The 71837-nt window shown below is 43.2% G+C and overlaps 1 protein-coding gene across 2 annotated transcripts; it reads left to right on the top strand.

Annotated features, from left to right (window-relative positions):
- The first annotated feature begins 15986 nt into the window (after nt 1-15986).
- Nucleotides 15987-60496, top strand: SLC38A1 (solute carrier family 38 member 1). Of its 2 annotated transcripts, XR_008463120.1 has the most exons (17): nt 15987-16232; nt 25151-25363; nt 33652-33727; nt 34299-34414; nt 39337-39410; nt 41893-41985; nt 42774-42855; nt 44026-44108; nt 45065-45123; nt 45256-45381; nt 47507-47586; nt 48790-48890; nt 52182-52300; nt 52847-52988; nt 53097-53194; nt 54220-54402; nt 57558-60496. XR_008463120.1 is itself a non-coding variant. In XM_054179060.1 (16 exons), exons 2-16 carry the CDS (start codon nt 25245-25247, stop codon nt 54319-54321), a joined length of 1470 nt encoding a protein of 489 aa, XP_054035035.1. In that variant the 5' UTR covers nt 15987-16232; nt 25151-25244; the 3' UTR covers nt 54322-55258. The 2 variants fall into 2 exon arrangements, 1 of the variants encoding a protein (XP_054035035.1); XM_054179060.1 differs by lacking the exon at nt 57558-60496 and having other exon boundaries at nt 54220-55258.
- The last annotated feature ends 11341 nt before the right edge of the window (nt 60497-71837 follow it).

The following is a 71837-nucleotide window of genomic DNA, read 5'->3' as shown; positions in this document are numbered from 1 at the left end:
TAATAAGGGTTATGTTGCTGTTCTCAAGCTGTTCACTTATCTAGAAGACACCAAAATAGGGAAATTCTTTGCTCTGAAGAGATTTCATAGAACCACAGAATTGTTAGGGTTGGAAGAGACCTCAAGGATCATTTAGTTCCAACCCCCCCTGCCATGGGCAGGGAGATTTCAGCCTTAAGAGTGGTGATCTCATCCATAATGCTGGCATCCTGGCCTGCATCAGGAATAGTGTGGCCAGCAGGAGCAAGGAGGTCATTCTGCCCTGTACTCAGCACTGGTTAGGCCACAACTTGAGTACTGTGTCCAGTTCTGAGCCCCTCAGTTTAGGAAAGATGTTGAGTTGCTGGAATGTGTCCAGAGAAGGGCAACAAAGCTGGTGAAAGTTCTCAAGCACAAGCCCTGTGAGGACAGGCTGAGGGAGCTGGGGTTGCTTAGCCTGGAGAAGAGGAGGCTCAGAGGAGACCTTATTGCCATCTACAACTATCTGAAAGGAGGTTGTAGCCAGCTAGGGGTTGGTCTCTTCTCCCAGGCAACGAGCACCAGAACAAGAGGACACAGTCTGAAGCTGCACCAGGGGAGGTTTAAGCTGGATGTTAGGAAGAAATTCTTCACAGAAAGAGAGATTGGCCATTGGAATGGGCTGCCCAGGAGGTGGTCACCATCACTGGAGGTTTTTAGGAAGAGACTGGATGGGGTGCTTTGTGCCATGGTTTAGTTTATTAGATGGTGTTGGATGATAGGTTGGACTTGATGATCTCAAAGGTCTTTTCCAACCTGGTTAATTCTAGTCTAGCCTATACTAGCTGTCATATATTTACATTTTTCTAAACCTGCCACAAAGTTAACAAGGATTAATTGAAGAAATAACAGAAACGAAGCTGCAAATCCCCCTCTAAAACCCACTGAAGGTGCTCACTCAACTTCTAATCAACTTGACTAGGGATTGTGAAAACCATCTTCAAACCTGACAGCATCATTATGACAGTCCCAGGGTTGGTTAGTTGTTTTTATTTTTCTGGAATGTAAGCATTTATACTCCAAGCACAATGGTGGTGCTGTGGAGGAATATCGTCACTTGAAACAGGACCAGAACTTAAAGGCAAAGTTTGCATTAACTGCACTGTGTTTGGGGCTCTGGGGATCCAAATTAAGTACCACACTGTGCAAGTGTCTGCACACAAAGTGGCCACTGAGTGGAAAGGCAGCAGCCATGCCACATGCACCAAGGCTTCCCTGAGCCCCTTCTGTGGGGTGGCAAAGACATCATTATCTGTTGGGCAACCAGGTCTAGTGGAAACTGTCCCTGCCCATGGCAGGGGGGTTGGAACTAGACGATCCTTGAGGTCCCTTCCAACCCTAACATTTCTGTGATTCTGTCATATGACAGCACACAGAACAATATTGCTCTGTTTCCTTCCTGCTGACTAATTACAGGTCAACCCCATACCTCAGAGAAAATTAGGACAATTCCTGTTGATGCTGTTAAGTAATTGAGTTACTAAAAGCAACTATTTCCTTTAAATTAATTTTTCATTTTCCTCCTGTTGCAAATGTTTGTTCATCCTTCTGTGACATAAGACCTTTTAGCATTATTGTCTAGTAATTTTCTTATGCAGAAGGCACTGTCCTGACGCACTGTATAAATCCTTAAAGAGGATCAAATGAAAAAAATATTAAAATATTCAAATGTCAGAATTATTAGAATCCTCTCGAGGATGCTTTTCTTGTTTGCCATTTCCTGTCAGAATTTGAATTGACGAACAAATCTGCCATATGCAAACCCCGATCACATCTTGCTGTTCATTTCATATTTAGACTTAGGAGGACGGTTTAGCTTTAGCTTGGGATTATCAGAACTTCAGCTGCTCATTTCCCTAACTCTGAACTCTGGAAAAAGGCTCTGCAAGGGAAGCATATCTGAGGACACCACCACAACAGATCAATAAAAGCGTTACATGTCACAGCAAATTTCTGTTAAAGACAAAGCACTTCCTGCTTTTCTGAAAGATGTGCACCTGTCTCCCAGAACAGTAAAATTAAAAGAGACAAAACTATATATATAAAAAAAACCAAACCAACACCAAAAATATATATCAAAACTGATGCAGAAAACAGAAAGAAACTAAATTTTCAGGTTGTCCATCGAAGAACTAACATTGAAATCTTTTATACATCTTAACCTAGGGGTACTGATTGACAGCCAGGTGAACATGAGCCAGCAGTGTGCCCAGGTGGCCAAGAAAGCCAATGGCATCCTGGACTGCATCAGAAATAGTGTGGCCAGCAGGAGCAGGGAATTCATTGTGCCCTGTACTCAGCACTGCTTAGGCCACAACTTGAGCACTGTGTCCAATTCTGGGCCCCTCAATTTAAGAAGGACATCGAGACACTTGAATGTGTCCAGAGAAGGGCAATGAGGCTGGGGAGAGGCCTAGAGCACAAGCCCTATGAGGAGAGGCTGAGGGAGCTGGGGTTGTTTAGCCTGGAGAAGAGGAGGCTCAGGGGAGACCTTATTGCTGTCTACAACTACCTGAAGGGAGGTTATAGCCAGCAGGGTGTTTGTCTCTTCTCCCAGACAACCAGCCCCAGAACAAGAGGACACAGCTCCAAGCTGCATCAGGGGAAGTTTAGGAAGTTTAGTTTCACTCTTTCTGTGAAAGTTCTTCACAGAAAGAGTTGTTTGCCATTGGAATGGACTGCCCAGGGAGGTGGTGGAGTCTCTGTCCCTGGGGGTGTTCAGGAGGGGATTGGAAGTGGCATTTGAAGCCATGGTTTAGTAGTCATGAGGTATTGGGTGACAGGTTGGACTTGAAGATCTCTGAGGTCTTTTCCAACCTTATTGATTCAATGATTCTATGATTAAACAGGACTGCAGAAAAACTGCAGTGTAAGAGAGGAGCACATATTCTCATAGAAGTCCATTATAAAACCTGGAGTTTCCTATTGACAATAATGGTTTCATTTTGTTATTTACCTCTGTGAACTTTGTCACAGGAAAGTCTTGTTTCCTTCACATGGTGTAAAATGGAGGGAGTATACTGTCACATATCAAAGTAAGATATAGTCTATGAATATTTGTATCGATAGACACAGCATTATTGTAGTCAAAAAGGTGTGAGAACATAAACAAGACAAGTTTTGTAGGTAAAGATTGCCATCTTTTATTAGGCAAAGTAACACAGTTTTTAAAATTATTATTATTATAATTGTAAAAGCTCTTGTGGAGGCCTAAAATAGAAGCAGCATACTTTGCTATGCAGTTTCACTGCACACCAGAATCTGCTCCTTTCCCAGTCTTCCATCAGGCAGGTGATGCATTACCCCTTCCCACACTTCAGGAGATAAATTTATCAAACCTCTCCATTTTGCTCCACAAAATACCACCTACCCCTTCTGTCAGGTGGCCTAACGTATACATATAGTCTAGATTAGAGAAGCTTCCTTCCAGTTGTACAAAACTTTGAACTTTGCCCCTACATCTTACCTGAAGAAGGCTGTGTGTACTCAAAAGCTTGCTTTACTCAGCATGCAGACCTTGGCTTCCCACTGTGTGTTAGTTCACATCATCTGCATGATGCATCCCAGATCACTGCCATCCCACACAATGTACTAACACAGAATAACCCAAATTAATAGAAACCAGAGGGCAAGCTTTACTGCAGAAGCATGACAGTTCAAGTGTCAGCATAACGATTTTAATAGCCTTGTGTCACTGGCATAGGACAGAATAAATACATCTACAGCAAGAACTAATTTCTTAGTGAAAATCACAGGCTTGTGAATGAAATATGAATTCATTCTGCGTGACACAATATTTTAAGACTGGATAAATGCAGCAGGGAGTGATCTTTTTTGTTAGTCAAATATTTTCCAAGAGCAGCTCAAGACCAGGTTGAAAAGCTGTTTTTAAAAGTTTTATTTCACTCTCCAAATGTTCAGCATTTGGAGGGCACATAAATGAATATCCATACTTAAGCAGCCCTGGATGGACCACCCTAGGTTTTGCATATTGTCACCAAGATGAGGAAGGGTGTGGTGTGTGCTTGCTGTCCCTGTGCCCCAGCAGGCATACATGGAATGAGATCTGGATCAGCTCAGCAAACCCAGAGCATTGGGCAAGACAGGTGAGCTGGCAGTGGGGTATTTTAATTAGCAAAGCGTTAGGTCCTGACACTAGTGGAAAGAGAAAGTGTTGCCTGTCCTCAACTAATGACATTGGTGCTCCACCCTTTCCACAACATGATAGAACGAGATATATATATATATATAGATATAGATATAGATCTAGATATAGATATAGATATAGATATAGATATAATGATATGTGTAATATAACCTAGCCTTAATAAAGGGAAAAAAGGTAAGGAAAAATCCAGGAATTTGAGTCCAGAATTTTTTCCACACATGAAATTAAAATTATGAGGAAAAATCCTTCTGATTTTATCATTTCCAATGCAGCACTGTTTTGAAGGTCTTTTCCAACCTGGTCTATTCTATTCTATTCTATTCTATTCTATTCTATTCTATTCTATTCTATTCTATTCTATTCTATTCTATTCAAAAGGTCTGAAGAAGGTGGCCTTTGGCTGTGTCATCATCCTCTTCACATTGCACAGCTCATCAACTCTGTTGTCACAGCATTTTCAGGCAATTGATTACCTGGTTAGGAAACACAACTTAATGAGTCATGAGCAGCAGTGTTTGTTATGAGTGGCACATGTTTGTTTTATTCACGTGAGGAATCAAATCAAAAGCATGAGTAGCCATTTCAAACTAGATGAACGTCAGAGAAAAGCAAATAGCTTTATGTATGTAATACTCCACACTGGCACTGAACCCTCTTCCTGCCTGCAAACCAAAAGGCAAACACGGAGTAAGTCAATGCTAGTGCCCATGGAGGCTGCACAGCCGTGAAATTGAAAGCAAATATTTGCTTCCCTTAAAAAAAAACCCGCTCAGATTGTAATAATGGCAGAGTGCTGTAAGCTTCAAGAGCTTCTTGATCATTTATGGACGCTGCCTGGCTGCTTGCTGACTGTTTACTGTGAGTGGGGAAAGGTTCCCAGAAATTTATATCAGTCACTCCCCTGGTTAAATTCAGAACATTTTCAAACAGAATTATGCAAGTGAAACAAGTTCAATTTAGTTTCTTTCTTCCCTGTAGCATAAGGCTGCCGATTTTGTTTGGGTTTTTCTCACTGCAGGCAGTGGGCATGCCCAGAAGTCTGATCACTCTTTCAGTTACAGTCCTGATTTGGGTTTTTTAAAGCCACAGTCAAAATCTTGGCATTTCTTATGCCAGGCCTGCTCCAAACAATAGGCAGCTTGGGAGAATTTGTGGGGTGAATTTGTGGGGCTAGATTTGTCCTGTCAGCCAAGGAGACAGGAGGAAGAGAGTCTGTGGTTGAGTTCAGCTACTACCAGTGGATCTGCCACTCAGCACCTGGGTTTTTCACACCTCTCACCTTTGCACTAAACCATAAGCTTTCAAAAAAAAAAAACCCAACCCAAACCAACAAACAAAAAAAAACCCCACATCACAACCACCCAAAGTGCAAAACCTTCCCCAAAATCTCAGAACTGTTTCATTTACCTGGGACAAGAGTAAATGTGGGTTTATAATCCAGAGAGCCAAGCAGCTCTTGTAGAGCTGTGCTTCCCACTGCAGGGCACAGATCAAGCTTCAGTGCTCCTTCCAGACTATTGGATAAAGTGTCCCAAGAATCAGCCTTACCAGAGGTTTGCATCATCTGCTACTTCACCTGTATTTTCAGGCAGCCTCACTAAGTCCAGCAATACTGTGACCCTGCTCTGGTCCCTGTTACTCTGGTCCTGCCCCTGCCACCTTCAGCACAGACATGCCCCCACTGAGGCTGTCTTGGACCTGCCCTGGTGAAAAGAGACAACAGCACAGTGGGGACTCCTGAGCACACAGCCTGGGAAGGAGACAAGGAGGAGTGTGAGAAAAAGTTCCTTGTGCAGTGGTGGGAATCTAGGTCTCAAACAAGTTCTTATAGACAGCCCACATGGGTTAAAAGTGCTAGTACAGACTTCGGGGCAGCAAAGCTGCCTGTTCACCACTTGTCTGTTGCTGCCTCTGCACTGGCCCTTCTGGGAACTGATTTGAGCTCAGGGCCTGGAGAGTTGTTCTTAACCTCAACATGTGCCCCAGCCTGGCTTAAAGCAAAAGAGATGTCTGTGCAACCACAGCCTATGGTAGAGATGTGCTCCTCCCCAGGCTGCTCCTTACCCTTGAACCCTTGTAACTTCTGCGCACTTATTTGCATCATTGCATCCTAGTCTCCCCATTAGGGATCAAATTCAGGGAAGCGTTTCAGACCAGGCTATATTTTATGCATGTGTCTCTCTTCATTGACTTTAACAAGCTTTCAATTAGCCCTTACAGTGCCTGAGATTGCCAAAGACACAAGATCCTGCAGCCCCTCACTACAGAGAGTGAAGCAGCCTGATGGTTTCTGCAAAACCAGCACCACAACCCTTTCTGAAAACACCATTTTTAGATGACTTTTTTCTCCTTTTTTTGGAAAAGCATCTACAACCTGAACCAGGTAGCATTTGCAATGAACATGAATATTTCAGAACACATTTACAAAATGCACTTACTCCTTCCCTTTATAATTGCATTAGGCCATGATGGTAACAGTAAAAACATACTGAGTCAGGCAGCTTCACATACATTGGTCCATAACATTTCCAGTGCAACCTCAGTATACTGGAGTGCACAAAATTTGCAAGCTGTGATTTGCTGCCAAGGCAAGGCTGTAGGACAAGGTTTTCTTAATGGCCCTTTTGGACTAAGAATACTCTAACAAACTACAGTCAAGTTCAGGAATCAAATAAAAGTTCTGAATCCATTTGCAGGAGTATTAAAATACATTTATTATAAGAGATACAGTAGACATCTGCTAATATGAAGCTGGAGGTGGGGAGATTCAGGCTGGATGTGAAGAAGTTCTTCACCATGAGAGTGGTGAAGCCCTGGAATGGATTGTCCAGGGAGGTGGTTGGGGCGCCGTCCCTGAAGGTGTTTAAGACCGGGCTGGATGAGGCTCTGGCCAGCCTGATCTAGTGTGGGGTGTCCCTGCCCATGGCAGGGGGGTTGGAACTAGATGATCCTTGTGGTCCCTTCCAACCCTGACTGATAATATGATACTATGATATATAATATACACTCTCTCTCTATATATATATATGTAAATTTTGCTATGAAACAGTAACATATATCAATTTTTATATTCTACATATTGTAATGTATCTTCTGCCTTCTGGTTACCCAAAGCTTTATGCACTATGCCTACTGGTAAAGCATGTGTGTACTCTGATCCTGTAAGATTTTTTTCCATTACCCCTTATGTCAGGGTAATTACTTTTAAACAAACTTTTAGACATGGGTCTTAGAAATTTTATTGTACTTTTCCCCTGATGTGGCTTTGTTAAAATGTGACCTGTTTCCTTCATGTTCTGACTTAGCAATATGAAATAGATGAAGAACAAGAGGAACTTGTAGATGAGAGAAAACATTTGGAATCAAAACTACTGAATGATGTTCAGCAAGTCCAAGTGCCAGGTGCTGCACCTTGGTCACAACAACCCCATGCAGAGCTACAGGCTGGGGTCAGAGTGGCTGGAGAGCAGCCAAGCAGAAAGGGACCTGGGGGTACTGGTTGACAGTAGGCTGAACATGAGCCAGCAGTGTGCCCAGGTGGTAAGAAGGCCAATGGCATCCTGGACTGCATCAGAAGTAGTCTGGCCAGGAGGAGCAGGGAAGTCATTCTGCCCCTGTGCTCAGCATTGGTTAGGCCACACCTTGAGGACTGTGTACACTTCTGGGCCCCTCAGTTTAAGAAGGACATTGAGACACTTGAACGTGTCCAGAGAAAGGCATCAAAGCTGGTGAGTGGTGAGGTGTTTGGAGCACAAGCTCTGTGAGGAGAGGCTGAGGGAGCTGGGGTTGCTTAGCCTGGAGAAGAGGAGACTCAGGGCAGACCTTATTGCTCTCTACAACTACCTGAAGGGAGGTTATAGACAGGTGGGGGTTGGTCTCTTCTTCCAGACAACCAGCACCAGAACAAGAGGACACAGTGTCAAGTTATGCCAAGGGACGTTTAGGCTCAAGGTGAGGAGAAAGTTCTTCACAGAGAGAGTTGTTAGCCATTGGAATGTCCTGCCCAGGGAGGTGACGGAGTCACCATCCCTGGGGGTGTTCAAGAGGGGATTGGATGTGGAACTTGAAGCCATGGCTTAGTTAGTCATGAGGTCTGTGGTGACAGGTTGGACTTGATGACCTTTGCGGTCTTTCCCAACCTTATTGATTCTATGAATCCCTTTTCCAGTATGAAGATATTACAACAAAGTTTGAGTTCTGTATGTTCCACTGATTACAATTATACTGTTTGCTGTAAGAATGCGCATGATTAGTTTTATGCATTGCTAAGTGAACAGCATCTTCCAATAACCTGCATTTACCAGAAGAGGCTGTAAAACAAGGCAGATGGTGTTGACAGAGGTGTCCTGGTCATAACAGGAGTCCAAGATAGGATGCTATAGACATGTAAACTCAGCTGCATTTTAGGTGGGATGCTGGAACACAATAAAACAAATGTTGGTAAGAAGCAGGTTCAGCTTTCCATTTCCAAAAGTTTCAGGAGCACACATGAAGGCAGTATTTAAAGAAGTCTTTTCTCCTGTCATATTGTGCTCCTGTCGTTAATATGACCACACAGAACTTCCTGGCTATTGTGCAAGAACAGTGGAACTGCTCTGGGAAAGAATACATGCAGATGTATCCAACTGGCAGTGGAGCAGTCTTGTTTTGCATGCAAAATCTACAGCAGTAGGACTTGCACAGAAGGCTCTTCCATCCTAAAGAGATACAGCAGAAGATGTTTTCCTTATAGGATCCCATCAAGGACATTAAAGGAAAGGGTAGCTAATCTTGTGCTAGCTAGTCTTGCTCCACCATTTGACAGTAATCCTAAATAAGAAATGCATTTTCTCATTCCTCCTCCTCCATGCCTTCAATCTGTGATGGGACTAATAATGTTTGCCCCTTGTAGAAAAATAGCAGGAGATTCTTCGATGAAAATCACTGTGTAAGTTCAAAATCCTTACCATAATCAATAATTCTACATGATAGACTCTTCAATCAAGTGCACTTAAAAAAAAAAAAAAAAGGTGCTTTGAAGATAATTTCCCAAAGATTATCCTTGAAATCAGAGGATTCAGGTATGGAGTAGTTAAGTAGATTGCAGGCATGCATGTCATTTCTAGTCCTGTAATTAGGCAACAGAGCAGATTTAATCACTTCATTACTCTAATGACAGCTGCTATATGAAGCCCAAGACCAGGGAGAGAAATAGGTTACTGCACAGGTACCTCGGAATGTTTTTAAAGCACGACTGCTAGCAGAGCTGTCTGCTATTTGTGTTTTCCTCCTTATTTGCAGCTTCATCTCAATCGCATGTCAGCGAGGTGTGGCTGGCATTGACCAGCTCTGTGCCACAAGGGAGCCTCTGAGGAACCAGCCACACCAGCAAGTTCTGGAGACTTCCCTGTCTCAAGCAGATCAGGAAGTTTTACTATATTTAAAACATGAAGTTCCAGTTAGCTTAATTTTATCTGTTCAGTGGGGTTTTTTTCCACAGAACCTAACTCCTCCATAAACACATTATTAAATGCATGCACATTTAATAGCCATGGAACACAGACACGGAGCGTTGCTTTCGCCTACAGCACTGTCAGTCTCCAGGGGAGGACTTTCACAGAATACATGATACCCAAAGCCTTGTAAATTATGGATTAAATTTTGCTCTCACTGATTTCATTTAGGTTTAATGAAAACGGATTTTGTTTGCATTTTAGAGAACTGCAAAAGCTAATGTAAATAGCAGAGGAACAATGGGATGGGTAGCAGGCACCTCATTAGGCACCTGCCTGGTCTTACAGATATGTTAACAAGTTCAGCTTTTAAATAAACTTACTATTTTTGCTGCATTTCAGCCATGCTTCCCAACATGCCCTTGGGAATGTCAATAGCTTTACTTTGGTTTATCCTTTCAATAAATATTAGCTGTCAAGATGTTCTTAAAGGACTTCATCTTGGGCTAGTCCCCTACTCCCTGACTATGAATTTCTTGTGTGTAAAGGTAATCTTTATTGGTTGCTTGTTGGCTATTTACTGTGAGTTCATCATTCGACCATCATCCTGAGAAGCTGATTAAAGGGAACTTGTCAAAAATAAGAATGTACTTCCCCTCCCCCCCTCCAATTCACTTACCTCATGGTGTTTCATGATCCCATAACTTCTCCAAGATACATTATTTTTAGATTACAATAAGGTCAGTATATGAAGACTGGATACTTACAGATTAGCAACAGGTAGAAAAGGACTCTGATTTCTGGATATACTAAGTCCCCTCAGCTCCCAAGAATTTAAGCAGCAGTGAGAGATGCTTGGCAACTTTGAGTGCTTCTACTTACACGGATTTAGATACACAATACTGGCACCCAAACACTGCATTCAAGCTTCATATTTCATACTTATTCATATTCTTTTATTATACTTTGGGGTTTTTTTTAATTTATCTTTTTAACAGAGGAGAATTCAATTACTGGGCTGTGAGCTAGCAGGCCTGTCCTGAATTAAAGGAATTATCTTTAGTATGATTTAATTCACAATAGTAATCAATTATTACAAGTTCCTAGATGCACTCCATCTTCCATTGCCATGCCATATGCTGGGACAAGGAGCTACAAGTTTCCAGAACCATTTCAGATAACTCAGCATAGCAGCTACTATCCCTCAAAACTCTGAGGGATATTGCTATTCCCTGAGCAAGACTTTAAAGTCACTCTGTGCAAATGGAATGGGAAAAAAATAATCCTTTTCTGGAAGGATGTTGACTTGCTGGAATGAGTCCAGAGAAGAGCAACAAAGTTGGTGAGGGGTTTGGAACACAAGCCCTACGAGGAGAGGCTGAGGGAGCTGGGGTTGCTTAGCCTGGAGAAGAGGAGACTCAGGGGTGACCTTATTACTCTCTACAACTACCTGAGGGGAGGTTGTAGACAGACGGATGTTGGTCTCTTCTCCCAGGTGGCCAGTACCAGGACAAGAGGACACAGTCTCAGGCTGCGCCAGGGGAGGTTCAGGTTGGATGTTAGGGAAAAGTTCTATACAGAAAGAGTGATTGCACATTGGAATGGGCTGCCTGGGGAGGTGGTGGAGTCGCCATCACTGGAGGTTTTCAGGAGAAGACTTGATGGGGTACTTGGTGCCGTGGGTTAGTTGTTTGGGTGGTGTTGGATTGGTTGATGGGTTGGACGCAATGATCTTGAAGGTCTCTTCCAACCTGGTTCATTCTATGTATTCTATGTAAAAAGAGAGAGGACCTCTTTGTGCTGTAATACAACTTGGTATATGGTTACCACAAAGTCTGAATCTACTCATTTCAGGAAGACCAAAGTTTTATTGTCTACTCAGATCATATACATTGGTCTGTAGCACTATAAATCGGTGGTAAGAAGCAACACTTTAAAAGTGATTAAACAGAAGAGTACTTTGTTATACACACACTTAAAATGTGTTTAAATTTTTACTATCACTACAGGTATCTCTCATACTTTCAAATTTCTTTGGTTTAGACACCGCTACTTCCCTAGTCTCATGCAAGTTTGAAACCTTTGCATTGCAATAGAACGTTCATTCTGACTACGTGAAAGAGCTGGAGGAGATGATTAGAAGGTAAGGAGAAACAGCACAACTACCTGGTTTGTTTTATGAATTCCTTAATCTAAAGAGGAACAGCAGAGGAGGACTCCTCCTATTAAACCAAGATTAGTCATTGTAGCTGTATACCAAACTTTGTCAGGAAACCAACAAATGATAACATCTCATGATCACAGAGTCACAGACATGCATGCAAGATTTCGCAGCCCTTGAAAACTGATTGTCTCAACATGCAGAGTTGGAGGCGGCTGAACACATGTTTAAACACAGCCGATGCTATCAGTGTTCACAAAATGTGTGACAAGTGTGGGCAGTTTTCAGAGTATCGTGCAAGACCAGTCATGTACACATCGTACATTATGCATCATAAGTAGTTGGTGATGTTTTCCCTTGCTCAGCTGCTAGGCAAAATATCCCTCTCAGCTAATGTCACACAATCAACATCAGAGCCTGCTAGAACCACCAGGTTTTTAACATGGCATTAGATTTCCAAGAAACCTTTATTTTTATCTGATAGCAAATCCTGGCAGTACAGACCAGAGAAATTATAGATACTTGTTGAAATTTTTACTTTATTTCCAAGAAGAAAGTTGCACTGGGCCCTGCAATAGTTCACTGTGCCATCCTAGAAGAATTAATCCACCTCAGTGGGCCCCATGGTGTGTTTGGGCTTGAACAACTCTGAGCCCAAGTAGGTACCAGCCCTTTGTTCCTCCTTGCAGCACATCTGCAACACTCTTGAAGTACTCAGGCTCTATGAAGCCTTTTTTGGGAAGAGGATCTGACTGTCTACTTCCTAAACGAGGAACAGTACTGCCCCCTCCTGTGAACAGCCCCATAGCTTAGATGCTGCCTTATCAAGCCCTAGCTTGTCGGTTCTATGCAGCAAATGAACATGAAGTCTTTCCAAAAACCAAAACCAACCAACAAATAAAAATAAATAAAGAAACAAACCCAAACAAACAAACACAAACCCCCAAACAAACACAATTTAAAACACAACCCAAAAGCCTCTCTGCATTTCAGTTCAATTTGAACAGGATTTAAATAATAGTAATGAGGTGCAAAAGTAGCCATTGCCTACACCCTGTTCTTTCACATCACTTTTGGTTGTTCCTGAAGGGCAGTGAGGGACTTCAAAGATGCTCAAGGTCACTTTCTGGCAGCAAGTAGTTTCTTTGCCAGACACAAGGTTTTTCTCCTTCAGCTGGCTTTCCACCTCTGATCTCTTCTCTTCTATTCAGCTCTCTTTCACACAAGCACCAGCACCTAAGTTCAAACATGCCAATGATGGATGTATTAAAATAGATGTGAAGAGAACTCTGTAAGCATCTCCAGTTCCTCCTGTAAGGCTTGGCATGTCAGCCATGAATCTCCCCGACCCAGGCTCCAGCCTTCCCCTGGGCTATAGCCATGTATTTGCCCAAGGGTAAAATATTTGAATGGGTAATCATCCAAGCTTAATGACCCTGTGTCCTTAGCTTTCTTCCAGGTGCAATAATTGTGCTTGGAATCTCTTGTTGTCTTCAGTGCAATTTGGAAGCAAAAGACAACAGTCCAACCATGACCCACTTTCAATAAAATGCACCCAAAGAAGATTCAGAAACTGTACACAGAGAAGCTTGCTAAATGATCACACGTATGATAGTTTAGTCATCTGAAGAAATATTTGTTGTCTTTTGATTCAAGTTTGCTTTTATTATGTAGGTAGAGTTTTTGTTGCATACCCACAGTTTCCATTAGAGTTTAAGTTAGTCTGTAAACATAAATTCTTGAAGGACAGTTCAGAAGGGAATTTTCCAGACGCTGGAAGAACATTGCACTTCAGAGTGTTGTTCTGAAAACGAATGTTGCTGTTGATGCATTTTAGGCAGCTGAAATATAATCTAAAGAACATTTGGAAGTTGCAAGTCTGAACAAAAAGAGGGAATGGTGTTATCATAGACAGAGAAAGGCTCAGGGCTATTTCAGAGGAAAGAGAAGAAGATCCATTTTGACTAGATAAAAGTTCATTGAGAGACATCCAAGAAGAAAACTGCCACTTCTAGATGGACAGGAGGAAGAAAAACACTATCCCTGAAATACACAAGGAAATTTGTGAATCTTCAGTATATCTGAAACCAGATATAAGAACAGGATTACACATGAAAATGATAAAGAGAAAAGCCTAGAGAAGTAAATAAGTTCAATAAGAAGTGAATGGCGTGAAAGACTATTGGAAAAAAGCATACAAGAAATCATAAAACCTAGAACTAGAAGATGGTGGTCATGAGCATGGAGGTTTAACATCATATCAAGGCAGACAGAACCAACAGTGCTAAAAAAAATTCAGCAAGATATTGGGAAAAAGGGTGGAGAAATTTGAAATAGTGGAAGTGCAAGGTAAACTGGTTTTCATTTCTGAGAAGTGCTATCATTTTTGTGGAGCTGTGAGAAGATATGCCATGAAGATTCTATGAATGTGCATGACAAGGGTAAGATCGAATTATCTGTAAGGTAGAAAAGGCCTGCCTTCACAGGTATAAATAGATGGTGGTAACAGGAAGCATCAAACCAATAACCATTTAATTGACAGTCAGCCTGATACAGGTTTTGTTTCAAAGAAATGAAGTAGTTTCTTCTTATTCCCTATAATACCACCTGACCATGCCTACTACGTAATATACTTTCTTATTCAGTAATTTGAGGGGGAGGCTGATTGTCAATTTAAGAGAAGTCTAATTGAGTAAGAGTGAATTACAAATACTTTGTTCTCTGCTTTGGGGCATGGTGCCTTGCACGTCAGGCTGGATGAAGAGACAAGTCCTTGTCTTAGAATCCAACTCCACATTTTTTGTTGATCTGAAATTTCTGTGAGGCTGAAGAGGGTGCTAGTGTGAGCCCCAGAGAGTTGTATTCGCTAGAGGAAGTATTGAAAGCGTAGCCCTTTGCTTAACAACCTTGGGCAGCTAGCTCCTCCTCTGGCTTCACTCATTACTGAGATGATATGGCTCTCCACCTAGAGGGGTGTGATAGGTATTAATTAAATTACTGTTTGATGGCACTTCATATTCAAAGAACTACCCTAGTGAAAAACAAACAAACAAAACCCAAACAGCAACACAGTACAAGCACCAGAATGGGAATCCAACCTGGACATGCAAAGATGGTAATTTGAAAACCACAGTTCTTCATGTGTGTCATCTATTTTTTTTTGTCTTGACATTTAGAAGACCTGGTAGGGGAACTTCCAGTGCAAACACCTCAAGAAGCTGCTGGCAGCACTACCTTGAGAACTTCCCAGCAGCTGTATCCCCTCTGTGGAGGGCAAGACAAACCTCCCCCAAATCTGCACACTCCAGAACCCCTTCATACTTTGCCTTGAGATACTCTGTGCAAGTCTTGCATCACATGGGCTGTGCTTTCAAATTGTCAGCTGCAATGCCACCTTGCTTCAGGTTTGTTCTTTAAAAGCGGGTTTTGCAAGCCAAAAAGCTCATATAGTGCTTTCTAGAGATTAGTATGGAAATAACAAGCTACTGCAAATCCTCTGGGCATCAAATCCCCCTTGGTATCTGAAAAGCATGTCTTGCCCCAGTTGGAAATGCTCTGACCTCTCACACAAATGGCAGCATTTTCAATATATACATTTTGCATGACGAAACAGGAAATTGAGTAACATGATGATGCCAGATCTTCCGTGGCCATTTCAGGGAAAACGCCACAAAAACCCCAGCCTGCCGGCCAGGAGGAGTTCTGGGGTGGGCAAGCCGTGGCGGGGAAAAAAAAAAAAAAAAAAAAAAAAAAAAAAAGGAGATAAAATTCTTTTTCTGTTGTTGTTGTAAAAAAGGAGTTTTAAAAATAAAGGTGCTGAACAAAGGTGCGGCCGGGCAGCGGGGTGGGAGTGCCAGGGAGCAGGGTGGTGCCGGGGAGCGGGGGGGTACCGTGGTGTAGGAGTGTACCGTGGAGGAGGGGGTACCGGGGAGCGAGGGCATATTGGGGAGCGGCGGAGAGGAGGAGGAGGGGTGGCGTCCTGGGGAGCGGAGTGTGCCTGGATGCGGAGGGGCGCTGGGGAGTAGGGGTGCCCGAGGAGCAGAGGGGTGGCGGGGAGCGGGGCCAGCCCAGGAGCAGGGGGTGCCCGGGCAGGGCACCCGCGGGCCTGCCCGGGACCACGTGCGGCAGGATGGCAGAGGGTGGGCGGTGCCACGGGGGCTCCGCGTTCCGCAGCACCTGGAGGCGCGGCCCCGGCCGCGGCGGCGCGCCTTGCGCGCTCCCGCCAGCCCGCCCACCTCCACATGCACACACCCGCGGCAAGAGGAGGAGCGGCATCTTCCTCGCCTTCTTCGTTCCGCCAATTTCATTTCCCCCCGTCCTCACCTCTTTTTCTTATTTTTCCTAAATATTTCATTTTCTGTCATCACTGTAATCATTTGTCGGGGTGCTCCGGCTGGCTCCCGCTGGAGAGAGTGGATTATTCCCTGGGGGATCCCCACAGCTCCTGGGGAAGGTAGGCAGCAGCTGATGCAATCGGGAGGGGGGGACGGGGACAGGGACGAGGCTCCCCGCGCAGCCTTTGTCTCCGCGCCGCAGCCGCGCAGCGCGGGTAGCAATCCGCCGCCCGCCGCGCTTTGTCTATGTCGTGTGCGCACCCTCCCGCCGCCAAACGTGCCTCTTGACCCTGGGCGCGGAGGATTTCAAACCCTAGAAATGCGCGCTGCGAGCCGGGGAGGGGATGGCTGAGCCCGGCGACGTCTCTGCGGCGGGGCTGGAGGGGACGGGAGAGGGAGCGAGCTGGCCATGCGGCATCTGCCCGCGGCTGGGGCGCACTGCGGGGCGGCGGCGGGGCTGGCTGCCGGGATGCTGCCCTAGCGAGCCGCTGCGGCATGCGTTCAGAAACCCCCTAAAATGGCAGTCGGCAGCTTCGAGCTTTCGCTGGCAGCACCAAAAAATCCCACCACCAAGTCGTCGTGTGCCGCCCCCCTCCCCCCCCCCCCCCCCCCGAAAAAAAAAAAGACCCCCCCAAAAAAACATCGGTTTGAGACCCTAGAAGCGTGACGGCGGGAGCTGCGCGGCTGGGCCGCCTGTGCCGCAGCCCCCGCAAGACCCTGGCCGCGGGTTCAGCCCTGCCTCGCTGGGAAACGTTCTTGCCTTTCGCTTAAGTCCAGCGCTGCCATAGGGGCAGAGGAAGTTTTGCGGTATTCGGAAAATGCAGGCTGGGCCCACGGCGCGCACGCGTGTGCGTGTGTGTTTGGCCGTAAATACATAGTAACAGCTAAGCTGCTGGCTCGTAATGGGCCGAAGGCGAGAACAAAAAGAGGCAGGTTCAAAGGCCTGGGTGTGCATTTGCTCACGTGTGTATGCGAGTCCAGCTTGCTTCTATGGTAGAAGGTTTGTTCCATTGTTTTGCAGAGTTTACAGTGCAACCTGTAGCTAGAATGTGTCTTTCTCCTTGTGCGAGAGGAGACGAGGAGGTGTGTAAACCCGTGCTCTGTTTGTGTGACGTTGGGACTGAAATAAGCCCCGTGTGTGGCAGCTGGTTTTATGGAAAGCAAAGCCATAGTCTGCTTGGGCCACCAGCTGAGCCCGCCACATTTCCTTAGGCTATTCAGTGTCCAACGGACTGCTTTGGGGCATTTCTACTAACCTCTCTTCCGAATGATAGTAACCTTTGCGTTGTGGTGCTTCATTTACCATATGTCTGTTTGGGTTTTACGTGTGCTTGAAAGGCAAAATAAAACAACATGGAGCAGCCGTTGCTGCGAAAATGAAATATTAGAACAAGATCTTTATTAATGGATAAAATCCATTCTGGAAGGGAAAAAAAGAGAAAAGACATTGTGAGTCTAACCATCTTAGAAGTAAAAATAGCTACAAGAGGAGAAAGCTTTCTATCCTTCATTTGCCCCCAAAGTACCAACTTTGTTTAAAAAGCGTCTAAAATGCTTTTAGATCTATCTAAAATCTATCTGTTGCTGAAGGATACAGAGTATCAGTACCCACCCTTTTCAGGCTAGGAGCCCCTGCTGAAATTGGCTGGCAAAACTTGTCAGAAATCTAGGGATTGCCATGTCGGTGAGCAGAGGCCTTCTGCTATGGCTCCATGGAAATTCACTGACTAAAATGGGATCTGCTTCACTGTCATACTGAATGACTCCTATTTGACTTTGCCTTTTTGGATTTATTTTTTTTTTTTTCATTTTAAGAGGCACCATAGGGAGAGCACTTCACTGAAGCACATTGCAGCATCCTCTGGCTTGTCATTTGAGACTATTTATGCTTTAGTTGGACCAACTGGGTTCTCCAACCTGGGTGAGGACAGGGGACGTGTTGGCAGCCAGCGCCACACTCCACATGCCCCTGAGCAGAGGATAATCCTCTGAGTTGTTCAAGGCTTTCTGCAGACAACTGTACAACGTGGAGGATCAATTGTCCTTCATGTCCAAATCGTGCTTTTTACAAGGGTTTTAAAGCATGGGAAGGTAGGCAAGGCTCTCAGCTGGGCTGCTTGTGGGCTGCTCCTCCTGGGTGTCCGTCCTACATTTCATTGGGCTTTCCTGGTTTAGGATTTTTGCCTTTACCAAAGGAAGAGTGATGACTGAGCAGAAATAGGACTCTCTTTCCTCCCATGCTGCCCCCAGCCTCCCCTTCTGTTTTTTTTCTCCAGTTTGCTCATTTTTGTAGAAATAGGCTTAGCGCACAGTGTGACAATAACTACCACTTTCAAAAGTTTGTATTGTGAAGGTAAATGAAATGTTGTAGGGATATTTAAATATTATAAGCCTGAATTCTATTTCCTTTCTGATAAGTTGGGTTGTTTTTTTTCTTTTGCTGTGACCTTAATCCAATCCAAGAAGTTTGAGTGGCCACCCTTGGGAAAACTGGCAGCTGGTTGAAAACTCATGTTGAAAGTGTTTCACAGCCCTTTTGCAGTTAGCTTGCATAATATTTGTGCAAGTTTATCAGGCAAATATCACTGAGAGTCTCTTACAGTAAGGAAAATTGAAGCAAAGAAATTGTAACCTGGGGCAGAAGAAAGTGAGCTACATATGAACTTATGCAAAGAGATCTTCCTTTGTAGTGCAAAATTTATTTAAAACAAGAATTTCAGAGCTGCTGTTAGCCCCTACAAACACATCTGGACAGGCCATTTTGTTGCTCTTGCTCTTAAAGCCCCACTTGTACAGTGCTTCCACTTTTTATGGAAGACAAAGAGTTCATTTATTTGTAGCGGTGTGTTCTGGGACCTCTTCAGCAAAACTGAGACTGTTGAGAGGATTTCACAGAGAAATATAATTAGGAAAAAATGTGACTGTATTCCTTTGCCAAATGCTTTTCCTAAATTGACTGGGAAGGGCCTCAAAACAAAAATGTAGTTAAACCCATTCTCCTTTATGGCTCATCTTTAAGTGTTTTGCCTAAAGTAATGAATCACTGGGTGAATCAGGCTGGGAATTTATGATTTCTTATTTGCCTGCCTTTGATCAGCTGAGTAGCCTGTCGAGACTTAATTTGGGACTGTCTTCCCTTTCTTTATAGCAGCATGGAAGAGCAGTGTGGGGAGCAACAGGGCAGAGCAGGAACATTTTCCTGTTGCAGCACAAGGTCATGAAGTACCAGGATAAAGGTTGAGAATCCACATTTGTGTTAATTGCTTCTTTTTTTTTTTTATAGCATCCTGACCTTTTATAGCATTTTCTGACCTTCTTAAGTCTTTGGCTACTTGTTTGTTTCCTCCTCCACCTTCTCTTTTAACTGTTTCCATCCCTTGCACCATGAGGCTGTGTTGAAAGAGAAGGAACTTGGAAATAAAAGGTGATGGCTTGCAGCCATCAAGCAAACAGCTGCAGCAGCTGTAAGGCCTTAGGGCCACTGCATTACTCTCAGCCTGGTGGTATTGCTTGTGGGCAGGACAGGCTTGTGCCAGCACCTCCATGGTTCTCTGTGGCAGCCTAGAACCTGCTGAGGCTGGGCCGTTGGTGGGACCAGAGTGAACTCTCATTCTTCTGGCTCTCCCATGGCTGCAGCCTGCTGCAGAAGGGCAGTACCAAGAAGCTGGAGGCAATGACATTTCTAGCACTGCAGATGTTTACTCAGTGGATGTGAGTCAGTCTTTAATTTCCAAGCTCTTTGTTATCTCCATGGCTCTTCTCTAATCTCTCCGTTTTGTCCTTCCTGTAGAGGAGGAGTAAATCAGGAGCTTTATGTTCCACAAGTCAGGTGTCACTGATGCTGAACAAAAAGGAGATAGCTGCTTCCCTGCCTCCCAACGTGATACTGTTACGTATGAAGCCTATTATTGGGTTTTGTCATTTAAGTGAATAGTCCGTACACAGCGTTTCAGGGTCAGCGTTTCATTATTTATATCCGTGGTGTCTTGCTGGTCATATTGTCCTTATTTGAAAGAACTTTCAAAAGTGTGAGCAAAGAAAGATGTATCACATCTCAGGCTCTGCAGGAATAAAACCAGCTAGTGTGAAACTCAAGCGCTGGATTCTGATGACTCTTAACCGACCAAGAGGAGTTCCTGGCAAAACTCCCTTTGACAAGAAACTTGAGTCATATTTCAGCTTTTAAGCAAATTATCTTGAATTCCACAGTTAAACTTGCTTAGCATGGCTTGGGTATTTGCCATCCCCAAGACCATTTGACTGCAGGAAGCATGCAGTGAGCAAAACGCCTGGTGAGCGCGCAAGGGCATGTGACAAAAGCCATACCCACAGATGGGCAAGATGGTGTCCAACTGAACCACGTACCCAAACACCTCTCGCGTATTTGGTCCACTTTGGGGCAGCTGTGTGTCTTAGATGGCACTTTTCCAATTATGTCATTTGCAGGACATGGGGAAAAAAAAGGGCCTGTAAATGAAGCCATCACCATCACCACCAGGAGTGATGATGTTACTGTTAAAAACACCACCTCTAGCATAGTGTTTTCTGATATTACACCTCTTCCAGGTCCTGTCCAGGAGGGACTCATGCTTGAGCCAGCAGAAGAAATAAAGTTAGATTGCCTGAATTATCACATTTATTTATTTTTTTTTCAAATACAAACTTTTTAAGCCTAATACTGTTCCTGTGGAATTTTAACAAAAGAAAACTGGAGTTGCAAGGATTTTAATTGTTGGTTGGGTTGTTTGGGGTTTTTTTTGTGATGGGTTTTTTGTTGGGTTCTTTGGTTGGTTGAGGGTTTTTGTTTGGTTTGGGTTTCAGGAGGATTTTTTTGGTTAGTTTTTTAATTTGTTTGTTTGTTTTAATGTTTCAGAGGGCAGTAGAGATAATAACTCCAGTTCTTGAAATATGTTTTGATGGCTCATGAAGGTCTTGGTGTCCCTGAGAAAAATAAACTCATTTTATCTTCTTGTGTCATCTCATAGTCCTCCTTCTGAAGTCTGTGACCAGTTGTAATCTTTCTTATGTTCTGCAAGGAACACATGATGAACAAACTATCCAAGGCATGGATTGGGATGTTTAAAGAGAAAGACAACCTTCCAGGCCAGACCAGTGCTGTTTCTACTAAATGGAGGAGCTGGATCCGCCTTGGAGGTTCCTTTAGAAGGGTCATTAGCTCTTTTTGGTTTTCTTTGGAGCTGATTCTTGCTTCAAGAAGGAGCTTTTGCTCAATGGAGTAGAAAAGTTAGAAGCAAGAGCAAAATTCTCACTTCTTCTTTACTATGTATGTGTCTGGAGAGAGAGCTTTGATGACAATCCTCTGGAAGTTTTCTTTTTTTTGAGAGATTTAAGGCTGGGCAGAGTAGCAGGCACAGTGACTGGAAGTGATTGGTATTGCTACAGTTGCTCTTCAGATTATTATTTACTGCCTTTCAGTGTGAATTGGAAATAAAGCTCAGTCTGGGAACCTCTGCCAACACAGTATTTTTATTTGCATTTATTTAATGGCATTTCTTGAATTAAAAGGCCTTAAAGTACAAATATCATTATACTGCTTCCAATATAGATCAGCTAGTTGAAGCCTTTTGTTTTTCCTTCCCACAGCATTAGTGTCACCTACACCTGAGGTGGCGACTTGCTTAGGTTGCCTATCACAGTATCAAAGCTCCCTTTGGGAGAAGAGATACTGCATTTGCTGTGAACAGCCTCAAGCTGCTGTGAACAGTCTCAAGCTGTGCCAGGGGAGGTTTAGACTCAAAGTGAGGAGAAAGTTCTTCACTGAGCGAGTCGTTTGTCATTGGAATGTGCTGCCCCGGGAGGTGGTGGAGTCACCGTCCCTGGAGGTGTTTAAGAGGAGACTGGACATGGCACTTGGTGCCATGGTCTAGTCATGAGGTCTGTGGAGACAGGTTGGACTCGATGATCCTTGGGGTCTCTTCCAACCTTAGTTATACTGTGATACTGTGATTGTGGCTGCAAACCTCTCCAGTGGGCTGAGGTGGATTGTCCTCTGCCAGTGCCAGGCTCTGCTTATAGGGGCCAAGCGATGAGCCTGGAGCAGACACTTGTAGGGAGTGAAGGTGGTTCACATGAACCCTAACCTTTGGGGTTGTAGATTTTTAAACTCAGTGATTTGTCACATCCATTAGTTAGAAATTTAAAAGAGATGATTTAGGGGTGAAATTCATGTGACCACCTGTGCTCTGCTGACTGTGGAGAGTGCCTAGAGTGACAGCAGTGACACAGTGCTTGTTCTATGTATATCTTAGGTAAAGTTACCTTTGCAAAACAAATGCATTTCGCATAGTGTTTTTTTTCCAGGTATCACACTTTTACCATCTTTTCCCTCTGAGTCTGCAAGCACTTGACAAACTGAGTGTTATTGTTGCTATTATTACCTTGATTTTACAGATGAAGGTGCTAAAGACAAGGTGGTTATCCTTTTCCAAAGATTTGTGATGTGTTCATGCTGTGACAGCTAAAGCTTCAGTCCCTACTCGCGCCAATGTCGCTTCACCTTCTTTGTGTTTTGGTGCTCAGATAAGGTTTTTCTCCTACTTGGAAACACAATGCATTATTTCACTCAACATTATTTTTGTTTTGTTTTGGGGGGTTGTTGTCGGTTTGGGGATTTGTTTGTTTGTTTTAATAAGTCACATAAGCTAGAAAGAGCCCAAGGCAAGATTCAAAGCTTTTCGTGCCTGGTGTCATGATGCATCAGGAGCAACTCATCTGCCTGAAACCTGGGATCTGCTGAAATGATTGATGGTGCTTCAGCTGGCACTGCTTGCTCCAAGATTTAACTCCATCTTCATTCAGTCAGTTTTCTGTTGAACAAAAAAGGTTGTCACTTTTGCACAGCAAAGTTTCCTTGCAAATAAATCAGGAAGCTGTTTTCCTGCCAGTCTGGCCTTGCAGCGTTTCAGCTACAGAGCGGCAGAGCAGTGGAGCAGGAGCTGCACCAGTGAGCTGTGAAGTCTGCTCTCCAGCACACTGTTTACCTCACTGGAGTACTAATTTCAGCACCTGCTTTTGAAACACTTAATGGGAAATTTTATTAAGCACGGGCAATGTCAAGGCAATTCTGAAAAATCCTCCTGGGGGACCATGATGCAAAATGATACCCAGAGGGAATGCTTCCTTTCTTGAATCTTAGACAAACATTTACATGGATTTTTAAATGCCAGGGGATACAGGTCTTGGTACATAGGTTGTCAGGTATATTAAGAAATTGTTTATTTTAGGAGCTCATGGTCACAAGAAGCTTTAGGATTCAGCAGGCTCTGGTCCTTGCCACCTCAGCAGTCACTGTCTCCTGTGGCTTTCTCCTTTTATAAAAAGATGGTGCTTCTCTTCCAAAATAGGTAGACTACTTTATCCCTGCAGCCTCTGGGAAGACTGTTCTAGAATGTCACTGCTAAAACCACCCTTTGCTTGCCAGTCTGCATTTATTTATCATCAGCCTGCATCCTTTTTTTTTTCCCTTTTCTTCCTTGTGACCACATTTTAATACCCAAGTGGTGGCTCCCCCAGTATCTGTAGTGAAAATCTCTTCTGCAGAGGCATTGAAAAGGACCCAGCTCACAATCTCCTCAACACCATCCTCGTACCAGGCCCTATCTGCTACCTTAACCATGTGCTTAGTTGCTCCTTGGGTAGAAAAGAGCAGGTCCTACCCTACTGCAAGCCTCAAGGCTCACCTTTGAACTTTGCACCTGAAATTTGAACAATTTGGGCTCTTAAGGAAATGTTAAGAGCACACATATAAACTTTAAAATTACATTTCTGAGAAAGTATTCGCAGGAAAAAACCTGCTCACTTGCAAAGCTTTTTTCTGTATGGTGTGGGGGTGTGGTGTAAATCAGAAGAATTTGGCCCTGAAAACTTAGTTCAAAATGGGCAGATGTCATAGCTGAACGAGTGAACTATGTCCTGCCTGACATAATGCCCTGCAAAAGCCAGGGATGCTCCTAATTCAAGAAAGCTGTTTGATAAGTTTGAGGTAGCCTGAGAACTTGAAAATATCCCCAAATTAATCTGGCAACTGAGCATTTGCCACATACCCCAGGGTGTATAACTATTTGGCAATACTGCAGGAAATTCATTCATAAAATGGGAATGGAGAGTCGTGGTGCAGGAGCTTGTTTGTGAGTAACATCCTGCTGCCTCGGCGTCGTGCTGCAGTTGTAGTTCAGCTGAGAGTGGCCAGACTCTGGAAAATATTGGTCTTTCAATGGATTTGCATTGCTGATGAGGAAATATTGTCACTGTAGTAGACTGGTCTGATCTGCCTTTGGTGTTATTTTCTTGGTGCTTTTATGAAACACATCTATCAGAGGAGAGATCACCTGATCACCTAGATAATAACTGTTTGACACAAGATACACATTACTCTTTCTTCCTATGATACCTGAGCTTAGGGATTTGGCTTTGTCTGTTTCTGTTCTTGTTCAGAATGAATTTAACCATACACAAAGCATCCTCTGCACATCCACTTCACCAAAAAAAAAAAAATCAACCACAATAAAACCCTTACATATTCATACACCTGGAATACAGATATTAGTAGAGCACTGGCATAACTCCATCCCTCTGTTCTGTCCACTTAGCAACAGCACAGACACAATAGATTTTATATTTTTAAGTAAGAATGGAGACTATACAGAAGATGAGCACTGAATATTGAAAATGGTCCTTGGACAAGCAAATTATTTTTATCTTTAATTTGTAGGTAGTTAATTTTTTTTTTTTACCTGAAACCAATAAGATTTGACTTTCTTTCTAGTATGAGTACTGCCTTCAGAAGTTGTTTGTAGGACTGGGTAAATTTGTAAGGTTAGTGAAGCTGATCTCATTAAGGCAAATAAGGTTACTGCTGTTCTGCAGTGCATTTAGGCTATAATATGAGATCCTTCTAACAATACAAAATTGGTTGGTAAGGATGGTCCTTCCTGTCCAGGCTTCACTGGTTTCTTCTGGTGATATTGCCTGCTTTTGGTGATATACATCTTGTTCTTTTCCTTTGTGTTTTATTTAGGTTGCTGGCACTGGAGCTGCAGTTCACTCACCAGATACCAACCAAACACTAATATTTGGAGAAACCCTTGTGTAGGTACAATTTCTCACCCAGGATGCCTTTCAAAGCTGGATTAGAACTCACTGAATTGCAGAATATGACCGTCCCTGAAGATGATAACATCAGCAATGATTCAAATGATTTCACAGAGGTGGAAAATGGCCAAATAAATAGGTGAGTATTTTTCCACTGACGTTGCCTGTGCTAAGAAACACACTGTTTAAAAACAGCATTCTAATTTTCAGTATGCGTCTTGAATTATTCATTATCAAGTCATGCTCCATTTGAAGACGTAATTTGAATTTCATATGTGACATCTGTTGGGCATAGGCTGCAACAGCAGATAAAGCAAGCTGAGTGACAATTTATTCATCGTTGTGAATCTTTCAAATTAGCCTAATAAAAAGCACAAACATATAATGTAGCAAAAAGCCAACGTTTTGAAATGTCTGCTGGCGCACAGCACAGAAGTAATAATAATTCATACAATTAAACCAATGGCCTAATTAGGGACAAATCTCTTTGCTGACCTTTGATCTCTGATACAACAACTTTTACCAGCCTGACCACCTCCATGCATCTAACCTCCTGGGAATTTACAGCTGGTGCAGTTGGCAGCAAATGTCCATGTTTGCAATTCAACGAGATAAAAGCAGGCAGCAGCTGTGCCTCCCTGAGGCAGCAATGGCAAGATGGTAAAACAGAGACTTGTACCTAACTCATGTCAACTTTAAAAAATTCATTTCTCAATATCAGTGAAAACCTTTAGGTTTAAATTATTAAGCTGTTGGGATTTCCTGTGAGTCATTTCCACAGAGTGGGCTGTTCCCCCTGACAGAGGTCCTTCAGGCCTTCCTACCAGCCTCCAACAGGTGCTGAGCTGTCCTGTTTACAGAACAGACCTGCTGACAGACCCTGTTTGGGTTCTGGGAGCTGTAAAACAAGACGCTGTTTTTCAAACTTCCTGTTCAAATACTGCAAACCAAGGTGGAGCACTTCAGCCAGCCAGGGTCTGTATAGGGATCTAGCACTTGTGCTGCTCTGAAGCCTTTGCTGGCATCATTCTGCTCCTTAACTGCTGGGCTGCCACCACCTTTGGTTATGGTCTTCCCTTGCTCTTTTTCCTTTTGGAAGTAGCTTCTCTGTCTACTTGGAGAAACTCTTTCTAGTGTAAGAACAAAACATAGCTATGTTTTTCCTAAGTGAGGGTAGTATAGTATGGCTTTCATGGCTGTGCAGGTGGACAGGGAGCTTGGCAGCGGGAGTGGGAATAAGCACAAGGAGTTGGCCATACCACGCAAGCAGAATAACTAGCCAGCTGTACCCTGGGACTGAGCAAGGGGCTCTGGTTTGTGGCATGGGCAAGCCCCCTCTGCAAGTGTGTCAGCCTGCTCGCCCCACCACCCACCCTGGGGAAGTCCTGGGGCTGGTGCCAGCTGCACCATGTAGTGGTGTGACCACAACGCAGCTGCACTGATGAAGATTAGAGATGGTCAGGAATTTTCAATTCTCTGATGCAACTCCTTTGATAAAAAGTGCCAAAACAAAACACAAACCACTTCTGGAAAAAAAAAAAAAAGAGCAAGATAAACCAAAAACTACTTTGCCAAACCAACCCAGTTCCAGTTTGGACTTGCTTGCTTTCCTGCTGGCTTTCTTTATAAGGCAAGGAGCTCAGGAGCTGACAGTGGTAACTTCACTCCCTGCTGAGGATTTATATCCTTGAGAGAGGGAGTGGCTGTACCAGGCTAGCTGCACTTCTCCACCACCAAATTGTCTGGTGCCACCAGTAATTGTTAAAAGCAAAAGAACGCTGTTAGAGTTTTGTCTTTCTAGTGGACAATTACGGAGGGCGGGGAAGGAGCGTACTGGATGTACCTAATCCTTTGCAGTCTCCGTGGAGTTAGGGTGTAGTATGTGTGGCAAGGTCTGGGCTGGATCCAGGCTGCCTGCAAAGGTATACATAAAATACATAGAATAAACCAGGTTGGAAGAGACCTTCAAGATCATTGCGTCCAACCCACCTAATCAACTAAACCATGGCACCAAGCACCCCATCAAGTCTCCTGAACACCTTCAATGATGGCAACTCCACCACCTCCCCAGGCAGCCCATTCCAATGGGCAATCACTCTCTCTGTATAGAACTTCTTCCTAACATCCAACCTAAACCTCCCCTGGTGTAGCCTGAGACTGTGTCTTCTTGTTCTGGTACTGGCTGCCTGGGATAATAAGAGGCAATAAGAAAAGTGGGGTGATGAAAGGGCTTCAGAAACTTAGAGGTGTAAGTTTATTGCTGTTCTAGCTCTTAAGGCAGGATAACATATTCCACAGGTTTCCATTTCTTTCTGGATAACTTTTTTCCTCTTCAGAACATCATTTGGCTATAGGATGTAGCACAATATAAACATATTCTCCCTCTGCTGGGGTGCTCATGGGACAGCATGTATCCCACGCAGGAGTATCTTGGCTTATACAACCAGGTGCATTCATGTTCCACTCCATTGTTAGCTTGGAGAGGCCATGGCATCCCAGCACAGCAGCGCACTGGCACTGGCGCAGGCCTGTTGATGTTCCTTAGGGTTCCTTAAGGGGACTGTGTGGCTCAGTGGGTAGAGCATGAGACCCTTAAAGGCAAGGTCATGGGTTCAAGCCTGCAGTGGACAGCAGTGTCTTCCCTTTTTCAGGCTAGATGTTAGGAAAAAGTTCTATACAGAAAGAGTGATTGCCCATTGGAATGGGCTGCCTGGGGAGGTGGTGGAGTCGCCATCACTGGAGGTTTTCAGGAGGAGACTTGATGGGGTGCTTGGTGCCGTGGGCTAGTTGTTTGGGTGGTGTTTGATTGGTTGATGGGTTGGACACGGTGATCTTGAAGGTCTCTTCCAACCTGGTTTATTCTATGTATTCTATGTATTAGGGCTGAGGCTGTGGTGAGCCACCCATGGTTGCTGCCCTGTGCAAGCACCTCAGTGCTGGCACAGGTGATTAGGAGGTGGGCAGACCCTCCTCTGTGCCAAATGCATCCTGAAAGGTTGTGGTCATTCCCTTTCCATGACTTTTGGCAAACACCCTGTCCCCATGGCATTAGAGGTTAATGGGCATATGGAAGAACACATTTTGTACTGCCTGGCACACAGTGAGAGGCCTTGTGAAACTCCAAAGTCCAACAAAACCAGTGGGACTTTTTCTGTTGATTTCACTTGAGCTTTAGATTAGATCTGTAATTTTCAACTAACATTTTTTTTGTTGTTGTTCAAATCTGTCTGATTTTGCACTTTGTCTTTCATGTTAAACTAATCCTTTTTTTGCCGGTTCATAATTTTTCAAGCTCAATGTAGAGTGTAGGTTTTAAGGGTCTTTTGAAGAACATACAGCAAGAAGAAGCTGATTCTAGGTTTAGTTGTAAATTCCAAATATGTCTGGATCTTGGAAAACAATTTCCTAGTTTAGTCTGAATTTTCAGCTTTTTCTGGGCCTAAACATGCATTTATATATGTAGATGGAGATGTTGTTTGAAAGGGTCTGTACTGGAGGGGCTTTTCTTTGTATGCACATGTTAAATCTCTTTTGAGAACTTTGATAAAGATACTTGCATCAAATCCAGACATGGATTTGGTGTCTTTTAACCATGTATCCTCGCTATAAAACTTAGCTGTCTCTGCACATAACTGTAAACCCATATCTAGATGACTTACTCCTTATCTGTAACTTTGATGCTGCTCTGGGAAAGCTGCTGGATGAATGTCTGTCTTGGTATACAGCTACTAGTAAATTAGCAGCACCCCTTGTTCAGTTAACATAGTTGTAAGTAGATGCACCCAGATCTGGTCCAAGCTTAATAGTGTTAAGTCAGATCAAGCTTTCTTCTGTATTTCTTGTTCCTGCCTGGAAGTCCTTTCCTATTCTCAAATCAATGCTTGGTTTAAGAAGCTTCCTAAGGATAAAATTCTATCATCTGGGCAAAACTAGCTTTCCTTAAGAAATATTTTAAGGCATTGTCAAATATCACTTTAATTATGTTTAAGCATATCTGAGATGGCTAAATTGTTTTTGGCTAACGTTGCTTAGCCGGAGGCATTGCCTTAATCAAACATTTTTCATTTAAGTCTTTTAATAATTGAAATTGGAAACTATGGTTAATGATGGTCCTTTTAAAACCACTTTAACAGTCAGACCAAGTTTCTGCTTTGCTCTAAATCAAACCAGGAAAAGAATTAGATGAAGAAATTCTTTCCAAGCCAACCATGAGGCTTCATGCCACAAGGATGAGCTGATTATTTTTGACCAGGATATTAATGTATCTGAAAAGTTCTGTGTAAGCTGTTCATACTCATCTGTGTTGTAGGAAACATGACAGAAAAGCAAAAAAAAAAACCAGAAGAACAGGTTATGTTTTTTGATGCTGAGTAAACCTTTTGAAGTGAAGAAAACAAACAGCACAAATGGATTTTGTGCTTGTCAGGGAGTCACAAGGTTTTGGTAGCACAGACGGTCCTACTGAGCATTTCCACAGCACCTGTCACAGGAGCCTCTAGTCCTTGGGAGGGCTGCAAGAAGATGGAGTAAACAGTTATTTCATTTAATCCACGTCATATTTAGGTCAAATACACAACGTTCTGTGACAATGAATAGCTCATTTTCTAAGCACATATCTTAAGCAGAGCAGATGCATGTCACGGTTTAACTAGAAATTCCAGTATTCCAACATATGTTCCCTTTCATATGCTACAGGGGAAAAGAAAACCCCTCAAATTAAAAAACAAAACAAGCAAACAAACAAAACCCCAACAACTAAAATTATAAAAAATGAAATCTTGGGAAATTTTGTTTCTATTGAGTTCATTGGATTACCTTCCCCCTACTCTTTTAACATTTATTTATTTATTTATGTTCTGCAATGCATCTCATTTATGGGAAACTTAGGCTGTTGTGCAGTACATCAGTACTACCTGCCAAATGTGGTCCCAAGGCAACTGTCTTGTCTGGACTTGCCCACAGTAACAAATGCAGCACAGCCTCTGGATCAAGCAGACCCCCACAGCCCTCATTGCTACTGAGCATTCTGAGCTGGTTGTCCTGGGGCTGGGAGGCAGTAGCTGGGAAGCGCCCTGTAAAAGAAGCTATGCACAATGCTATGTACCTTGTGATTTGGGAGCCTGGTAATCACATGCTCATGTCTGACTTTGCCCTCCCATACACATCACAGCATAAACAGAGAAAAATGTGCAGTGTGACAAGGTAAACCTGGGGCGGACGAGGAGCACAACTTGTAATAAAAACCGAGAGGCTGGGCAATAAGCCCAGCCCATTTTAATGTAGGACTAACTCAAAAGAAAGGACTTTGAATCAATTTATCAAATCAGACTGGTTTTCTTAAAGTCCCAGCCAGAAGGGAATAATGTGTTTCTTGGCCACAGAAGGTACCAGTTCTCCAAAAGCTGTTTGTTCTGACCGAAGTATTCAAATGGAAAGTTCCATGGTCACACTGTATTCAAGCAATATGATTCAAGAGTTGTCTTTATCGTGCGTTAGTTCTTTAACCATATTTTTTTGTCAACAATTATGGCAATAATAACAGTATCTGCAAATTTGTTATTTTTGTAAAATAAAGTGTGGGGGAACTGGCTGCTAGAGGATGAAAAGTAGAGGGAGCAGACCAGTTACTTCTCTCATAACTCTGACAAAATCTGAAATGACACATGATCTCCGTAAATGACAGAAAAAGGCAAAGCCCACAGATGTTCCCAGCAGCACTTACAAATGCAAAAGAGACAAAACTCTTCTCTGTGCTCCTGCCTGTACAAATTGCCTGCAGGGTGTTTCGAGAAAGAGATGGAATGTCTTTTTCAAACTGTTCACACTCTGCTGCCTGTGTTCAAGAGATGGGCTTTAAACAGACACACCAAAAAAAAAATAATTCACACAGTCTGAATCAGGTTGAGATTTTATTCCATGAGGATGAAATTGTGGGAAGAGGGTCACCTAGATGGTGAACTTCAGGGAGTTTCTTTTGGATCAGTCTGTCTTAGAAGCAATTGATTTTTACTTCTTAAAAGAGTGGGGGAGATTCAGCTATCTGTTCCAGCTGCATTAGGATTGGTAAACCTGGCATGGTGTGGCAGCAAATTAGTTACTGAAGTTAGTAGTTTTAAATATACGCGAGAAGCCTATAGCAGGTTTTTACTGATACCAAGAAAGTCAAAGCAGGCCAACAGGTGGGTCAAAATAGCAGCAAAACCAGCAAAAGTCCTACATACATTTTGCCAGCTATGTCCAGATTTAAGGGATAAACTCAAAAGGTGTATGTAGTACCTAAAATGTTAAAAGCACTGGGCCCAGTGTGTCATCTGTGGGAGCCAAGTCAGCAGCATTGCAACTGCATAATTTGGCATATGCTTAGAAGCTGGGCTAGCACCTATCACTAGTAATTAGGCCACACTTGGGGTAGTAAAGAAGTTTGATGGAGCTCTGTTTTTGTGTTATATTAGCAGCCTGAATACTGCTGGATGTGCTCAAATGATGCATAGTCTTGAGTCACAATTTGAACTATGCATCCCTGGCCAGTAGATGTTCCCAGCTGTGGGAAAGGACGGCAGTGCTTTTCTCCGTTCAGCATGTTTGTCTGTTTTAATTTAAGAACAACTGCCTTAATTTACCTACAACAAAAAGAGTCTCTGACACCTGGTGACAGCCCCTGGTTAGATCTGTAACATGTACAATGGCTGATCCTGTGCAGCCTAAGAACCATCTGTGGATTAATGAGGATGCCAAGGACTTAATTGTGCATAAACCTTCAAAAGATGAAAAGCTGAAAGAATGTTTTATACAAACTAAAATGTTTGCTGAAGAGAAGATCTGGGAAAAAATAACAGCTCATCCAAATCAGAAGTGTTGTAAATCCCAAGGATACTGGCACAGCCACAGGAGACAAATCTTGTTCTGGTGACTGCAAGTTCCTAAATGTGGATATGTCAAGGATACAGAAAAAGTAAAGAGTGCAGAGAAAGAAAAGCTGTTTATTCTACGTTTCCCTGTACAGAAGTGTCTAAAGTTTACAGTATGGTGAATTCAGTGTTGAGTTCTGAAAGACACTTAAATGACGTGGCACTTGGTGCCATGGTCTAGTTGTGAGGTCTGTCGAGACAGGTTGGACTTGATGACCCTTGGGGTCTCTTCCAACCTTAGTTATACTGTGATACTGTGAAAGTGCAGTAGCACAGAATGGTGCTCCAAAAGAACATATCACCAGATTCAGGATGGTCTGGATGCATGCAGCATCTCTTCCTCCTCTTAACTCTGGCCATATAGACCTTATTGTGGCAATTTAGGATTTCTCAGGGTGCCATGCCATAACCCAACACTGAGGGGACAGACAGACTCTTTAAGAGGTCCTTTGTAGAGTACAATTAATATTTAATTTTTTTTCGATATTGGGATATTGTAAATATAGCACAAATTTGGTACTAGAATGGCACAGGATTTCTACAAACAGAATCAACACAGCACAGTCTGCAAGTAGCATAATACAGGATTTAGAACGCAACTTAACTTACGATTTCTAATTACTTGGACCCTCTGCAGATCAGGTCAAATCTTAACACGTGTTTTTCTGTATCAGTGTGGCAACCATAGTCTAGACTCAAAAATCATATGAAAAAAGTATGAATCACTCCCTCAGCCCTTGGAAGAAGCAGAGGACAGTGGAGGTGTCTCTGGTCACTGGAGGGTCCCACGTCTCACTGTCCAGCAGCAGCGCCAGTCCGAGATCCCCATGTAGGACTTGTAACTGCTTGATTGTACAGAGTGTTCTGAGTGCTGTTACATGTCCCTCTTCTGTGAGGGGTCATCACCACTGCCTGATGGGCTGGGTGCCTGGGACCTTCGAGTCTGGCAAGGAAGGGAGTAATCAGACTGATGCCTAGAAGCCTTGAGGGCTGATAGAGAGGGGAAGACTAAAGCTATTAGGTTTGTCTGCTTGGTTCACAGGACCTTCAGGACCTGCTAATGAGGAGAAGAGAATAGATATGTGACCCACTCAGTTACAGGGAACAGCTTCTTGCCTTATAAAATGGTGTTAGTATATTAACCCCATGAGCAGAGGTTGGAGGAGGGTGGGTATTGGTCACATACATGTCTGCGGGGCACCTGGAGAAGTATCTCCCCTTCATGTCTGTGAAAATAAATCATTTCCCTGTCCACAAAATTGGTGCTGCTGCTTTCCTAAATCTTTTAAAACATTCTGTATATATAGCTTTATTTAGATGTCATGCTAGTGTTACCTTTTTTGATGCCAAACATATGTTGGAGTGGAGCTTAATCTGACTCACTAAATAGTTACAAGTTTGACCTTCTTGCATATAGTTTTTATATGTTGCCTATTCTGTAATCACATGTTGTTGACAGAATTAATGCTTTCACATTTTCTAAACACCTGCTGGAAATAAATCCTCTCACTTCTTTCAGTAAGTTTATTTCGGATCGGGAAAGCAGAAGAAGTCTCACAAACAGCCACCTGGAGAAGAAGAAATGCGATGAATATGTAAGGCTCAGTTGCTGTTCTTTTCCCTGTCAAAATGAACTACATGTTGTGTCTGTGATAGGCTTTTAGATAGTGTCTTCAAATGTGCTGGGCACACACAATTGTAACTGAAATTCAGGTTCCACTAGGAACTGCCTGTGTTGAGCACTCAAAGGAAAAAAACTAATCTGAAAAAAAACCCACCCCAAGCATTTTGGTTGAGTTGAGGCAAGGGAATCCCTCTAGCCTGTGTTAGGCAGGAAATCCTGCTGGTTCTGATGGTCTTACAATATGGACATCACGTGTGTAAGACGTTTCACAGGCACAGTTAAAGACAGGGTTTAAAATTGAAAGCGTAATACGAGTTGTGTGTTGCCTTTATGTCAGCTGGCAAAATCTATAGCACCACAATCAAGAGTGTAGCTGTGACAGGGTTCAGTAAGGCTTTTTCCTCTCTCAAACCAACTTAAATTATTTCCAGAACAGTAGTTACTTTTCTCTGATATCCTGTGAAATGCTTAGTTTGAAGCATAGATGCATTTCTCTGCTCTGTTCCAAATTATTGCTAACCTGTCTGTCTTTACTTCTCCAGATCCCAGGAACTACTTCGCTGGGGATGTCTGTCTTCAACCTCAGCAATGCAATTATGGGCAGTGGGATTTTGGGTCTTGCTTTTGCCTTAGCCAACACAGGAATTCTCCTTTTTCTGTAAGTATTTGTATGGTGAGTAGCTGATCTCCGTGCAGCTTCACTGTGTTTCAAGAACAAGTACACTGCCAGCAATCAGAGGCTTTTACAGTCCATCTGTAATGAACTACAGCATTCGAGCCTGAAAATGTTAGCTACAAGTTTTGGACAATTTTTTCCATCCTTTTGTTTTGTTTTGTTTTTTGCTGGGGGGGGAGAGGGAACTGGGAAAGCCACTACTTGTAATCCTAATTGAGTCCATGTTATTTACTGCAGACCTGAGCCTAGCCAGGGATTTATCTTATGGCACACATACATTGGAAATAGTGGCAGTAGTTGCAGTGGGATAGTTCTTGCTTGTGTCACAAGGTCTCATCAAAGCATGGTGCAATAACTACTCTTTTTTTTAACCCAAGAGAAAGAATATTTATATTTTTTTAATATGTTACATACAATATTTTCATCTCACTCCCACAGTTTCTGCAGTTTCTTCTGTGACAGTCCTTGAGAGCCAACATAAATATAGCCAAGATTTTAGTATTAAAAGAGAGTTGAGGTAGAATACTTAACTCCAGAGGAAAAAAAAAAAGGCAAAAAAAAAAAGGCATTTTGGAAAAGAGAATTTTATAGTTTAACAATGAAATGGTGCCAGTGAATGAGTAAGACACAGTGCTGTTCTGTGTTATTCTGGATTGCAGTATGAGACGCTTCATTGTGAAAAGCAATTGTTAGGAAATCAGTTGGGAATTGTGTGCCAATTCCACTGATAAATGTTCATTGAGGAGAAAAAATACAATGATTTACAGTCTTTGAGGGCTGTTCAACACAGTCACTGAGTTTACAAGTTACTCTTAAGAGGTGTCATTTCTTGGATGTCAAATCTAAAGATACAGGACTTTGCTTATTACATAATTTTTTGGGGACATTCATAATATAAGCACTGTATATAGCAGAGTGGATGGTGAAATAGCCATCTGTTCTGGGGTTTTTATGCCAGGACAGCTACATCCATGCTGCTAGCTTACAATTTGCTGTGGTTAAGTAAAATCTAGAAATAATGAAAGGAGTTCCTCCATTTACCTATAAGAATGCACAAATTCTCATAATTGTGTTGTGACCAAACTAGGCTATAAAGTAGCTGGACTATATTGTACATGTTTCTTATGAAAAGTGACTGAGTTTAGCTTATTTTTGCTGCTTTTTTCCCCAAGCACTCTAACCTGCAGGTGATACTCCACCCCTGCTCTGACAAGCACACCTCTGAGGGCACAGACTGGTAGCTGCTAGAACTGCTGTACTCAGACAAAAAACTACTTCCCTTTCTTCAGCCTTGTTACCTCTTCTGTGAGAGTCGTGTCTCAGCCAAGGAGCATCCTCAGTTTCTCCTTTGTGCTTTAGTTTTCTACAATCTCATCCTCTTGTTCTCTGAGCAGTTTTTAATGCAAGTTAAGTGCAATATGAAGATTTGCTCTAAATTATGTAAAAAGGCATTTTCTTTTAAGTAGATCAGACCAGAGATGTGAACACCAGAGAAATTTCTAGTGAAGAGTGATGGTGACTGGGTTCACTTTGGCCCAAGTAGTCAGTGTGTAGGTCTGTACCATTGCATTGCACAAAAAGCTGCCAAACCTGAATGTAGAGATTTTATACAATAAATAACAGCATCATTCTCTACAGAATCAGCTGTGTGCATTTAAAAGTGGATAATTGTTTCTGTTGGGTTTACAATGCCTTTAGATCTGCTGGCCTGGAGATAGACGGGCCTGCTGAGATCACAGGTAAGGAAGCTAGCAGGACCTAACTGACCATGCTAGCAGAGCTTTCTCCATTGAAGCCTGGTGATACAGGATCCTAATGTGGTGCCTGTAGTTACATTTAAAAGTTGGATGGCTTGAAATGTTCTTTTATCATGCAATAATTTCAGAGTTAAACCTAGCCCATCAGTCTTAGATCTTTTCTCACACTCAGTCAATGCATTTTTCCCATAAATGTATAGCGTCACTGTCACAGATAGATCTTAGAAACATTTTTGCTTTACAAGTGATTAGAGTCCTAGAAATACTTTAATTGCTTTTTGAACATGAGAAAGCACTTAAATTCATTGCTTTTAAGTAGCACAGTTCTGGAAAGTTGCTAGGTTTCTTTATGCAGTGCTGGCATGCACCAACCCTGAAAAGCAGAAAGCAGAGGCAGGAAAATCAAAGAAGCATTTTCAGTGCCAGCAAAGCAGACCCATCCTGATCCATACTCACAGCTTTTAGGCTTCCGCAGTGTGAAGTGTGCACTGCCGTGCACACCTGGATCAGTTCAGATCCTATATTCTTGGCATAAGACATGCAAAATATCATGGCAATGAGTGTGTACTCTCACGTCCTATTTGCATAACTTAGTGCCATAGCAAAGCATCACACTTTTTAGGCACAACAGCTGAGTCCAGAGGAACTTAATCTCAGTATTGTTGATAACTGCAGCCTAGGCCAAAGAAGAACACCCTTTCATGTATGCAAAATGGGAGAAAGCCTTACTGCAGAAAGATCTTACAAAAGGCTTGGAAAGTTAGAGATAGGTCAGGCCACCTTGGGATGGCAGGAGCACTTATTGTTGCCTGTGGTTTCGTCTTGGAGAGCCAGGACCAGAGTGATGGATCACCTTGCAGAAACACAGGCAAGGTGCCTTCAACCTGCATTTATCCAGCACTGCACGTGATCTGAAAAACCCTGTTGTGGCACAGAGGCTTGATAGATGAGAATACAACTGAAGTTTCACACTCCTTTCTACAGCTGCTTCTGCTAGGGTTGTCTGGAAGCAGTCATGAAGCTGCAACCTAACTCCTCCAGAGGTTTAGGGCAATCTGACAGTCTGACTCTCCAGGAGGCTTTACTATTGCAAAGCCCGTGCTCTGCCGTACTCTTCTGCACCCAATGACTTATGAGGGTTCAGAGCTGTTCTGCACAAGAGCCTTATGGGTTCCAAAGTTAGGGACATCACAGAGGGCTAGGGCCAATGCATGCTTCAGCTGACTGGGTCATGTGGCAGCTGGGAGCAAACAGCAATGGCATTGCAGAAACAGTTTGTTCTTCCCAGCACTGTACCAGTCCCCTGCACTAAACTGTTTACTCTGGATTTGTGGGAGGAAGGTGACTTGTGTATCTTCTGGTTGCTTGCATAGTTGGCAGTACTTTAAATGCAGGAAAAATAAAAATTAGGGGAGTGCTCTTGCAAGTGCAGAGCAAGCTCCCCTGCTTCTGTTTTGAATTTGTGCAGAGTGAGCGGCACACAGTTTCTCATTCCTTTCCAAGGGGTGGTTCTGGCATGAGTATCCCTGTCCATACCACAGTCCTAACACAAACAAGTTTTTCATATAGTGCTAATGAAAATGCCAAGTGTTTCTGTAAGAACCCTATGGGGAGCTAAGGACAACAGATCAGATAAATACCTGGCTGCCTGGGAGTGTTATTTTTACTGCTGCAAAGGCTCCATGAGCTCAGAGCCTGAAAAACAGGAGTTTTTAATATTAAAATAGTCTTGATGCTGGCATGTGGAGCTGGAGCCATTTGGGGCTGGGAGTGAGTCAGCCCAGCAGCCAAGCACTGGGGGTTGTGAGCACCATGCCTGCAGGCAGACAGGGGTGTAACAGCTCTGTAGGGAATATGGGCAGGAGCAGGGCTTAGCAAATCTGTGAAAAATGGAGCAGAATGACCTCAGCCAGTGCAATGTCCCTTCCCTTCTCCTCCGTGAGGAGAAACACCCTTGGGGCTGTACAGTGTGTTATTGTCAACCATCACTCTTTGTTAGGAAAAGAGCAGTTCCTCCTAGAACCTCTTTATGTTTCTCTCTGCTCCTCTGGTCCCAAGAAACTTGTGGTTTATTATTTGGCGCTGAAGTATTGCTAGTCTAAAACAATTAAAAAGTCAGAGGAGGTGGCTTCTCATCCTGTTCTTTATAAACATTCTTATGAAAAAGATGTATTGCTGTCTATCTATGACAGCAGCTTGTTTTCTCTTAAATTTTGGGCTTGTTTTTCTTGGTGTCCTGAGGGTAGTTGTCATAATAAAAAAGAGGAATTGCCAACAGATTATCTGAATGTTCGTCACGCACATCATGAAAACATCATCAGGTCTTTGTGTGTCAGAACGTTGGAAAGGAAGGCACACATGGTGCTTGGCTTAAAGACATAGAGCAATAAGCAAATGTGGTTTTATGCACTTAGCCCCCAGCACTGACTAATGATCCTTTGTGCCAGCAAGTTCTCTACATAAGCGGTTTGGTCATTACTTCCTGCGGTTCTTCTGTGTGAAGTCAAATTATGGATCACAGCAGACCAGGAGTGACATCAGTGAGGGAATATCAGTCCCCACCTAGACAAAGTACAGGCCTTTGGTTTCTGCCTTTATTCCAAAGAAGAACCAGCTAGCCTTAATTTCTCTCTTCTACCCTCCCCTTGGACACTGAGAGGCATTTAAAACAACATTTTGGCACCTGTTCGGTAGCATATGAAACGTGTCCTGGGAAAACATGTTTCCATTTGTTACAGAAGTCCTTAATTAGAGGATTTCCCTTTGAAATTTTCACTCTGCTTCCAGAAAAAAATTCTTTAGAGTGTATGGTGAGGGATATACTTGGCTCATCCCTGCTCTGATTAAATCTTGATTCTTACCTGCTAAGATATCTTTATTCCTTCTTCTTTCAGTATGGGGAGGTGTAGCACACTGACAAGCTGTGCTCTGCAGTTCTGATAAGTTTTACTTGGTTGAATCCCTCACATGCAGGGCTTTCTACCTGCACAGTGCTGTAGTGGACTTGCAAACAGCATGTGAATGGCATGTACATTTTGCATTGTCAAAGAAGGATAAAAATTACCTTAGAGTCAACAGGAATATGCTGTGAAATATGGAATGTTAGAGCTCAGCTCACACTAAGCTTTATTTTCCGTTCTTTTGCAGGCTGCTTTTGGTTTCAGTGACACTGCTGTCTATTTATTCAATATATCTCCTGTTGGTGTGTGCAAAGGAAACAGGTAATTTAAGATGTTGTTATACCATTTCAGTAGAACAATAAAGAAAAGAGGTGAACAGTCCTCAAATAAGGCCAAGTGCTTCATGTAAGATGGAGTGGGTATCACTTTGCAGACACAATAGAAAAGCCTGAAACATTTTGGGCCAGAAGCCCAGAATTAGCAAGCCTTTATGACATGGCAACAGAGAACAGCATTTGACTATCACTATAAAGAGAAAAACTTAGAACAAAGAGTGGATTTTGCTACTGTGAGATGTTGTCTTCAGTGAGCTAGGAGAAACAGCTCATGTTGTTTCTTTGCATTAGAAAGCCACTTGCAAGATGAAATATAATGAATCTTTGCCTATGATGAAGCTTACCTGGAAATACATTTTGTCCTTAAGGGTTAATGTAAAATCCCTGATCACCTTTATGGTGTAGTAGGCGGTTTCCTAAAATAAAACCAAAGGCAACAGTTGCTCCACAGAGAGAATTGTATCTGTAAGCAAAATACATTCTAAACACAGAAATTAGAAGTTACCTACAGTAAGTATTAAATTTCAGTGTGCTCTGAAGTCTAAGATGGTGATAGCACTAGGGGGAATGGAACAAACCTAGAAGTGGGATTCAGATTGGATGTTAGGAAGTAGTTCTTCACCATGAGGGTGGTCAGACACTGGAACAGATTGCCCAGGGAGGTGGTAGAAGCCCCACCCCTGGCGGTTTTTAAGGCCAGGCTGGATGGGGCTCTGGGCAACCTGATCTAGTGAGAGGTGTCCCTGCCCATGGCAGGGCGGTTGGAATTAGATGATCCTTGAGGTCCCTTCCCACCCTGACAATTCTATGATTCTCTTTCATTGGGTAGTCATCTCTGAAGCCAGATTTTTAAAATTCTCTGTGCACAAGAGCACTGTAATATTTTAATGTGTGTAATATTTTAACGTGAGCTACTGTTACAGCATGTATAATGACAGCAACTGCCTACTTAAATTAACTACATGTGCCTAGTCGTGGACACATTTGTGTCCTGTTAGTTCCCAGAATCTAAGCCCTGGTTTCTCTGCTGCTGGTACATTTAAGCTCAAATGTATTGTTTATACAGCTTCAAAGTAGGAATGTCAGATGTAAGGGCAACAGAGAGAAAACCAAACAATGGGATGCATTTTTTAAATCATTTGTACAGTGTAACACTTGCAACATTTCTCTTTCTGTTCTCATGTATCTCGCCATCTTCACAGTGTCCAGTCTTTTTCTCAGCCTAAATCACAGTGTTGTGGGTTTAAGACTGGGATGTCTTAACCACGGAGTTGAAAGTCCTGCAAAGGAACAGATAGCCCAGGAAGTGGACACTGGAAAGGTGTAATCTGTGTTAACTTCATTCCCATCAGCCTGCATCTCCCTTCCCTATATAAACTGGCTGCATAGTCAATTTCTTCCTTTTTACCTCTCTATTCTCCCAGCCTGTTGTGCTGGTATCTCTTTGGTATTTCAGGGGAGTTGAGGTTTTTGGCCTTGAGTGGCCTGGCCAATTTTTACTGCATCATTTAGGCCTGGGTAGGAAGGTGGGGGGGGGGGGGGGGGGGGAGGGGGAGCTTTGAGGCTTAGGGCATTGAGGACTGGGTGGGGGGGAAGATTTTGGAAGCTTAGTGAGGTGTTGGCTGAAGAGCTGGGCAAAGGCTGAATATGAGATTTGTGTATTTTGTATTGTTATCTATAACTATGAATAGTACTTCCATTTATTTCCACTTCTTTCCAATCCTCTGTGGAGAATTTTCTTTTACTCCTTTGGGGAGGGGTTAAAAGAGTTTCTGTCCGCTCTAAAACCACAGCACACAGCCAAGGAACCAAACATTTAACAGAAACACAAACCAATTAATAGAGGAAGTCCTCAAGGCTGACAGATATTTTAAAAGAAGTTTTAGTTATAATTTTCACCTATCCCTGCTTCTACCAAAACTACACCACGCTGAGAATTCACAAGTTATGGCTTTGCCATTAGAAATTGTGAAACATCCTGTAAAACAGTGACTGCCCTTGTTTGGATCATTCAGTCAAAGCAAACAAAACTGCAGAATCACAGTACTGTGTCTGCTGTGGCCAGGCTGCCAGTGCTGAGCTGTGAATCCTGCGGTACCAAGGTTTGTCTGGAGAGGTGGCTTTTTACGTCACTCTCCCTGTGGGTGCAAACCTAATATGCCAGGATGGGGCTACCAGAACTGAACATGTCACTAAGGGTATAGACAGACTCATTAAAGGAGTGTTATAGCTTCATTAAGAGCTTCAATTGCAAAAGTGACCAGTAGCCAACGATAACATTTACAGACGTCAAGAAAACATTCCTACAGAAGTTTCAGCCCTAGTACAAGAGAGCTTTCTATTTGCCTGCAAAGGGCAGATACGGCTGCACAGATGGGTGGTTAGCTGAAAAGGAATCATAAGGCTTTCTACTCAGTAGCTTTCACTGGTGTATTTGTGAATGTTTTTCCTCATTTCTTTTCATGCAGGCTGCATGGTGTATGAAAAGCTGGGTGAGCAGGTCTTTGGTACCCCAGGGAAAATTATTATCTTTGGATCCACATCTCTCCAGAACATTGGAGGTAAAGAAGATTGAGGGGCATGGAAAAACAAAACCCATGAAAATCTTAATGTTGCGGCTACAACCAGTCAGGCTTCTCCTTCTCTCAGTGGCATCTTGGGATTTCTATTACAATAAAGATATGGAAGTGCTAGAACATGTCCAAAGAAGGGCCATGAAGATGATCAGGGAGCTGGAGCACCTCTCCTATGGAGACAGACTGAGAGAGTTGGGACTGTTCAGTCTGGAGAGGAGAAGGCTCCAAGGAGACCTTATTGTGGCCTTCCAGTATCTGAAAGGGGCCTTCAAGAAAGCTGGGGAGGAACTTTTTAGGGTGTTAAGTGTTAGGATGAGGGGGAGTGAAGCAAAACTAGAAGTGGGTAGATTCAGATTGGATGTTAGGAAGTTCTTCACCATGATGGTGGTGAGACAGACAGGTGGTAGAAGCCCCATCCCTGAGGGTTTTTTAAGGCCAGACTGGATGGTGCTCTGAGCAACCTGATCTAGTGTGAGGTTTCCCTGCCCATGGCAGGGGGGTTGGAACTGGATGATTTTTGAGGTCCTTTCCAACTCTGACATTTCTATGACTCTGTGATTCTACTTCATGCTCCTTAGCATAGCTGTGGCTAGCACTTTACATGCATTCCTTTAAAAATTCAGTATTACTGAATGATCACTACTTTACAGACAATTATAGTTCAGGGTCTTTTATCATCAGGTGCTGTTATGGGAGAAGGTTCAGGATACTTCTCTGTACTTGTTCCACAAAATATCTTACCCATTTTCTAAACTGATTTTTTCTTCCTCCAGCAATGTTGAGTTATCTCTTCATAGTCAAAAATGAGCTGCCTTCTGCCATAAAGTTTCTAATGGGAAAAGAAGAAAATTTCTGGTAAGCTGAATTAATTTTGGTCGTTAGATTCTAGAATTTAAACATTATCTAGGTAAGTTTAAGTGTATGTTTGTAACAGCTCTTAAGCACTGGATACTTTTTGGGGTCATCAAAGTAGAATTTCATAGGAATATCTCAGCAGATTGATAAAAACCAAAACAGCTTTAGGAAGCAAAAGAGGAGGGATAGGAAATGAAAGGTTAAATAGTAAGTAGTCACTCTTCATACACAGATCTTTAAAGAATTGTGATTTATGCAAACCTTTTTTCATGTGATCCAATCTTCTACAGTGTTAGGCAGCACTTGAAGATATTTGGAACACTGCTAGTTCAAGGAGTTACATATTTCCCTGAATTCTTAGCATGTTACAAGGTTTTGCCCCTGCAATACTGTCTGTAGTGTGAGGTTCTTCGGTTCCAGTATCTGACAATAGCAGAATATTATATTTGGATTTCTGCCACTATCACTCCTTGTCATTTAACCAGCTTCTTTAGTAGAGGGGCAGTATTTGTAGTTGTAAATATCCTTTGCACTGGGTTATATGGTGTGCCACACTTCATGAGAAGAAGGTAGAGATCCCATTCCTCTGACTTCTATGCTAAATTGGACCACGCACTGGAAATAGGTCGTTCAGAACATCACTGACTATCCTTCTCCCCTTTCTTGCTTTCCAGCACAATTCAAAGCACTTTGCTAGAAAGAGACACAGCCTCGGGCTGGCTAGTGCATGCCAGCCTGCAGGACCCTGGTTTGCTGGTCCAGGCATGTGCTGATGTGGTTTAGCAAAGAGATCTTGGTGGCCTTCCCTGTCCCACTGTGCTCTATGTGTGGGCCTTCATTTCATTGTCCTGGAAGAGGAGCTTATATCAGGTTACAGAGGGTGATGTTGTTCTTCCTCTCAGTCCCACTCACTGATCTCAGCAGCAGTGTGGTATTTTGTCCAGTGGCTATGAAAATCTGTGTCTGAGTCAGAGCAGTGCAATGTTTTGAAGGCTGGATATTTAAAGAGTCCACAACATACAGATGTAGCTCCCATCTCTCCTTTTGTAGGAGCTTGTAGGTCAAGGAGAGCAAAGATAGTTCTGTAACTGCATCAATAAAAGGAGTGTGAGCAAAACTAGAGAGGGTTTAAGGTGTGCTTATGGGTGCTTTTTTTGATGTTTTGTACAGGGAGTGGTACGTGGATGGACGGATTCTTGTTGTCACAGTGACATTTGGTATAATCCTCCCTTTATGCCTCCTTAAGAACTTAGGTAAGACGCAAATGCCATTGTGGGAATGAAATAAAGGAGATTGGACACTGACAGCCACACTGGCAATTCAACTATATTTAAAAATAGACACAGTTTTCCAAAGTTCTGTCATTGTAATCTAAACAGCCTCTCTGTTCCAGAAATAAGCTGTGTTTTCATCATCTTGGAGCAAGTAGGCTTAAACTGTCATACCAGTTGATCTCAGTATGAACTGGATTCATCCATTCAACTGTGCAAGTTGATTCTAAAAAATTATACCTAAAGAGGGTCTTCGTTTCCCAAGGCAATTCTACATTGTGTGTATCCTGTAAAAATAAGTTCACCAATTGAGACTGCAAAAAAATCAATTGTTTTTCTCTCAGTATTGACATTCTGGGTGGTAAGGTCAATTGGTGGTATTGGACTTTGAAGTAAGATGGGTGTAGAGGATGGCATTTTCAGATGTGAAGTCTGCAAACATGCCCTTAGGTACATTATATAATTTTTTTTAAAACCAGGTAACAAATTTTGGTGCTGGAGTCCTGTTGGGAATCTTTGGAGAAAAAGAATAACATACTTGACTAACAGGGCTCATATCAGGCTTCAGGGTCATGTTATATTGGCAGTTGCACATTTTCAGGTTTAGAATACATAGAAGAAACCAGGTTTCTTTCAAGTAAAATTCTTTGAAAGTAAAAATTACTTAAACTGCTTTAAAGTTCTATGTATTCTAAAGTTGACCCTCAGGAAGTCAAACCAGCCACAGCAAAGCTTAGGTCTGTCAGAAAGCTGGAAGGCTTGCAATGTGCCAGGCTCCCACATCTGCAGGACATGCTTGTGTCCTGCCCAGAAACTCAGGATACATATTAAATGTATGATACATTTAAACTTTTTTCATGAAGCAGCAAAAAGAAGTGAAAACCAAGATATGAGTAATTAAATCGTTTTGTATGAGATTTCCTTTCAATTTTTTTCAGGGTATCTTGGCTACACCAGTGGATTTTCATTAAGCTGCATGGTATTTTTCCTGGTTGTGGTAAGTTCAGCCTGCTTTCCTGGTTAGATGGAAGTCATTTAATGGGGTATTCACAATTTCTATGATGTTTTAATTTTAATTATCTTTTTATTATTATTTTTAGCAATGAGCTGTCTTCCACTCTTATTCTAGGTTATTTACAAGAAGTTTCAAATTTCCTGTGGTATACCAGAGCTAAATGCAACTTCATCTATCCTATCAAATAGCTCAGCACATGAACATATGTGTAAGCCAAAGTATGTTATCTTTAATTCCAAGGTATGTTTCTTTTCCTAATACTTATTTTTATTTCACATTATATATACACCTGCACTCTGTGTTCTTAATCCAATCAGCACTGCATAGAGCCTCAATCTCCATGCTTCCACATGGTAGAATGCACAGTGCGTCTCCTTGCCCAGTCTTATGGAGATGCTGTGTTGAATGTACCACCTCACAGTCTTGCTCTGCCCTGGTAGTAGATGTGCTGCAGCTGTGAGCCCAAGCTGCCACTGGATGACATAAGTATTCCTTGGGAGAGTTTTCCTTTCCACTGCTTCTTACTATCCATGCTGCAACTGTGCCTTTAGGCTTGTGGTTCAGCAGAGGCTGAGTAAGCCATTCCCACATCCAAAGTTCGGAAGTAATCCCTCTGTCATTCTGCACCCAAACCACTTTGTGACAGGATATGTGTTTCTGTAGCCGTATGGTAAGCTGCATTGCAAAAAGGATACAGTTGAAAGCTAATCTGGCAAAGATATGATTGCCTTTCAGCTGGATGCTTTTCTCCATCGCCACACAGCTGCAGGAAAAGTTGTGTCAAGAGGAAGCGAAAGGCAACTGCTTGCAGCTGTGCAGGAAGGGTGCTTCTGTTAGCTGTGCTGGGGAGTAGTGCTGATTAAACAGCACCTTACCCAGCAGGCTCCTCAGGGCATCACAGCTGCATTCATAGGCAATATGCACGTGTAGCACATGCATGCAAAAACTAATCTTTTGAAACAATACCAGCATCAGTTGAAGGAGCCAATCCAAGCACTTCTCTTTAGTTGGGATTAGTATCAACTCAGATAGAGTGTGACAGACCAAGAATTAGTTAGCTGGGTGTGCACTAGCAGCTTAGGTGTAGGTATATTTTAAATAGCGTTGAAGGACAGTCTTGTCCTACAACAACTGTCAATATTTGCCTCAGCTGATGGAGGCACACTGGATGGATTGGTCCATCTGAATTAGGCACCCTAGATCTGAACTCTAGAGAGTTACCCTCAGAGTCAACAGTTTGGTATTTTAGCAGCTTTGGTGTGTGAGAGGAGAGACAGTTTCACAGAATCAGAGGATAGCCGAGGTTGGCAGGAATCTTTGGAGGTCATCTGTTCCAACCCCTGTGCTCAGGACAGGCTGCCTAGAGGTGGTTGTCAGCACTGCGTCCAGGCAACTTCTGAATATCTCCACAGATGGAGATTCTACATTTGCAAGCTCTGAGTGAAAGAGAGGCTGTGGCATGCGCACTGAATCTGTGGGGCCTGGGACATACTCCAGGACAGCTTCTGTGGGAAGGGGATGCCTGTGGCTAGCACAAGCAGATCTCAGAGGGCAGAGGAGAGCTGCATGTAGGGATGGACTCATTTTGTACTCCCAGGAGGACCTATTTTTTTGTGTGGTCTCTGCTCATATCGATTCCCTGGAGAGAATGGAAGTGCTTGGGCACTGAGATCATTTGTTAAGTTTGGCTGTATGGTGAGGACTGAAACACACTCAGGTTTTTGGTAAGGTCCCTCCCGGAGACCCCCCTGCACTTCCTGGTGACGTAACGGTCTCTCTCTTTCCCCAAGGAAAAGCATGCTCCCTCCACAGCCCTCCTAGCCCTTTTTGTTGGCCTGGGAAATGAAGGGACTCAGTCTGGTACCTTGAAATATCCATTTATTTGTAAGTTCTGCATTCCTCTTCTCTTTTCTTACAGTCTGGATATGGGCTTCGTCTTCAGGACTTCAGCCTTAGCACCAGGGGTGCGCGCCCCTCTCCATGCCAAGGCAGGGTAGCGTAGCGGTGACTCACCATACGTCCCTTTTACGCGTGCCGGTGCGCTAGTTACCAAGGCAGTAGCTGGGCAGGGAAACCTATCCCAGGGAGCAAAACCAGCACCCAGCACTGCGCTCTGTGAACAGGCAGGATTGTGTTTGCACGACCAGCACCAAGACTCTGTCCTTCTGTTGAAAGAGCGCTGTTCTCCGTATTTCATTAAACACATGCTAGTTTGACAGCTCTTCTGCCTTCTCTGAAGGCTCTCAACGTTAGGTTGAAGAGTCCAGAGTTCTGGGAGCTGAGGTAGTTGAACATGGATCATTTCTTCATACCACAGGGGAAAATACTTCTCCTTAATATATTTTCTGAAATTCTCTCCGAACAGACCGTGTATGCTTTGCCCACCATTGCTTTTGCATTTGTGTGCCACCCATCAGTCCTCCCGATTTACAGCGAGCTTAAAGAGTAAGCATTTCTCTTTTTTTTCCCTTTTTTTTTTCTTTTCCCAGTTCATTGTTTTGAATCACTTTACATGGAAAATGTTAATGCAGAGGTGCTCTGAGTCATTCGTGCCATTTGGAGGAGATGTGCTTTAATAACACCCAACAAGCCAATGAGCGTGGCTGTCGGCTAGGAAATCTGGCCTCCCAGGCGTGCTGCTGGGGTGGGGGTGAGGGAGGTTGAGGATGATGCAACAGTTTGGGAGTTTTCTCTGGAAGTACACAGCAGCCTGAGGAGAGCCAAGTTGTGCTGATTGTTGTTTGGCATAGGAGAGAGGTGTGTGTTTAGCTCATGGTGTTTGTTCCAGCGCAACTAAAAACCTTCTGCGGTACCAGGGTGGGGGAAAAATAGAAAGTACTTCAAGCCTCACCTGTATGAAAAGACATTTGCTGGTATGGCTGTGTCACTGACACCTATGGCTGGGCAGACCTGTGGAGGCAGGCCTTATGGGGAGCTGGAGACTGGGCCTGCTGCAACATTGCTGGTGGGAAGCTGCAGCGGAATCCTGGACTATGGGGGAAGCCCCAGGGGGAGAGGTCAGGGTCACTCAGACCCATGGGTGCCCTTAGATCCTGGCCACTTGCCGGGTGCTTTGAGTTTCAAGTGATTCCCACAGGTTCCCAGGTGCCTATTTAGGGCAGCCCTGTGTGGATTTAGAAGTTTTAAGTTTAGGTGCTGGAGTGTGAATATTTCAGAACAAATACCCAAAACTGAAATGTTTACGCTTGACCTACTTCTCAGGTCTACCGTGGTCTCTGTACATTCATTCTTTTCTATCCATGGATACTCGAGTACTCAGCAAACATTCAGAATGTTGGGGTTTTTTCACTATATGGTTTTACTGTACTTATATTTTTATCTTTTAATTGAATTACTGAAGTGTTTAAGGGCTGTCCCTCTCCACTCAAGTTTCACCCTTCACTGTTTAAGCAGGCATGGCCAGGGAGCAGAGCTATGGAGCAGACCCACCATTTCTTTCTCGACTTAAGCCCCGGTGTTTCACTTCCTTGTGCAGCTGTCAATGAATTCCTGTTTTAAATTAAGCCATATTCATGAGTCTCCCTAGAATTACTGTATTTGTGCAAAAACTTAGTACATTTTTAAAATAGCTGTTGAAAAATCTGACCCAATGATTTTATGTCTTGTATTTTTTTCTTCTTTCTCCAGCCGTTCACAGAAAAAAATGCAGTTGGTTTCTAATATCTCATTTTTTGCCATGTTTGTGATGTACTTTATGACTGCCATATTTGGCTATTTGACTTTCTATGGTAAGTATGCAGTTCTTTACTGATCACAGTAAAAGAAGGTATACATGGGAAATTAATAGCATTACCCCAGTTGGAAAGGAAGGTCCCATCTGCTTCTATCCAAATACTTTTGCAAATAATTTTCCTTGAAGTTTTCACATTGAAAGTACAAATCCTGTCCTCCTTTTGCCCTGTGGATGAAAAGCACAAGTGAAAATATTATTTGCAAAAGGACATATTCAAATACGAGGGAGAGATTTGTTTAATAGAATTGAGGGTTAGCTGGGTCCCACTAAGATATTTGTTCCAAGGTCCTCACCCGAATATTGTGTACATTGGTAACACCTGAAGCGTGCATACCTGTATAAAATGAGACAGATTTGAGAGCAGGTTCTAGGAAATTAGGATAAAATCAGCCATTCAAGGTGAGGTTAGGCAGGGCTCTGGGCAACCTGGTCTAGTTGAGGATGTCCCTGCTGACTGCAGGGGGAGTTGGACTAGATGACCTTCAGAGGTCCTTTCCAACCCAGACCATTCCATGATTCTGTGATCACAGCTTTTTCATTTTCTTCTCGACACATTCATCACAGACATGAAGGACCAAATGTCTTCCCTCTGTCCCTAGAGCTGACCCCTTCAGGTCCTAGTTAAATAAACCGGCAGTGAAGGTGGGGAAGTTTCCAGTGTTGTCCCAGCCCAGCTGCCAAAGGATGGTTATTTCAGTATTTGAGACTTGTACCCTCTTTCCACACGTATCAATCCACTGAGAGGGAAAAAACCCACAAAAGGATTGTTGTATCACAAAAGGATAGCATGTATTCCCTAAAGGTAACCATTAAGTAGGGTAAAATAGGAGTGTTGCTCAGGAAGCTACTCCCATGTTCCAGTATAATGGGAATGTTGGAAAGCAGTATCTTTTTCCATGGACCATTAAGGGGTTACAAGACAGATGACAAGATGATGTTTGCCTTTTACGACCACACCTCACAGTCACCAAAAGGTCATTAGTCTTCTCCACCCAATTCCAAGTGACCTTTTTTTACAATCTCCTCATTGTAAGCCATGTAAGCAAGCAAAACAAAATAAGTAAATAAGAAATGTGACTCTTTTTTTTTTTTAAGGTGTACCTATCTGATATGTGTTTTCTCAGGCTCTCATTTGGATTATGAGGCCTCGAGTCTGCATGTATTGATGTAACTTGGGGTCATCTGTTGTAATTTTCCCAGTAAAACCGCAATGTGCTGTAAGTGGCAACAGCTACAGCCATTCTCATCCAACTGCTCCTGTCTAACACGTTTTCATAGAAATGCATCAAATTAGCAGCCCCAGGGAGCAAGTGGGTGTAAATCAGCATGGACCCCTTCGCTTTGGCAGGGAGCAGATTCTGATGTGATTGCCCCAGGGATCTGAGGAGGCAGATCCGTGGCGCTCCTCTCTGGACGAGGGTCTGGAGTCCATGGAGGAGGTAGGGGCTGCAATCTTCTGGCCCTCCTGAGGGGGAATGGCGGAGGAATCCCTGGGGTGTCTCACGTGCCTCTCTCTCCCCACATCAGGCGTCCCTGCTCCCCAGCACCGAGAGCCTGCAGGTGGAAGCTGTGTGGCTCTGCAGGGGCTTCTGCAAGGGTCAGTACCATGACAGGCAGAAAAAAAGACATTGAGGGAATATAAAATTCTTCCACTTTGATCCTTCTTCCCCTTGAGATTGACAAGACCTTACCTGTCATATATGCGCTTACAGTTTTCTAACCCTCTTCTCTACCCTTACCTGGGTAAGAACAGCATTTTTATTGTGGCCTTTTCTTCTTTACACCAATAGTACTTGTCTGTTTGCTGTGTTCTCGAAAGTGTTGCAGTGATGACTATATTTACATTGCAGAATTACAGAAAAGAGGTGTTTTTCTTCCCCTAAAAGGTCACACTGTGGTTGGGCTCTGTGGTGTATCTAGCTGAAAGGAAAACAGACCTTCAACTGTAAGCCTTGCCCTTCACTTCCTACCTGGCTGCAGTCCGTGAGCGGTACAGAAGTTGCAGTCTGTGCTTGCAGGAGCAGAGTAAGCTCTGTGTTGCAGAAGCTGTGCATGTGCCCGGCTTGAAAACCCCACTCCTAATCTGCAGGGAGGTGGGAGAGCATTTTCTTTCTCCTAGTGGGGATTCAAGCACTGTCTAGGTGGTGTTGACCTATGGCCTCTCTCCAGAAGGGTGTCCTGGGTGGAGTGCAGGCATTTAGCCACAAGACAGATCCCTGTGCCCCCAGGAATATGTGAGTTTTTACCAAGTGCCAAAGGTTCTAAATGAGACCTGGCTGCCAAGCTCCCTTTAAGGACTTTGGTTTAATAGCTATTACGTTCTACCACCAGCTTTCTAAGATTAGCAGGCAGAAACAAAACATGAGCCTAAAAAGGGGCAGTGAGTATGTTTCCTGGCACGCTTAACAGCTGCCCCCTTAGGTTATTGTTTTCAGAAGTTACAAAAGCGAAGATCCCTCAGCAACTTGGTTTTCCTGTTGGTTAGCAGACGCAGACCAGCTCTGCACTATTTATCACAGCTTCAAGGAAACGTTTTTGCAGGAGGTTGTATTAAAATATAGCCAGTACCTCCCCATCAGGCACCCCCTGTGATTTGTCTTGGCTGCTGGGGCCGCCAGCTGGCGTGGGGCCAAGGTTGCAGGCACTGCTGCAGGGTGGCAGGCTCAGGAGAAAAAAAAAAAAAACATCAGGGCAGCCCTTGGAAGAGCTGCTGAGGGATTTGAGTGCAAATGTCAGTACATCCCACTGAGAGCTGACACGATAGCTTTGTTCTTGGTTGAGAACAGGGGCACTGCTTTTTGCTGGACGTTTATTTACTGTTTAGACTAATGCAGCTCAAAACCTTGTGGTTTATATTCAGTTCAGCCTTTGCAGTGCATGTGATTATTTTTAGATTGTTTGAAAAGTAAAAGGGAAAAAAAATAAAAGGCCCACAGAACCAATCAGAAATAGCTTATTGCACTTTACTTATTTTTTCATACATGTAAGCAAACTTTTGTGTATGTCTCACTGTTGTCTTCCCTACAGTGAAATTTACCTTACAATCAGGCATGTGCTGTCTTGAATTAAGATGCATTCCTAAATCAGCCCTCCAAAGGATTAATCTGGAATAATGGGATCATTAGGATTTGGTTCAAGGCACTGTTTTAACTCAAGAATGTTTCATTCCATACTCTTTTGTTTGCAGACAAATCACTTGTTGTTCAAGAAGGCTGTTGTTAAGCAATGATTTTTGTGAACAAATTGCCCCTTTCCCAGAACATTTACCTTGCTGTCTTTTCCGTAGACGATGTGCAGTCAGATCTGCTTCACAAGTACCAGAGCAAAGATGACATCCTTATCCTGACCGTGCGCTTGGCTGTGATTGTTGCGGTGATACTCACGGTGCCAGTGCTGTTTTTCACTGTAAGTAAAAGCCTCCACGAGGCTCGGATCTTGGCAACAGCTGTACGGGCTGCCTTTCTTCAAACCACAGTTCACCAGTTGACCAGAGACAGTGCTGTTATAGCTACAAAAAGAGCTTGAGCTTGGATCAGTCTTTTCCCACACTAGACTCCCACTAACTTCTGGAGAAGTTCTCCCTGCAGGAAATAAATTAATTCCTTTTGGGTTTAAATCTGTTTTAAATTTAATCCGTAAGTGTCCTCTCTTACTTGACATGACTTCATTGGAGCAGGCTCAGAGGTGAAGTTCTTTTTTAAGTGCAGAACAATTCCATGTTAGAGGAATATATGCATATGCCTATTGCATGCATGCCTACAGTTTTGAAGTACCACATAAACATTAAGGATTATTTCAAAGGACATTACATCAGAGCCCCCTAACAGGTCTGTGAAATACTTGTTGTCACATGAAAATCCAGTTAAAATAAACACAGGAAGCTTTGAATTGGTTTATGGACAGTTTCTAACAGAACACTCTCTCTCACTCTCTCTCTCTCTCTTCCTACAGGTGCGTTCATCATTATTTGAGCTGGCTAGGAAAACAAAATTTGATTTATACCGCCATGTTTTGGTTACTTTGGTTCTTTTGGTTATCATCAACCTGTTAGTCATTTTTATCCCAACCATGAAGGATATTTTTGGAGTTGTAGGTACAGTATCCTGGTTTTGTACTACTAATAAAAGACACTTGCTAATCAGCAACACAATAGCTAGCTGCTGCTGACGGCTAATAAAACTCATTTATTTTAATTTTGCAGGGGTCACTTCTGCCAACATGCTGATTTTCATTCTTCCTTCATCATTGTATTTAAAAATTACACAGCAGGATGGATCAAAGTTGACTCAGAGGATTTGGGTATGCATTCCTTTCCCAGCAAAGAAACATTTTCATCCTGTCATTCTTAGAATATATTAGATGCAAAACATATTTAATCTGAAAATATGTGTGAGCTTCTTTAGGTTACTTTCCCTCCTTGCTTCAGTTAGTCAGCAGCCATGCCTGCCCTTCTCCTTTGCTTAACTTGGGGGTCTTGCAGTGCAGGTACCACACAGGGCAGCTGTGGGGGAACCTAGTTCTGCAGAGTGAGGGTTCCTTCCTCAGCTACCAGACAGCAGTTCTGCAAGCAGCTCTAGCTGTCAGCAGGGTACAGATACCTTTCCAACCTGCTTCAGCAAACCTTTCAGACCAGCAAGTTTTCTCTGTTCCTATGTGTTGATCCAGACAACATGCAAAGTGTTCTTGGCAATTTTCCTCATGTTTTTAATTGACCTGGGTCAGACTTGGGATGCTTCCACCAGAAGCAGCCAGCTGAAGTGTTAGCCTGTTGGCATCAATAGGCAAATAGGAATGGGCCTTGGAAAGATTTCCTGTAAGCCCCACAAAAAGCTGCAGCTGAATGCTCCTGTGTATTCCTAGTCTTAATAGGGCATGCACTAGAATCCCTGTAAGTTCAGACCTTCCTGCTCTGAGTAGACAGGCAGGAAATCTGTGTCTCACTTGTGGCTGTATCCACCAGCATCAAGGCAAGAGAGCTGAACTTTGGTGGACACATATCTGATGAGAAGAGTATACTTCCCTGATGCTTTGAAAAGAGCAGAGACAATCGGTCCTGAAAATGTTCACTTAATCCTCTTTAAGGATGAGCAGTGTTTAAGAATTGAATTGAAAGGAGAAAAAAAAATTTGGTTTAGAGTTCACTTAGTAATTATTAATGACACTAATCTGTTAATTATCTGTGGGTCTTGTCCTTACCAGAAATGCTGCCCCATTTTAGTTGATAACTTTGATATATCACCTTGTTAATCTCTTTTAGAGGACAAGTTAACACACTTGAATTAATTGTCTTTTTGTTCATTAATTTTCATCTCTTTTTGTTCCAGGCTTCTCTTTTCTTGGCGCTGGGAATAATGTTTTCCCTAGTGAGCATTCCCTTGGTCATCTATGACTGGGTTCAATCAGGAGCCAGTGCTGAAGGCCACTGAAGCTCACCTCCTTCTGAAGACACCCCTGTTTGCTACACACCAAAATCTCAACCATCCATTCTGTTACCTATTTCATCTTTTGTGAGTTTACTCAATTCAAATCCAAATAATGATTATCCGGTACTGAAAATCCTGTTATGGGTGTACTTTCTTGCAGAAAACAGACCTGTTTCTCCAACAGGCATATCACTCTGTCACCCAATACTGAGTTATCAGACCAGCGCCAAATCCGTGTTGCCTGTGAGACTATATAGAGCATTGCTCATAGGAATTCATCACAATTATTGTTTACTCTCTTCCACCCATGAATTGCATTATTCTGTTGTTATCCTTAGCCCTTCAACCATAAGCTCTGCTCTTTTAGGGTATCAGTGCCTGTTGTTACCAGTTTCAACTGGAGTGATGTCAGTTCACACCCTCCCCATCTCTCTTTTAGCTAAAACTCTGCTCTCCAGTTGTACGTATCTGGTTTGTTTGTTGGTTTGTTTGTTCCATTGCTGTTTTGTCCACCATTTGCCTCACTGGGTTAAGTGTAGCATTCTGGATATGGGCACAAAAAGCATCATGAGAGTGTAAATGAGTGTTGTTTAGTGTAGGTCCTAAACCTGGTGCTTCTCTCTGATGTTTTGCCTGGGGAAACAGGCCCAGGGCTTGGCTCCTTTACGGCTTTGGGGAACAGACCTCTGTGTGTGTTTGTGATGGGATTCAGGGAGCAGCAGAAGGACAGCCACCACCACCAGCCATCATTCCCCTCAAACAGTTCAGTTGGAGCCTGACCAGAACTAGACTTGACCCTAAACCATAAGAGCTTGGGCCTGAAGAAAAACAGACACTTGGAGATTTCCATGGGAAGTCTGCATTGTCTTCACTATTAAACTCTATTAATGTCCTGCTCCTCTCAGAAAAAAAAGAAAAGGGGTGGGGTGGGGGAAACCCAAGCTCCAGTTTTATAAAACCCTATGCATTTAATCATACCTCATGCATTTTCCATTCTGTACACACCTTGTAGAGACTGGCTTCTCTCTCATTTCTTACCCTCCTCCCACTGGAGTCAGCACAGTTTTTGACAGCCATGGGAGCAGGATTTGACTCACCCTACCAAACTGCTGGATTTCTGATGGAAACTGAAATCTGTAATGTTTCTTTAAACAAACCTTTTTTCTATTCAGAATAGTTCATTTGCATTTCTCATTGATTCTCCAGAACAATTAAAGACCTTCAATTACACTAGCAGAAAACACTGCAACTTGCATCTGTTATCCAGAAAATAAGCATTTGCCTAATGCCTTATAGCTGGTGTAGAGAACTGCTTGTAGAGACTCAAATGCTAGGCAGGTGGTCATTAACCATCCTGAGCAGACACCGAGTAGCGCACTGCCAGCAGCCTAAATGTGTTTACTTTGTGTCATTCATGATGTGAGCTGAAATGTGTCTCAAAATATGAACCCAGCTCCCACTGAAAGAACCAATGGCTAAAGGGAGCCCCACTTTACACCCAGGGGCTGAGTGATGCCCTCAATGTGCTTGAGCCATACCTGTCAGTATGCAGTGACCCTCTTGTTCCCAGTGGCTCTTGTAACTGTGCAAGTAGTCTGTGGCCAGCTGTGGGGAACTTGTCATTGCAGCTTGCTCTTTTTAAGTTTAGGGATGGAGAATGCAGGACCTTGGGATTTCTGTGAGCTGTTGAATTGCTTCAGTTGCCTCAACCTTGTCATAAATGGTTTGACGTCACTGGGAGCTGAGAGCACAAGAGCACTTCTCAGGACCTCGAAAGTTGGTTTCTAAGGGTAACATCCAGAGAGGTTAGTTTTGGGCCTTCCTTGGAATTGGGGCACAGAGATGCAGAGAGTTCATGCTGTAGAAACTAAGTCTACTAAATCCTGACTTCTAGATCTGTACCTCAGCCTAGGCAGTGAAGCACCTGATTCTGCTCCCCTGTGATCCACAAATAGGGCAGTGTGGACTCTGCAGGCTGCCCAGGTCTTCAGCAAGAACAAAATTGGAAGCCTTCTCCCTTGCTAGACAGCAGAGCAGGGTTCCCTTATTCTGTTTTTCTCCTGGCCTCACAGGCTCCCAAGCACCCCTTAGCCCAGCATTCAACCCTGGGGCTGAGGCCACTGGTGTTTTCTTGCAGCTATTCTCAATCCCTTGCCTGCATTGCTGCCTGTCACCATTTCTCTCTGGGCTGCCTCTGCATGAGCCTCAGCTCTGCCCTTATTCACGGAGAAGCCCATACCATGGCCTACAAGCCCAGGTGTTAGTCAAGCTCTGGAGACAACCCACCTATGCTTGGTTCCCCTCTCCTCACAGCTCATTCCAGACATCTTCCCACCTTGGGATGTAAGATTGTAGATCCCCTTTTGCAGGAATCCAACCCTTCCTCGTTCCTGCAGCAGGAACACAGCGTCTCACAGTTCTCTGACTCAGCTTGATGGGGTCACATTCAGGTTTTGAGGTGCCTTATAATCTCTCTGGATCTTATCCTAAAAAACCTGAGACCTGAGAATGCTGTACCGTGTTATCCTCAAGATGCTCTAGGACTCTTCTGCTTTCCTCTCTCCTTATACTATCCTTTTTCTAGTACTGCTTTAAGAGCAGTGCAGCTCTGTGCATGAGAAGGTTGTGAGAGGAGATCCTGGGAGCAGCTTGCAAGTACCCAGGTATGAGCTAGCAGTCTTATCTGCTACACAGGGACCTGGCAAGGTCACAACTGTGGCATCTCCTTCCCACCCTCAAATAACCTGTAGTCTTGTGCCAGCTATTGTGTTTCATCACCCAGCTTCAACTTGAAGGGCTGTTGGGTGACTGCTTGCTCCTTCATCTTCCCATATCTCCATCGCTATCCTTCTCTTTCCTCTGTTATTCTGCCACACTTTTTTCCCCAGTTTATTTGTATACTGGAGCTTTACTGGATAAATAGGGAGAAGAATGAGCTGGGTGTATTCACAGAGTGAAACTACCCATGGTACTGGACCACCAAAGCATAGCTTAGATACTGAAAAATAGATACCCAAAATATGGAGTCTTTAAACAGACTTTGTTTCTGGGTCTCTGGGGGGGAGGGGGAAATAAAAAGGAAAAAAAACTAAAGAAAAGGAAAAAAAAACCCCACAGGGAATTTTGCTTAGACTGATTTACTGGCATCATATTTATAGATATTTATGGAAAGGAATCATGTGTTTATTGATGTCTGTGGTAATGAATGTGAAATAACGTGCTTTTTGTTTTCTCATCAGGTTTATACATTCTTAACAGAATGCAATAGACCCTGCTGTAACTGTCAACATCAGTGATGGATGACAATATTTGTATGAGGTTATCTGTAAAATGTACTGCTGTTATTCAGTTCATTTGGAATAGTGAACTTGTAGCCAACAATGTACGAGTCCCACATATTAGCTAGGATTTTAAGAGCACAGTGAAATGCTGTAGGAGTTTCTCTGATGTTAAATTAATAGGATCCAGAGGACCATATCTACTTAGTAGGCAGTAGCATGCTTTCTTCTCATAGAGAGTTTATCACTATTGTGAGAACTGCAAATGTCATAGTCTGGATGCAAAATTGCTCCTAATAATAACTGCAACAAAATAGTTTAAAATTCTTGTTTGCCTAGTAGCAACAACTGAGTGGTGTTGGACAAGGAAAGACTAATCAGAGGCAGGAGTTCCTAAAGACACTGCAGTAGTTAATCCCAGACTTAAAAGATGGTCTTGCTGCTTTTTCTAGTCCACAGGACATCGCAAAGAAAATAGTTGTGAACTTGAAGTACCCATAAGGCTGCAGAATACAGCTGCCCTTCTCTGTCCAGTGGTGAACACACCAGTAAATAAAACACAGTAAATTAGTATTTGAGAACAGTCCCTCAGGAGCAGTGACCTCTCTGGGTGATGCTTGCTCCTGGTCAGAGGGCCAATGCCAAATCCGTGCACCAGCACAAACCTTTTGTGGGGCTGAGACGCGCTGAGTGGTACCCAGCCTGTGTGCAGGCCCAGGGCAGAACAGCCTGCCTCATCCTGTGAGGTCAGGGATGGGGGTGCCTGTTCACTCCTGAAGGCTGTTTTCCTGAGTCCCACACACTGACCCATAGCTTGTGCTTCACTTGCAGTGGTCACTCACGAAAATGCAGATTGGATGGTATGTGGGTTGTGTCTGTACATCTGCCTTACAATGTGTAAGCACGAGAGCTCTCTCTGATAGTGTTAACAATAGCAATGAATGGTATCTCTAGCTTATCTTTAAATGAATACATTTCTTTGCTTGAACCTTACATTAAGGCTAAAGAGCATCTTGGTCAAAAACTAACTTTCCATGTGGTGATATCCCACCTCCAGTCCTACCGTCCCACCCCAGTGCCTGTCAGAGGAAGGCACAGCAGAATGTACTCAGCTCCATCAGCAGCTCCACAAGATGGCTTTATAGCCTGGCACCAAGGTGCTTTCTTAAACAATTTCCTGGAGCCCTTGGTGTCAGGAAAATCCTTATTTCCTATTAAGTACACAAAGAATGTTTTATTTGTATCTAATGTAAGGATTTCTGTAATAAAACTGTGAAAAAAAAAGAAAAAAAGATAATGAATTAATAAAAAGTACAGGGCTGAAAAGGTCTAGAATTCACAAATTGTATTCATGCCTATGTTTCTGAAGACAAATCTATGCAGTTGTGTTGTATTGTAGGAGATTTCATTTTAATGTACATATATATATTGTAAATAAATAGGATGCTGTATATTTTTGCAGTTGTTTATCCCCTATGATATAGAAGTGTTGAGGTAGGCTCTGCATATTAAGAATAAATTTAAGAGATATCCAAATACTTCAGCTTCTGACTTAGCAAAATGTATATCCTTTCCTTTGTCCCAAGAGTTCACAAGTTGAATCCTAAACTTCAAATTATAATTACATTGCTAATGTAACAAGAAAAAGAGAATTCATGAGGTCCAATGAAATTTCTGGGATTAATTCAGTGCATGACCCCCTGTTTTCTCAACAGCGAGCTACCAGTTTTCCTTCTGGGTAAAATATCTCCCTTGTAAAGGGCCCCTTTGGTGCCCAGGTACCTCTTACCTCCTCAGCTGAGGACAGGTGGTAGTAGTGCTGAAAAGGTTTTATGCAGAACCCAGAGCAAACTGCAGCCAGTGATCTGACCCTGCATTATGCCATGTTGTATCCAGGCATGTATTTACCCAACTAGTACAAACAGAAGCCAGGGCAGGACTCCTGCATTTTCATTTTCAGCCACCAGAAATGCCTGTAGTTCAGGAAAAAAAAAAGCTACACGCCAGGGATGGGCAGCAATCAGAGCAATTTGTGCCATTTCTAGCCCGCCGTCTTTCTGCAGAGTCCTGCAGCTGACTGCTACTCCGCTGCAGCACCAGGCAAGCTGTTATCATACAATGAAAACACCGAGGCTGACAGAGCATCCCCAGCCAGGGACTGCTAGCACATCCCTCCCTGTGAACAGGCCTAAGCCAGTGTTTTGGTCGTAGGATAGCTGTGTGTCCAGGGGTGAGGATGACAAGAGGCAGGGGGGAGTTGTGTATGTCCTTAATAGTGCCTCTGTCGAGAGCCTTGCACAGACCATCTCACTGGTAAAGCACAGAAATGTGGGGTTTAGGATTGCTGGAAAATAGAGGTTGAGACATGCATCTAAAAAGAACTAATTTATTTCCGTGTTTGCTTTGTGGTCTTGGATGAAAGTGAAACTTGAAATAACATTTGCTTTCACTGTTAAGCACAAATTTGAGGGGAAGAAACACACCTATATTCAGCCACTTCTACAGAGCTTTGCAAATTAATACAAGTGTATGTTTTGTTTTAAGTGTTATAGCCAACAAAATATAAACTGTAAAGGTATTTTTCCACAAGACTTGAACTTTAACTTGTTTATAGAAACCTGGTTTTAGTGTCCCAAGGTATGTTAAGGCTCACCCAGATCCAGTATAAACAATAGTGTTTGAATGGTGTACGCTTGATATGAGCTTGTCTCTAATAGATTGTTGAAGTGAGTCATTGGTAATATTTTGCTCCTGCTAACATCACCATACTTTGTGCTGCTCATATCCAAATAAATGATGCAATTTTTCAGTTTCTGTGTGTAAATAATAATAATAAAATGTACTAAGTTCTATAATCTCTCTGTTACCTCTATAGTTTTTAAACATTAAAATTGTGATCAAAACTACTGTTGGAGCCATATTTGTTCTTCCAGAGGGATGACTATAAATCATTGTAATGCCTTGAACAGCATGTGCTGCCTGCTCTTATGCAAGTATTTTCACTGAATGCAGGGCATGCAGCTCTTGCAAAGCCAGCTATATTAGACTCAGTGCAGTATATAGCACAAAACACCGGCAGATATGCTTCAGAGCATTAATGTAAAGTTTCTGGCACGCCTATAAGAGAAACCTGAAGCCAGGGTATATGGTCACCACAGGCTAGTGTGGCTCAAGATTATGGTATATCATAGTGCTTGTTTCTACCTACTTCTTAAGACCATCCAAATGCTTGCCAGTGTGTTACACAGTCAAGTCAAGCAGTTTAGCTTGAAGTGCTGCTGTTAGAGTTAGGCACCAGTTTGGTATCTAAACTCAAGCCTGAAATAACTAAAGCCCTGTCAGATCTTCTCTGTTACGGAAGCAAAAGATGTTAGCAGATGGATGAGGAGGCTGCCTGAGGTTAGTAGTATCTTAGACCTCTGTCCAAGCCTTAAAAGGTCTGAAAAATGCTAACTTTTTGCTTTTGACTACCAGTTTTACTAGTGCTCAGGTTGTAGCAACCAGTATAGAAGAATGACCTCTTGGCTAGAGTCTCAGCCATATGCCTGAAGAGGTCACTTGGCTGAACAGGGTGAGTACAGATAACACCTCGGTGGCACAGCTCCTCGAGGCCCTCTGCAGGAGAAGTGATGGAAGGATTTATGTACCGAGGATCCTTGGCAAACTTTTGTCCAGTTCCCCAAGAGCAGGGAAGTGTCACAAAGCCATAATCCCAGGAGCACAGAGGTACAAACTTCTGCTCTGACTAGATCTAATAGCCTCTCTGTTCAGCATATCATTTGCACTCACTTCTCTACCCAGACAAAGCTTTCCTAGCTCATAGCCATACCTTAAGACATAAGGAGCATGCATTGAAGGAAAAAAGAGAAGCTATAGCTCTTTTTTTTTCCCCCTTGCTTGCAAAACCAACAACAAATATCTGTCACCTTCTGGAGCACAGTCTGACAGTTTCACCTGAAGTTCACCTAAAACCATGCAGCCAAAGGAAAGAAACAACAACCTTTCCAGCCGCACACCTCAAACTTTGGCTTGGTGTGGTCTTCTTGTATTCCCAAAGTCAGCCAGATCTCTAAGTTCATCTGACTAGTCCTTACTTGGAGGTGGAAACAAAACGTTAAATTACTATTTCCTAGGGCAAGGCATGCAGCTGTGTCTGAAGAAAGAGCTTCCAGGATCCCTTCCAATTGCTAACATCCTGTGATGCCATATGATTCAAGTGGGGTCCTACTTTGACTTAAATTCATGTGAAATTGCACTTAGTCTTCAGATTGAAGACCAGTTTCAGGCTGCTGCTAACTCACATTCCCTGGTATGCTAAGAGCTGGAAGTAAGCACTGAGACCAACTTTAAGAAATGTGGAGAAAGTGGAAATTATTATATGAGCAGGGGCAAGTGATATATCCACTTCCAGCTTTTCTAAACACAAACCCACAGCAAACTGAACATGGGTTTTGCTTCCTACAACCAGCTGTCCTCAGACCCATAGCAGCATAACACCACCACTTGCTTTGCAGTTGATGGTGTTGGCAATCTCTGGTTGAAACACTGACTTCTTAATGCAGATTCCAGTGCGGTTTGAGAGAAGTTTTCAGGCAGCCTGGCATCTGAGTTTTGCAAACATTAACTGCCATGCATTTATCTTTCAACTACAGTTACAGAAAATGGAGGCTCTTAAAGCTGCTAATTGCCATGGCACTGGCAAGGGATGATGCTGCTCGCTCAGTGTGCCTCAGCCTTGACTCAGCTCACTGCTTGATAAACATGAGGCTATTTGGGTTCTTGGAAGAAGGCGTAGTTCAGTTGAAGCTTAGGAGCCAGGAAAGTAAATCATGATGGCCTGGGGTGGCACACACCAGCCCTGTCTGAGAGCAAATCTGCAGAGCAAAGCCACCTTGTGAGGCTGATGGTGGCACCCAGCTGCTATGGGTCCACAGAGGCTGCTGCCCTGATAAAATGGAGGGAAAAGTATCATTAACAGGAGTCTGAACATACTGCAGAGACAAGTGCCATATCCCCTCCTTTAAAAACGTCATTTGACTTAAAGTTTCAGGCTCTTTCCCCAGAGGTAATTAGGTGCCCCTCCTCCTCCCTGGTATGTCCCCTTGGGAGAGTGCCCAGTGGTCATCAAATGTTAAGCACTGTCCTCTTGCCAGTTATGAAAAGCTGGGGAAATTCACCTAGTTTTTGATGACAACCATTACCTCTGACTGCACCCTTTGAATGTACCAGGCACTGACCATGCCTGCAACAAGTCCCCATGAGCACTTCCTTCCCAAACACTTTAGGGACCCATGCTCAGTTCCCAAAAGTGATTCTTTCCAAACTCTACTGTTTTCCTAGCAGGGCTCACTTCACATATGCTTTGCAACAGCTGGACCATACTCATTACTGACTTGCCCCACAGCCTAGACAAAGCTGCTGCCATCCCCTCACCTTATTTAGAAGTTTGTTCAACCATTCCCTTTGCACAGGACTGGATGATGCACAGAGGTGTCTGACAGTGATAGAGGGGTGAAAACCAAGTACCAGATGCAAGAGCATCCATGGTCACCATTTTGCCTCTTTAGGTTTGTGCCATGAACTTGTGCTGGTGAGCAGCTGATGAGGAGACGAGGAGAGGGTCTGTTGGCCAGATGCCCCACCAGCTGCCAGGAACCAGCCCTCCAGAGCTCCTGAATGTGCAGTGTGCTGCAGAGATGCAGGAGCCAAGCACAGAGAGGATAATAAAGCAGTTGTTCTACACCAGGTAATTGGAAGAGAACAAAGCAGAGTTAGGTGCCAAGGTATTGGGAAGTCTTATGATAACAAAGAAACTCATGAAGAGGGTGGAGAAATTTTTATGATGTGAGATCAGATTAATGACCTGTACAACAGCTGCACTAAACCCAGCAGCATACAGATGCTACAACATTTGTAAAACACACTTCTTCAAACCACAACCAAAGCCTGTAATTTACTAGGATGTTACACACACACACACACAAAAAAAAAAAAGAAAGAAAATTATAGGTTCCCTGACAAAGCCAGTTCTTGCAGACTCCAAAGTCTTCTCATGCTTGGTGAAGGCAACAATTCCCACTAGTATTTCTTACATGAAAGCTGGATCTCCTATTAATTTTCAGATACCAATTATAGATAACCAGAGAAGTACCAGATGCTTAGAGAAACAACTTTCCTGACATAACATGGAATTATACATCTCTCACAATTAGATCATCATAAAATGAAAGGAAAACAGGCATCAGTCTGCCGTTCCTGCATGCAATAGCGTTTAAACAATGAGCACAGTCTCTATTACTACTGCTGGCAGGCCTCCAGCAGCACTTTGAAAAGGCAGTGTGGCCTCCCTGTAAGTTGATAAAAAAAAAAAAATCATGTTGAGCAACAGGCACAGGAACATTCAAGCCTTTGTTAAATTTTGACTTGAGGAGAGCACTAATTGGCATCTTTCCGGGCAGAATAAACAGGGTCAACTTCTCCGTTTTCCAGAGGCAGATTCATTTAACCAGAATCTCACAGTCCCTCCAGCTAATGGAATAAAACCCAGGACTGAGGGTTCTGAGAGATGCACAAATTCTTTGTTTTCTTAAAGAGTTCTGGTAGTGAAATAATCCAGCTCAGCTGATGAAAAAGCCAGAATGAGTCCTAGCTGTGCTGATGGCTTCAACACACTTAGTATGGCTATAGAAGCATCTTCACACAGGATGCTATTGCCTAGAGTAAGATGTGATTGCTGGCTTCTACCATTCAGGACCAACCAATTCCAGAGGGGAGGGGACAGTCTCACCTCTGCTCTGGGCCAAAGAATAAAGAATGGCCTATAATCTTTTGTACAGGGCTGCTGGTGCCTGCCAAGATGCAGAGTGCTCTCTAGGGACTGGGAAGTATGCTCAGAAACATGCATGACACATAATTCTATTCCTTTGTCCAGTGCTCCAGCTTGTCCTTGTCTGCTTCAGATTACACCAGGACCAGAGCTTTTGGTGGGACCCATGATCTGAAAAGCTGCAAGGAGGAATTTCCTTCTCATGACTGACCAGAGCAAGAGCCCACCAAGTAGAGGATGAAACCATGCGGTTTGCAAATCCCATGCAGGCAGTTAGAGCACTGAGCAAGTGGGATGGCACTACAACATGCCAGGCAACACACATCACCAACACCTTGACTTCTCTGAGAACAATCTCACTATGCTAAAAGAAAGGACAATTATAAATCAGCTCATTCAAGTAAGAATGTGGCTATATTTATACTACAGCCCTCTATTCAGCACAGGAGGCCACCAGTCCTGTTTACTTCAGAAATAACCTGTACTTTATCTGAGGGCATCTGAACACCTCTTTGAGGGTTCAGGATAGTTGTCTAAAATTGAAAAGTTTTTCTTTATTTTGGTACTTACAAACAGTCCAGATGCCAGGAAACGAAACAGGTCAAAGCAAATAGCTAGAAAACACCTCTTGCAACACGCTCTGCACCTACCCACCTACCTCAGAGAAAACATCACGGTTAGCACAGTTGACCAATGAAAACAACACCCACAAAGACCAGGATTCATCAAAACTGACCCTGAGAGACACACTTTTTACAAGAGGACAGACAAGACAAGGGCATTTACCCACAAGAACATAAAGTGTTTCAAATCCCACTATTTAATAGGTGCAGCCTCAGTGGATTCCCGTAAGTGCTTCACCAAAGGCAGTACTGTTTCAGCAGACAGCAGGTAACACCTCTGTTACTTTGCTGGGGAAGTATTAACTGTGGAATGTTCTATGGCTCAAAAGTGCAAAAGAGATTTGAGGTACCCTTGCCACGGATCTCCCCAGCAAATTTTCAATCCCAGGGACCTTCCATGAAGATCTGGATGAGTCAAAGGCTAGTCAAATCCACAGTCTAGTCACAAAAGACCAGAATAGTCTAGAGCACCTACACACAAATGCTGTCATTTTGGAAAAACTTAGAGTTAATTAATGGCTCACAAGAATGTCATTTAGAGTGCCAGTTTTTATGAGCAAAGAAATATAGCACGAAGATCTTGAGTTGGCACAGAGTTTATTTCACAAAGGTCACTCACTAACAGTCACCACAGACTGGTAGGAACACTGCTGAAAAAGACTAGATTAATCTAATAATTAGATACACAGAGCTATTCAGAATCACAGAATATATCTGGCTAGAAGAGCAAGATCATCCAGTCTAACCCTCAACTTATCATGGAAAGGTTGACACTAAACTATGTCCCTAAGCACCAATAGGCTTTGCAGCAGTACTGCCTACTATAGAAAACACATAAACACATTGCTCTTAAGTCCAGTGAAACTGGGTCACCAAAAGTAATTCCTCCTGCACTGCTGTTTTGTATCTGGACACTGAGAAGCTGAAGTGTTACTCCTGTGTACAATCTTCTGATGATGTGTGGCACAAATCCACCTCACTCAGCAACAAAATGAAAGGCAACCATAAGCCATGGAACTCACAGCACTTTTCACAGAGTTAGGTCTGGGATAAGACAGATACCCCATGCTTTTCTTCCACGTCTGAAAAAAACAATAGTCATACCACAACACTAATGTGTGTGTGTCAGGTAGCAGCCCACACGCTGCTTGTGACAGCCTTAACCTATCTGCAAGATACCAGGTGCCTCTAGCTTTTCTTGCCTCAAGTCAGCAGCTGGTTCTTTTAGAACTGTCATCCATCTCAGCTGCTTTACAGCCACAGGAGTTTAGTAGACCCCATAAAGAGATACTCCAGCAATCTGCACATCACCTGGGAAGCCCAGAAGTGGAGTAAGAGGAAGAGGTTGAACACAACCTTAATACTGGTTGAAGTAAGGAAAGACTGACAGAGGGTCAGGAAGGTTTGTGTGAAAATACAGGTCCCTTGATGAGCCATGCTTTCAGTTTTAGCAATGTGTTACTCTCAGCCTTTTCTCAGGAGCTGCTGTTTCTCAGGAGAGAGTCTCAAACTGCACCTAATGCACAGCCAGTCAAGATAGCAAAGTCTCTGTTCAATGTGTTCTGCAAAAAGGCACAAAACAGTGTATTCTGCAAAAGGAGAAAGTGTCCACAAGAGACATAACACCTCCTCAGAACCGGTCAGGCAAGATCATAGTATCATAGTACCATAGTATCAGTCAGGGTTGGAAGGGACCACAAGGATCATCTAGTTCCAATCCCCCTGCCAAGGGCAGGGACACCCCACACTAGATCAGGCTGGCCAGAACCTCATCCAGCCTGGGCTTAAACACCTCCAGGGATGGGGCCTCAACCACCTCCCTGGACAATGCATTCCAGGGCTTCACTACTCTCATGGTGAAGAACTTCCTCCTCACATCCAGCCTGAATCTCCCCACCTCCAGCTCCTTTCCATTCCCCCTAGTCCTGTCACTACCTGATATCTTGAGAAGTCCCTCCCCAGCCTTCCTGTAGGCCCCCTTCAGATACTGGAAGGCCACAATAAGGTCACCTCAGAGCCTTCTCTTCTCCAGACTGAACAGCCCCAACTCTTTCAGTCTGTCCTCATAGGAGAGGTTGGTCAGAAAGTCTATTCACCTGCTGTACTACATATAAGGGCCTTGAGGAGGACAGGGGAGAATAAGGCAGCTCATCTTATTTGTAACTCCCTTTTTTAATGTTTTTGTCCTTTTCTGACTGACTCAGACTCTGCTCTGTGGTTGGATTTTCAGTGTCAAAACATGAGCAATTTGAATGCATTTTAGTAATACTATTGTTCATAATATTGTTTCATTTTTATAATAGCTTAAAAATGCATGTTGTTTGTACTCTTAGAATGTTCATTCCCTCTGCTTTTGTTGTGAATGTGTGCTTTTACAAAGATCCTGAGCATTTTCAGGTACCTCCACTCTCCCCCTTGCCCAGGTGGTGTAGCCATAGCTGGATTTTCCTGTGGGCTGCCTAGACCGGAGGGTCCCTTTTCCCCTACATTAGAAAGGCCCAGGGAACCTCACTTCACCTCACTCTCTGCCTGCCTGCCCTTAGGGTTCAGGAATACAGGGCAGAGTCAGCTTCTCGGGCCCAATCTGAGAATCCCAAACCCCATGAGAGCACAAGTAACTCACTGCATGTGCCAGACAATCACTGAACCATTCCCAGTTTCATGGGTCTGGTGCTAGGACTGACTGTCATCCATCCCATTCTATTCTGGATACAATAAACCCATTTTTCAGTCATTGCCTTTCTGCTTTTGAGGCACCACCAGCAGCCTAGCTCCTGTAATGCTGAAAAGAGCAATGTGCTCACACCCATAACTACCTACATTGCCCTTTTCCTGGTACTGAGCTATCCTCTCCCTGCAAGGCCAGTGACCCATTCAAGGGTTCATGCTGCTGCACCATAACACAAGCAGTATCAATGATGCTTCCATTTGGTACCTGTACTTAGGAGACCTTGATATCACAACAATAATAATGATAAAACAAATATCTACAGCTTCCATGATGTCTTTGTAATAACTGAGAACCAACACAAACATTATTCTAGCATCATCCAAAGAATTCTGTAGTAAATCTTGGTCCTGTATGGAAAATACATCAACAAATGAGAAATTCTACAATAGTTTTCTTGCTGTTTAACAGAACAAACTTTGCCAGAAGCTTTTTAACTGCAGTCCAGTGGATTAGTGATACTCAATGTGTTTCATAAACCCAGCAAAATTCAAATGCAATAGAGATCAAGTTAAGGGGTGTTCACTGGATGCCCTTACATAAGAGAAACCACAGAAGATTATTAATCCCAGGCCTGTAGAAGTTAGCCAATACAGCTTTCTGGCCACAGCAAATGACAACACACAATTGATACTAGGCTGAAGACCGGCAGAAGATCTGCTAACGCCACAAAGGAGTTGGCTCTCCTCAGTTGTCTTAGCTGTGCCTCCTGCAGTTTGTTATAACATCACTCACACATGGAAGCAGATGGCATGCTACATATCAATTTACTATGCCACTCTTTCACAGATCTTTTTTTCAGCTCTGTCTGTGCATATTTATTCAAAAAGGGAACCATATGATCCCTGTGAGGTAGTTTATAAAGAATTGTATATTTACAGTAGCAATTGAAAGCAGAGTCACGTGTCTACCTTCAGGAAGACAGCTTAAAGTAGCTGGGTACTATAGGGTTCCTCAGTACAGCATGGAGGTATGCAATGAATAATTAAACAGGAATTGATTGCATATGGCCTTCATGATTGCATTTGTTCTGCTGCTGCTGCAAAACACAAGGTTCCTAATCAGAGCTGGTCGAAGAGAGATGAGGCTGTACATGCTCAGAAGGCTTTGCCTTCATCCATCATTTGCAGACTGGAGCAATGATCCCATGTCCCTGCTCTGCTAGGGGTTGGATATAGCTCTGGTAATGGACAGCCTAGCAAAGATTGTGCTGTCTCACCAGGAGTTCCTCCTTTTCTTCATCCTTGAAATCTGCAGGGGCTGGTTGGAACACCTAGTTCAGCCCTCCAGCAGTTTTCCAGCTGAAGGAAAACTGGTTGGAGAAAGCATATATTTAGCTAGCATGACTTCCCTAACCACTCAGGAATAAAGGCTCCTGCAAGTGACTGCTGCATTAGTGCATCTTTCTGCATGCCCTTCCTCCTTGTGCACCCATTGACCATACCTTATTTCAGTCTCAGCCAAGAGCAAATTTACTTTAAGACAAAAGTCTGTCTGAAGAAAAGTCACTAATGTGAAACACCAACCTTTTTCAAGGAGGTAGTGACTGAATTAGGGGTCACTCCAGCCCCCCTCAAATATTTTCAGCACTGCCTTAGTCCTAAAGAATGAAAAACAAAACTGCATCTCGTCCAGTACCAAAGGAGGGTGTGAAAGGTCAGACGTCTTAGATGTTTGGTCTACCCAATAGGGATAAGTTGCCACAAGAGCACAGTTCATGGTTAGGTCAATATATAAGAGCATATTTTTAAGAAGTGCCTCAACTTGTTATTACTGGCCCAGTCAGTGAGAGCCCTCTCACAGAGAGTTCAATATCTCTTTAAGGGCTTAACTGGGGACACTGGAATAAACATAGAATCATAGAAGCACAGAATTGTTTTGCCCCTGATCCCCTAATCCCACACCTTCAGCATGACATCTGGTCTCCTTTGGTCCAATTCCTACCTTACTCCCCACGCCTCCGGCACGATGCTTTTTGTGTCCCTGAGAAGTAATACCAGATAAGAATGAAGATAAAATTGATTCAATCTAGGCAGCAATGTTACAATTTTCTTTATTTTCCATTCTCTGTAGCATGCAGTTCTGATTGGTAATGAGATTTGCTTTTCATCACAATCCTCCAGGTTGATGCCTAAGAGGGCCGTGATTTACCAAGCTGGAAGGCAGGATTAGGTGGGTTATGTAAGCAAGAGAGCAAAATCAATCATGAGCAAAATTTAGACTCATTCTAGTGTTGTGTTAAACCCTGTCCTCTTCCTTTCAATTTGAGGAGAAAAATTGAGAGATCGGTACAATGATTTGAGAAGTGGCTTTTGTGCACTGTCCCTCCTACTCCTTTCCAGCTTGGCTGCTCACACTGCCAGCAGCTGCTGCCATCTTCTGCTTCAGTTATACAGCATGTTCATCAGTACCACATGCAGCAAGCTGTGCCAATGAGCTTCTCTCACACAAGGATGAAAGAACAGTAGTATCACATGAACATGCAGTCCCAGCTGATTAAGTGTGCTCCTGGTTCAGCAATCAGTGGATCTAGATTTGGGCAAGGCAATGGTTTGCCCACGGAGCATATGGTGACCATGGGGACAAGCACAGGCAGCCCTAAGCTCTCCAAGGGTGACCATGGGGATGGCAAACGTGGGAAATGGAGAAGGCTGGATTTGCAGCAGTGCAGAGACCTCTCAAGACTTCAGAGATGTCAGGCCTCTGTGATGCCCCTGTTGTTTGCCTTAGGAAACCTACAAGAGGCATTGTCTGGAACTGCCATGGTGTCACCATTTGGTGAGGTAGTTACAACATGAGGGCAATGAGGACTGTCTGCCTGCATCCCTACCACAGCTGACAACCGTGCTGCCCTTTCCTATGCATCAGGTAGACCACCCTGAAAAAGCTGCTGTGGCAGTGTAAGCCACCCAGCAAGGTCTCAGCTGGTATTTTCCCCACTGCTGGAGGTAAGCATTTTACCCATTTTCATTATTTTAAAAAGCAAGAAAGAAGTTTTTGTTTCCATTGTTTTATCATCCAAGCTTGACAACCACACTGTTCACAGTAACAGAGTTAAATTCAGACTAATATATTTCCATTGTCACAGAATCACCAAGGTTGGAAGAGACCTCAAAGATCATGAAGTCCAACCTGTCACCACAGACCTCATGACTAAACCATGGCACCAAGTGCCACATCCAATCCCCTCTTGAACACCTCCAGGGATGGTGACTCCACCATTTCTGTGGGCAGCCCATTCCAACAGCTAACAACTCTCTCTGTGAAGAACTTTCTTCTCACCTCCAGCCTAAACTTCCCCTGGCGCAGCTTGACACTGTGTCCTCTTGGGCAGCCCATTCCTGCCTCCACAAATAATAAACATCAATATAAGCACAAACAATAACACATAACTATAAATACAAATAACAACACATAAATATAAATAAACAAAGGCTCCTAATGATAAACATGAGCACAGGACTGCTCTGAATTTCCAAACTGAAACAGCTGTAAAGATCTGGCTGTGAGTGGCCACATCAGCAGTTCAAACTAGGACATCCCCTTAAATGCTCCAATGCAATGCTCATTGCTGAAAAAGCTCCTGATGATAAAGCTGATATAAAAATAAGTAATTTTTTTTTTGCCTAAACCAGTTTACTGTGATAAAATGAGCAAGTAGAATCAACATAAAAGACTGCATTTTCAGAAGTGTTGTTGCTTCATATAACCTAAAATATTACTGGTTTAGCAATACCTTTAAAAGTAGGGGCTCATTTTTCAAATATATAAGATGAGATAGTACACTGATGCAAGTAAGAAATTCACTGACTTCATCAAAGCAGCTTTAATAATTGTTAAATGACAAACAGATCCAATAGTATCTGTCCTCTATTTTTAGCTTTACTCCAGAATTCCCCATTGTCCCTGACATAGTAGAAATGACACCTTCCACAAAGACAAGAAATTCATTGACTTCACAGTCTAAACAAGCCATTGTTAAAACAAATGGAAATCCCTTCACTCTTAACAATAGTGAGTCAGATGGATCTGACCTCTGTGGGTGGGACTTCAATTATGTCTGC

This window comes from Dryobates pubescens, chromosome Z (assembly GCF_014839835.1).
Source record: "Dryobates pubescens isolate bDryPub1 chromosome Z, bDryPub1.pri, whole genome shotgun sequence".
In the NCBI taxonomy this organism is placed as follows: domain Eukaryota; kingdom Metazoa; phylum Chordata; class Aves; order Piciformes; family Picidae; genus Dryobates; species Dryobates pubescens.
The sequence above is the reverse complement of the archived record's forward strand: the minus strand, read 5'-3'. Positions and strand labels throughout refer to the sequence as shown.

Bases quoted from the DNA above. Each gene is read 5' to 3' on its own strand.
- SLC38A1 (XM_054179060.1), top strand. From the start codon at position 25,245: ATGCCTTTCAAAGCTGGATTAGAACTCACTGAATTGCAGAATATGACC. The intron at 25,364-33,651 runs GTGAGTATTTTT...CACTTCTTTCAG, and splicing joins GAAAATGGCCAAATAAATAG to TAAGTTTATTTCGGATCGGG. The intron at 34,415-39,336 runs GTAAGTATTTGT...GTTCTTTTGCAG, and splicing joins ACAGGAATTCTCCTTTTTCT to GCTGCTTTTGGTTTCAGTGA.